This window comes from Dreissena polymorpha, chromosome 11 (genome assembly GCF_020536995.1).
Source record: "Dreissena polymorpha isolate Duluth1 chromosome 11, UMN_Dpol_1.0, whole genome shotgun sequence".
NCBI classification, from domain to species: Eukaryota; Metazoa; Mollusca; class Bivalvia; order Myida; family Dreissenidae; genus Dreissena; species Dreissena polymorpha.
In genome coordinates, this window is record NC_068365.1 from 7,146,590 (window position 1) to 7,218,678 (window position 72,089).

At 37.7% G+C, this 72,089-nt stretch overlaps 2 protein-coding genes across 2 annotated transcripts; one reads left to right on the forward strand and one right to left on the reverse strand.

Annotated features, from left to right (window-relative positions):
• Window positions 1-4,970: 4,970 nt before the first annotated feature.
• On the reverse strand, window positions 4,971-21,296 carry LOC127850555 (uncharacterized). The gene is made up of 4 exons (XM_052383675.1): window positions 21,128-21,296; window positions 10,876-10,992; window positions 6,289-6,408; window positions 4,971-5,438 (listed from the first exon to the last, which is right to left on the reverse strand). Exons 1-4 carry the CDS (start codon window positions 21,294-21,296, stop codon window positions 5,194-5,196), a joined length of 651 nt encoding a protein of 216 aa, XP_052239635.1. The 3' UTR covers window positions 4,971-5,193.
• A 12-nt stretch (window positions 21,297-21,308) lies between these two features.
• Window positions 21,309-52,524, forward strand: LOC127850554 (something about silencing protein 10-like). Its single transcript, XM_052383674.1, has 15 exons — window positions 21,309-21,438; window positions 26,040-26,199; window positions 28,142-28,201; window positions 29,422-29,563; window positions 29,980-30,042; window positions 31,471-31,688; window positions 35,327-35,383; window positions 37,923-38,032; window positions 39,227-39,323; window positions 42,920-43,053; window positions 45,124-45,271; window positions 47,388-47,500; window positions 48,128-48,200; window positions 51,762-51,869; window positions 52,252-52,524. The coding sequence occupies exons 1-15, from the start codon at window positions 21,428-21,430 to the stop codon at window positions 52,339-52,341; spliced, it is 1,584 nt and encodes a 527-aa protein (XP_052239634.1). The 5' UTR covers window positions 21,309-21,427; the 3' UTR covers window positions 52,342-52,524.
• Window positions 52,525-72,089: the final 19,565 nt, after the last annotated feature.

Genomic DNA, 72,089 nt, shown 5'->3' on the forward strand with positions numbered 1-72,089 from the left:
TACACCATTTATTAACTCGACCATGTGCCTTGTCTAAAAAAAGAATCTTTATGATATAAAAAACTGAGGAACTTACCTCTCGCGCGTGGCTTTTGTTTTTCTCTGTTATTGAAGTGCCATTGGTTATCGAAGTATCCGCAGTACTTGAGAGCCGCACTGGCGTAGTTGTGACCGGATGCGGACGCGATAAGGGAATCCCTGACTAGTAGACTGCATGCCGCTCTCTTGCTACGTAAGTGGTGTATATACTTGGCCGCCCTTAGAAATTGTTCCATAGTTCCTTCGGGAGAAGTATCATGATCTCAAAACTCGTACTGCGTGAAAGCAAGGCCAACACCCAGTTTTCATGAAAGCAAGGCCAACACCCAGTTTTCAACACCGTTTCTGCGTCAATTCAAAATAGTTTTCTGGACAAATAAATACCTGGGTAAAAAAAATTAATTGAAATTTTGAACGAAATGAGCCTCGTTCTGGGAAAACTGGACTTAATACATGTGCCGTCCTGATATAGACTGTGCAGTAATTAAATAAATTGCCGACATAAATGTATCATAGATGTTGGTGCTAAAACATTCGTGGTTCTGATAAATGGTATTGTGTTGTTTAGATGACTTACAAGATCAAACGAGCCTGGTCCCAGTAATTTTGGATGCAGCACATAACGTCAAGTTGCGCTAGTTTCAAGTATTTTTTTTCTAATCCATTTCGGATGAATGTTTCAATAACGTGAAACAGGACGGCATGTAAGGACAGAGTGGCACGCGCAACAGACAGGTTCAAGGTCATTAACACCCCAAATATTGCTTATTTGTTCACAGCATGAATACATTTAAAAAAATATAGAAATGACAGCCAGTGTTGTATAACAAACAGCCACGCAATGAATACAGTTCCCTAGGTCAAGGTCACCTCATTGTCTCGAGCAAAACTGAGCCCAGCATGCGCAAAACTGAGTCCAGCATTCACAAAACTGTGTTCAACCCGCGGCGACTTACTTAACAGAAAAAACAAACATACTGTGATAGTGATACTTTTCAATTCAAGAAAAAAGTCTGAATATCACAGGTCAGTGTCAAAATTCAAAAATAAAATTGTATGAGTTTCGCTATAAGAAAATGGCGTTTAATACATTTGCGTAAAGTTGCATCCCAGATTAAGATGCAGTCTGCTGCAGATAATCAGGGACATTTTCTGCTTAAAAATGGATTGTCGATAAGACTAGCAATTCCATAAAAAACGAAAGTGTCTGATGCTGATAAGCCCGTGCAGACTGTATGCAAAAAACTGTTTTTACTAGAACACATCGCATATTTACAGCAAGTCTTTGAAATTGACTCCAGCATCACGCCCAGACTTTTAGAAAAAGCTTATCCGTCTAAGGTATGTCTTATGTTTGCTTTGATTCTGTCTTAAGTATTTTTTAAATATGTATCGAATCTGTTCGAAGTCTGTCTTAAAGTGATATTATGGGCATTGTTCACTGTTGAATAGAGCTGAAAAGAATTAACAGGTCAAACGAGTTAGTTAAAATGTGGTTACTAACCAATTATCTGCAACTCATCTTGCTACCAGTTGTTTATAAAAAATATATTTTATATTCGATATTTTACATGACTCACCAGTTCTCTAAGACAAAATGATCCGTAAAACAAAATTGTGTCTTTGTGTCGTATGAACGAATCTGCACTTAAACTAAATTTAGGTTCACATCGTACATGCATGATCAGTTGTCAAACGAAAGTACGGTTGATATTCAAATGCATTATTTTTCTCTTTCCGGGATATTGTTTTAGTATGTTGATGTTGCATTAACAAATATAAGTGTATATGAAGTGAAAACACCAAAAATAAACAACGGTTGCGATAGACACACATAAACTGTTAGATGCCCATAATATCACTTTAAGTCAGTTTGAAGACTGTCTTAAATCTGTTTGAAGTCTGTCTTGAGTCAGTTTGAAGTCCGTCTTAAATCTGTTTGAAGTCTTATGAAGCCTGTTTGAAGTCTGTATGAAGTATGTCTTGAGTCTGTTTGAAGTCCGTCTTAAATCTGTTTGAAGTCTGTCTTGAGTCAGTTTGAAGTCTGTTTTGAGTCTGTTTGAAGTCTGTCTTGAGTCTGTTTGAAGTCCGTCCTAAATCTGTATGAAGTCTGTCTTGAGTCTGTTTGAAGTCTGTCTTGAGTCTGTTTGAAGTCTGTCTTGAGTCTATTTGAAGTCTGTCTTGAGTCTGTTTGAAGTCTGTCTTGAGTCTATTTGAAGTAAGTCTTTAGTCTGTTTGATGTCTGTCTTAAATCTGTATGAAATATGTCTTGAGTCTGTTTGAAGTCTGTCTTGAGAATGTTTGAAGTCTGTCTTGAGTCTGTCTGATGTCTGTCTTTAGTCTGTTTGAAGTCTGTCTTGAGTCTGTTTGATGTCTGCCTTTAGTCTGTTTGAAGTATGTCTTGAGTCTGTTTGATGTCTGTCTTTAGTCTGTTTGAAGCTGTATGAAGTCTGTCTTGAGTCTGCATCGAGTCTGTTTGAAGTATGTCTTTATTCTGTATGAAGTTTGTTTGAAGTATGTCTATAGTATGTTTGAAGTATGTCTTTAGTCTGTATGAAGTTTGTTTGAAGTATGTCTATAGTATGTTTGAAGTCTGTCTTGAGTCTGTTTGAAGTCTGTCTTGAGTCTGTTTGAAGTCTGTCTTATCATCCGGAAACCATTTTACTGTGTCAAGTCACCGTGACCTTTGACCTAGTGACCTGAAAATCAACAAGGGTCATCTGCCAGTCATGATCAATGTACCTATAGAGTTTCATGATCCTAGGCATAAGCGTTCTTGAGTTATCATCCGGAAACCATTTTTACTATTTCGGGTCACCGTGACCTTGACCTAGTGACCTGAAAATCAATAGGGGTCATCTGCGAGTCATGATCAATGTACCTATGAAGTTTCATGATACTAGGCATAACCGTTCTTGAGTTATCATCCGGAAACCATTTTACTATTTCCTGTCACCTTGACCTTGACCTTTGACCTCAAAATCAATAGGGGTCATCTGCGAGTCATGATCAATGTACCTATGAAGTTTCATGATCCTAGGCCTAAGCGTTCTTGAGTTATCATCCGGAAACCATCTGGTGGATGGACGGACATACGGACGGACCGATATGTGCAAAACAATATACCCCCTCTTCTTTGAAGGGGGGCATAATAAACAAGAGATGTGTTTGTCAGAAACACAATGCCCCTATTGTGCCACTTTGAAGCCATATATTTGACCTTTGAACTTGAAGGATGACCTTCACCTTTCACCACTCAAAATGTGCAGTTCAGAGATACACATGCATGCCAAATATCAAGTTGCTATCTTAAAGGGATCTTTTCACGCTTTGGTAAATTGACAAAATTGAAAAAAGATGTTTCAGATTCGCAAATTTTCGTGTTAGTTATGATATTTGTGAGGAAACAGTAATACTGAACATTTACCATGCTTTATTATAGCCATTATATGCATCTTTTGACGATTATAAAACCTAAAAATTATAAAGCGTTGCAACGCGAAACGATTGAATAATTTGGAGAGTTCTGTTTTTGTCGTTAAATTTTGTATAACTACGAAGATTGCTTATATAAGGTATAAAATACGTGACGTATGTGTACTCGGCGGAATAGCTCAGTAGGTTAAAGCGTTTTTACTTCAGGACTCTGGCAGGACTCCAGGGGTTACTGGTTCGAAACCTGCTCCGGGCAATGTTCTTTTCCTTTTTTTAATTTTATTTTTGATTTTTTACTGGAGCTTTTACGATCCAATGTTTACATTTATCAATATAAAGCATTTAATGAATAAGTTAAAAAATGCCAAAATCTGTGAAAAGGCCCCTTTAAATAATGCAAAAGTTATTGCAAAACTTTAACCAAGGTGAAAGTTTTGGGACACACACAATGAATGAATGAATGACAGACAGGCCAAAAACAATCTTTCGATCCAGGGGCATAAAAACATTGTCATGGCATTAAAAATTAAACTTCAAATAGAATCCATAACGATTTGACTCAAGCCTAAGCAAGTTATTCTTAAACCAGACTTAAGAATTTCAAGAAGTCTGGGCATGATGCAATGCACCTCATAACCCGTGTTTTGCATAGTGACAGAGTTGTTCCGCTTTACCTCATAACTTGTGTTTTGTTTAATGACAGAGTTATTCCCCTTTACCTTATAACCCGTGTCTTGTATGGTTACAGAGTAATTCCCCTTTACCTCATAACTTGCGTTTTGTATAGTGACAGAGTTATTCCCATTTACCTCATAACTCGTGTTTTGTATAGTGACAGAGTTTTTCCCCTTAACCACATAACTAGTGTTTTGTATAGTGACATAGTTATTCCCTCTTACCTCATAACTTGTGTTTTGTATAGTGACAGAGTTATTCCCCTTTACCTCATCACTAGTCTTTTGTATGGTTACAGAATTATTCCCCTCTTCCTCATAACTTGTGTTTTGTATAGTGACAGAGTTATTCCCCGTGACCAAGATTTAGATGATACTTTATTTGTTCTAAACTTTCAAACCCTTACCCTATCCAAAAGGCGGAAACATGTACCAACTCAAGCTCTTCAGTTAAACATGCTTTCCGTTAGCAGCTCAAAAGTTTAATACAAGTCTGTATATGAGATATATGCCTCCCTCTAGTAAAATGGGGCTGAACGCTTGTTCGTAAAGCGTCGTCCCAGATTAGCCTGGTCAGTCCACACAGGCTTATAAGTGATGGAAATTGTCAGATTAATGGTATATTTCATTTAAAGGAAGTCTCTTCTTACGGAAATCAAGTTAAGAAAGGAAGCGTCATCCCTGAATAGCCTGCACAGCATGCACAGGCTGATCTTGGAAGACATTTCATGCACAAACATTAAGCCCCATTTTTCCCAGAGCAAGGGTCATATCAATCACAAGTTGTCATGGGAAACAAAGAAAATCAGCAAGCAAACACCATTCTGAAACACCAGAAACATTTATTATATGTATTTTATCTACAAAATGGATAAAAGATCCTTTATTTTCATCATTGACTTCCAACAATCAAACCTCAACTCTTCTAAATACATGTTGTTCCTTTCTCCACTTATTTTTAACTTTAAATGTTACCCGAGAGCAAAACAAGCCTCAAACATCAGTATCCTAATATGACAACTGTGAGTGCAGCTATTATCCCAGATCATGCGGCCTTGCCAGCATTATTTCGCCTCCACTCTTCGATAGCCAGCATCCTCTTCCGTTCCTTGTCCTCATCTTCTGCCATCATACCTTCAAACAAGACGAAGGCCTCCGGGTACTGTGGGGGAGTGACATAGCCCTTGCGGTTGAAGTATTTTAACCCGTCTATGTCAATGCTACTTCGGGCCAAAGCAAAGAAGACGCCCCAAAGTGTGCCCGCAACTACGAGCATCTGAGGACTGCGACCTGGAATAAAGACAGGAAGGGAAAACTAGGCTTAATGCGCCAGTCTGCATAGGCTAATCTGGTACGACACTTTTTACTTTAATTGAATTTTTTACTTAAAGAAAGTCTCTTTTTATTAAAAAAAATCAATTTTAAGCGAAAAGTGTCCTCCCTGATATTAAAGCATGTGCGAACTGTACAAAATGGTTTGAAACTACAATAAGGATATTTGTGTTTTTCACTTTTTGCTAATAGTTTTGAAATTGAGAGCCTATGTTTTCAATATTATATTGACAAAGGTTCAACCCATAGAGCTGCGTAGGGCAGTTAACTTAATCTCTCTTTTAATTTACAAAAAACACACTTTTTTAGACTTTCTATTAGGATATGTATGCATATGTTTGTGAGATAACACACGTTTATTGAATGTTGTAAGCATCAGCAATTAGTTTGCAACAAGCATAAAACCAGAACAGCCTGTGAGTAACTCGCAGTCTATTCAGGTTTGAGCAAGTTTGCTGCTCATCAGTATCTAAGTGTTGGAAATGAAGTTTTTAAAACTTGATTTTACAGAGAGGATAATCATGTGATTGTTAAGATGGCGAAGTCCATGTCGAGACAGGTATTTTTCGATGTTTTATAACCTTTCTTGACTATCACATGATTACCCTCTCTGATCTACATGTAGTAAGAAAAGTCTTTAATTAAATGTTCAAAGGGAAAACAAAAGCATTAAAGTGGGTATCTGAGTGGTAATCTATCTCTCCGCAAAGGGTAATCTGAGACGATACTTTAAGCACATGCATTCGACCCCCTTTTCACAGAGCTAGACTCCATTTTAACAAAAAAACACAGAACTGTTGACACTCACGAAGTACTGCAAAAGGAGCTGCCATGCCGTAACCAGCAAAGAAGTTGTTGAGATAGTCCTGCTTGCCTCGGAACCGCGCGATGTTCTCTGTACACAGGTAATACCAACCACCGAGGGCCGCTGAAATACAGAGCTCCATGTAAGCATTCATATACAGTCCATACTGGTGCTTATTTTTTCAATTGTCCACTTGTCCAGTCAGACTAGTGACAAACAAATTAATTTGTCCAATGACCCAGTCATACTAGTTCCAAAAATGTTCACTTGTTCACTAACCCGGCCAAACAAGTGCCAAAAACTTCCACATTTCCGCACAAAAAAGTTAGTTGATCCTTAACAGTACTGTTATTATCAAGTGGTAGTCCAGACCTATAATTCAAGTGGTAGTCCAGACCTATAATTCAAGTGGTAGTCTAGACCTATAATCCAAGTGGTAGTCCAGACCTATAATGCAAGTGGTAGTCCAGACCTATAATTCAAGTGGTAGTCCAGACCTATAATTTAAGTGGTAGTCTAGACCTTTAATTCAAGTCGTAGTCCAGACCTATAATTCAAGTGGTAGTCTAGACCTATAATCCAAGTGGTAGTCCAGACCTATAATTCAAGTGGTGGTCCAGACCTATAATTCAAGTGGTAGTCCCGACCTATAATTTAAGTGGTAGTCTAGACCTATAATTCAAGTGGTAGTCAAGACCTATAATTCAAGTGGTAGTCCAGACCTATAATTCAAGTGGTAGTCCAGACCTATGATTCAAGTGGTGGTCTAGACCTATAATTCAAGTGGTAGTCAAGACCTTTGATACAAGTGGTAGTCCAGACCTATAATTCAAGTGGCAGTCAAGACCTATGATTGAAGTGGTAGGCGAGACCTATAAGTCAAGTGTTAGTCCAGACCTATAATTCAAGTGGTAGTCCAGACTTATAATTCAAGTGGTAGTCTAGACCTATGATTCAAGTAATAATCTAGACCTATGATTCAAGTGGTAGTCCAGACCTATATGATTAAAATGTCAGTCCAGACCTACAATTCAAGTGGTTGTCCAGACCTATAAATCAAGTGACAATCTAGACCTATTACTCAAGTGGTCTTGTTTGATCTTTTCAACAGGAGGTTTAATAATGCTGCATTTTGGGAAAACTTTGCAGTCTGCACAGGCTAATGAGAGATGACACTTTCCATTTAAAATAGATTTTTGTTAATAGAGACTTTTTATAAACAAATTATTTCATAAACACAGAAAGTTTTGTTCCTGATTTGTCCACACAGGTTTATCTGGGACATTTAAACCCTGTGCATGCTGGGAAATTTGTCGTCTGCTAAAATGTCGTCTGCTGAATTTCTAAAATTAGCATTTTCTTTGATTTTTTTTCAAAGAATACTATCAGAATAGCAAACGGTTTGGATCCAGATGAGACGCCACGTTCTGTGGCGTCTCATCTGGATCCAAACTGTTTGCAAAGGCCTTTAAAAATCGGTTCCCGCACTGAAAGAGTTAACCCTTTTCTACTCAGAAGGAAAGTGAAAATGGCAAACAGCATAAAACCAGAATAGCCTGCGCACAACTAACAGTCTGTTCAAGTTTTATGCTGTTTGCTGCTCATCAGTTTCTTAGGGTTGGAAATGAAGCCTTTAAAACTTGAATCTAGTAAGAAAGTTCTTTAATTAAATGTTACATTCTGAGGGACTACAAATGTGTCAAAATATGTACCTAAGTGGCAAAGGGTTAAGCACATTCCATAAGCCTTGTTTTTCCACATAATGGCTTAAATACTTTGCAAGTATATTTAAATACCAACAAAGTTATTAGATTCTTTGTTATATTACATTCCAAATGATTTTTGGTGAAACTTTAGCCTTTCAATAGAGATCGTTTATAATCCATGAAACTTGCTTTGAAAAATGTCAGTAGCATTCTATTTATCCAAGGGTGTAAACACGTGACAAACAAGATGGCAACTTCCATGCCAAGACAGGTATTTTTCGCCGTTTTATACCCTTTATTACCTTTAATAATTGTTTTAATACTGCTCACTTTTCAGCCAAATCAGCAATAAAGTGATTAGCATTTATTTTATATTAATATTAGCTCTTAATCTTGCTGCAAATTTTCTTAGCGGGAGCTGTAATTTTGTGACCAGCTAAACAATGTCGCAGGGAGTGAAGTCAAGATATAGAGCAAATATTATTATGATATAAACGCTAACTACTTTCTTGCCAATATGGCTGGAAAGTGAGTGGCATTTTAAGCATGGACAATGAAATCTTGTTTGTCATTTGATTACCCCCTCTGCTTATGCTTTATAGACATTTTAACATAAAATGCAAGGCCTGACATTTTGGAATGTAGCACCTCCAGAAGCTAGTTCTGATCATTTAAAGGATCATTCATATAGAACTAATGTAGCAAGAACAGTATATTTCTTCCATTATATCTCTTTTCATGTTTCATTGACAAAAAAATCAGGGATATTAAATTCTTTTGTTCGGTTTGCATTATAAAAGTAAAACAAGGGCTGTTTGTAAAACATGCATGCCCCCCATATGGGCTGTCCGTTGTAGTGGCAGCCATTGTGTGAATACTATTTTTGTCACTGTGACCTTGACCTTTGACCTAGTGACCTAAAAATCAATAGGGGTCAACTGCGAGTCACGATCAATGTACCTATTAAGTGTCATGATCCTAGGCAAAAGTGTTCTTGAGTTATCAATCCAAAAATTATTTTACTATTTTGGGTCACCGTGACCTTGACCTTTGACCTTGTGACCTCAAAATCAATAGGGGTCATCTGCGAGTCATGATCAATCTACCTATGAAATTTCATGATCCTAGGTGTATGCGTTCTTGAGTTATCATTCGAAAACCATTTTACTATTTCGGGTCACCGTGACCTTGACCTTTGACCTAGTGACCTCAAAATCAATAGGGGTCATCTGCGAGTCATTATCAATCTACCCATGAAGTTTCATGATCCTAGGCGTATGCGTTCTTGAGTTATCTTCCGGAAACCATTTTACTATTTCAGGTCACCGTGACCTTGACCTTAGACCTAGTGACCTCAAAATCAATAGGGGTCATCTGCGAGTCATGATCAATCTACCCATGAAGTTTCAGGATCCTAGGCGTATGCATTCTTAAGTTATCATCCGGAAACCATTTTACTATTTCCGGTCACCGTGACCTTGACCTTAGACCTAGTGACCTCAAAATCAATAGGGGTCATCTGCGAGTCATGATCAATCTACCCATGAAGTTTCAGGATCCTAGGCGTATGCATTCTTAAGTTATCATCCGGAAACCATTTTACTATTTCGGGTCACCGTGACCTTGACCTTTGACCTAGTGACCTCAAAATCAATAGGGGTCATCTGCAAGTCATGATCAATGTACCTATGAAGTTTCATGATCCTAGCCCCAAGCGTTCTTGAGATATCATCCGGAAACCACCTGGTGGACGGACCGACCGACAGACCTACCGACCGACCAACATGTGCAAAGCAATATACCCCCTCTTCTTCGAAGGGGGGCATAATAAAACAATTAAAGAATTTCTGACTTATTTGTTTTGTCAAAACAGTTATAGCTACGGTAAAGTTACTTTTCATTAAAACTAGTTCAGACATTTATTTTTAAATGATTCACACTTTAATGCTGTGCAACTACTGACTCAGACTGCAAAATTTGACTTTCGACTAAAGTCCACATTACAGGGGTTCGATTTAACTCCGGCTGTTGTCCACATGCCATAGACCTTTCCCTACTCATTTTGGAAAAAAACGCTAATTATGGATTTGGATTTTATGTGTGCCATAAGTAAATTGATTTGGGAAAAAACAATTCAATATTACTCTTATTATAAATCAAATTTTAAGAACAAAATCAAATAAGAACAAAATCAAACTAAAATAGTTATATATTTTGTTAGATGTAAATAATAACAAGATATGTGTTTTTCAGAAACACAATGCCCCTATTGCGCTGCTTTGAAGCAATATATTTGACCTTTGACCTTGAAGGATGACCTTGACCTTTCACCACTCAAAATGTGCAGCTCCATGAGATACACATGTATGCCAAATATCAAGTTGCTATCTTCAATAATGCAAAAGTTATTGAAAAACTTTAACCAAGGTTAAAATTTTGGGACACACACAATGAATGACAGACAGGTCAAAAACAAAATCTTTTGATCCAGGGGCATAAAAGTATATATTTATCTTAAAATACTTCTGTTTTTGTTTGAAATATGGATTTTTTTACAATTTAGCTTTGGTAATGGTATAATTAATGTACCCATATATACACCAACTCACCTCCAGCTATAATCCACCTAACAGGTTTAATGTACCCATATATACATCAACTCACCTCCAGCTATAATCCACCCAACAGGTTTAATGTACCCATATATACATCAACTCACCTCCAGCTATAATCCACCCAACAGGTTTAATGTACCCATATATACATCAACTCACCTCCAGCTATAATCCACCCAACAGGTTTAATGTACCCATATATACACCAACTCACCTCCAGCTATAATCCACCCAACAGGTTAAATGTACCCATATATACACCAACTCACCTCCAGCTATAATCCACCCAACAGGTTTAGCAAACGTGGCAATCTTCCTCTTCTGAACAACTTCCTTCACTGTTTCTTTGCCATAGACAAACTCTCTGTACACGCCATAGACGAACCCTGAAAACAAAACAACAACAGATAGTGAGTTTTTTTCACCAATTTGGGAATGGGGCTCGGTCACTTTGGATTGAGAAAAATAGCATAGTTTTTACAAAAATTGGGAAATTCATGTTATATTTTTTGGGCCACGACTTTTTTTTTATTGGTTTACAAAAATTATTTTGAAAATGGTCCATCGGGCGGTCGAAAAAAAAAAAAAAAAAAACATCGGAAAAAAAAGTTAATACTAATAACATCAGAGCAAAGACAACATATCTTTTATAACCTTAACACAGAGACAAAAAATCAAATTATGCAATGAAACACATCTATATCTTCAAATGAAATGAGTCCTAAAAGCACCTTTTGTAACATCAGGCAATTTTAAACACTCCATTACATGACATGCGTTCTTCTCCCATTAAAACGAAAAACTGCGCCTCATTTCCATAATTCGATGCGCTTCATTACGCAATGCAATGCCCGTTGCATAAATCTTATATAAGATAAACTACTCATACACAAATTACCCGGTATGTGTTTGCTCTTACTCGACTTATGAGATCGTACATGAAAAAAAATCGAGGTAGATCGATCCATGCGTCGTCGCGGTAATGTTTGTCAAAGTTATTGTTGTCATGAAAACTCGTTGATTTACAACGCAAAACGTCTTATTTGAACTGATGCGAATTAATTTAATCATATTTGTCAACTTCGCTTTTGCTTTATTTTGATAATTTAATCCAAAGTTTAATGTTAGCAAGTGTTTTTTTACCGGAATTGTAAACAAGGAGTCAGTTAAAGTCTTCCGAAAATGTGCAGTCTGTGTGAATTGACAGTTTGACGTCATCAAAGGAAAGCCGCTTTCTGTCGGAAGCAATAAAGCGACAAATTTCGCGCCGAAAAAATTGGCTTCCTTTGTCTAGCAATCAACATGCCGAACCAATCGTGTGTTTGTTTCTCAATTGCAATCCTCCAATTTAATAAAAGCACGTGCATAGCTCCGCCTTCGAATCTTTTGCCGAGAACGGAGGCGGAGTTTAATGGTTAATTGAGCTAGTGTTTTACGCAAGTTGAGTTCCGATTTGCCGAAATTACTCGGCCCTAAGCATTGAAACGACAAATACATTTATCAATGATTTTCCGAGATATACCGATTTGTTCCGATTTCCAAACTTTCTGTACAGTTCCTATAAACTATGGCGGACGTGTTTACAAAATTCCTAAACACATATATCGTAAATAATGGCAGTGTTTTATTGGATTATTTATACTAATTATCAAATACTTTTTTATCTACTATAATATCGGGTTTGTTTAATATAAGTAACATGTTAAACAATATAGTTGCGTCACAGACTCGGAAATAAATTTTGATGGGGTCGACATTTTACTGACGCTGATTTTCTTATTGTCTGTAATTTTTACCCGAAATAAATTTTGAGAAGTGCCCATAAAAGGACTGGTACATAATGTGTCACATTGAAAAATATCCCGATCTCTGCAATATATGTGAGCCAATCGTTGATTGTACTTACTTGATTTTATTCGCAACCGTACTCAAACCGGATCGTTTTTTTCTCGTTTCGCTCGTTTTGCAGTGCGGTCGGGAATAAAATATTTAAAAAAAAGACGATTTTCCGATTTTATTTTTTTCCCTTTTTCCAAAAATTAGGGTCGGCGGTTTTGTAAACCAAGAAATATAAAAGCCGTGGCCTTGCAACAATTTTTGTTTTAACTTTCAATTGGTAATTTTAAGGTTCCATTGGGGAAACATATATACCTTTTTTCATTGGGAGAGGGTCCTTATAAGGGCACCAAATTTGAACAAAAAAACACTGCCAGAGCCTGACATTCACTCGCCCTATATTAACAAATTTGGATGATGAAAAATCTCATAAACTAGAACTTTCTGTTCATAATCAAAATGAGCACAATTATGTGAATTAAAAAAAAAAAAATTATTTTAGTCATAGGAGGTTTTGAGTTTCAAGCAATTTTCGTCACTTATAGGCAGGGCAGTCTGACCAAAAAGTTATTCCTGCTTGTTAACACTAAACAAAATATGTGTTTGTCAGAAACACAATGCCCCCTACTGCGCCTCTGATTTTTTTCACCTTGACCTTGAAGGATGACCTTGACCTTTCACCACTCAAAATGTGCAGCTCCATGAGATACACATGCATGCCAAGTATCAAGTTGCTATCTTCAATATTGCAAAAGTTATGGGCAATGTTAAAGTTTTCAGACGGACCAACGGGGGGGACGGACTGACTGGCAGTTCAAATGCTATATGCCACCCTTTGCTGGGGGCATAAAAAACTCAAGAGTTATCTCAATTATGACTAACGCTCTACCAAGACTTTTCAGCCTTATTCATAGCAAACAACTCGATACTGAGCGCATCTCCGAGGATGAAAAAAGTGAATTGCACATGCTCAATTTATGGTGATATAATACCTTGTTTATGAAGTTCCATTATAATCTTTAGATTGGGAAAATTGCGGCATTTTAACTCAAATTGGGACATTAGTGTTGTTGTTGTTTTTCAAACAAACGCTTAAAAATTGAGAATTTAAATTAATGTTTTCAATATTATATTTACTGAGGTTAAAGTTATAGAGTTGGATGGCAGATTTTTTTTTTAAACCTTCCATTGGGAATTGTTTGGTCCCAATTGGGATAAAATATACCGGTATATACATATTTCCATGGGAAAACGGCTCCGATTTTGAACGAAAAAACACTGATTTATGTCTGAAAGGTTAGAGTAATGGGTTTCGGTCAGTAATAACAAAGAGCGATCAGTTTTGTAATTGATTGACACCATAACAATACTGTGCTTGTTTTAAACGATATTGAGGTTTAAGGTCAAAATGTTTGAATACAAAAGAAATGAAATTGTTTTCAGGGTTGCCACCAACCTGATTAAATAAAATTTCCTAACTTTTCACTGACTTTTCCCTGACCAAATCTTGGTTTTTACTAATTTAATTTTGGGAAATATTCGGCCTCCTCCTCCCCATACAGCCGACCAAATCGACCCATTTTATGTTTATGTTATAGAAGAGAAAATCAATTTGTGATCTGTGATATATGGTAGGTTAATACATGAAAATCATGCAATTAGGAGCAGAAGCAGGTCTTCTTGATAACATAACTGAAATAAATAAGCAAAGTTAGTTTTGCTTTTTCATGCTGTCATCTCTTATGATCCTGCGAAGCATAAAATATAGAATTAATCAGCTCTGGCGGCAAGGGATGCAAAGCCTTTCAGCCTTCAAGGATACACAAAATAAATAAAAAATAAAACAAGAGCTGTCAGAGGACAGCTCGCTTGACTATTCGAGTGCTTGACAGTATAACGTTAGCCATCAAGGGGAAATTGTTCATATTCAATAATTTATTAGACGATCTTTCAAAAATAAAAAAAGGAAAAAAAATATTTTTTTGCGGGGGGGGGGGAGGTAGGGGGGAGGGGTTTGAGGGGGGTATAATGTGGGGTGTGGTAATTTATTAGATGATGTTTAAAAAAAATGGGGGGGGGGGTAGGGTGGGGGGGTGAGAGGGGGGTATAATGTGGGGTGTGGTAATTTATTAGATGATGTTTAAAATACATATATTATTAATTTTTTTTTGGGGGGGGGGAGGTTGGGGGGGATTCTTGGTAGGGGCGTGGGGTATTGTTTGGGTGGAATAAGAAGTTATGGCAATTTAAGGAAAATGTTCAATTATCCAAGTGAAAAAGGGGCCATAATTATGTCAAAATGCTTGATACAGTGGTCTGCTCTTGTTTATAGGTTGGGGTCATCTTGGTAAACAAGTATGCAACATATAAAAGCAATATGTCAAAGGATATAGGAACTATTTGGGGCAGTACGCAAACTTTAACATAGATTTATCAATAATATTCATATTCTACGTATAAAAGGGGCGATAATTATGACAAAATGCTTGATAGAGTTGTCTGCTCTTGTTAATAGGTTGGGGGGGTGATGTTGGTAAACAAGTATGCAAAATATGAAATCAATACGCCAAGGGACAATGAAAATAAATGGGGTAGTACGAAAACTTTAACATTTGCTGCATATTCTAAGTGGAAAAGGGGCCATAATTATAAAAAAATGCTTGATAGAGTTGTCTGCTCTTGTTTATAGGTTGGGGTCATGTTGGTAAACAAGTATGCAAAATATGAAAGCAATATGTCAAGGGACAATGAAAATAATTGGGGTAGTACGAAAATTAAACATTTGCACACTAGCGCAGACGCAGACGCCGGGGTGAGTAGGATAGCCTCACTATATATATTTCATATATAATAGTTGAGCTAAAAATGATTTATTAAATCAAATAAATGTCAACAGTTCTCCAGCCTTGAATTGAAGAGGGCACAGTATTATTTTGTCAAAAGAGCAATTTATTGCATGTGGTGGCATTTTACATTATTAACAGTTTTAATACAAGACATGGTATTTATTTCTTACTACATGTTTCTTCTTTAAAACATATCCTCGTATTACTCAGAAAAGAAATCATCTTCTCATACAAACAACATGATCACATCCTTGCAAAAGTAAATCCAGCCAAATATCTTGGTACATGTATTACACTCCAAAGTAACCTAAAATAAATCAACTGGAAACACTACAAAGACGTGCAACCAGATTCATAACAAACAGAATGATATGACAACACAAGCTCAGAAACTTATGTGATAGACACTCTTGATTGGCCCACAGTTGAAACACACAGAACAAATTCCATCTCATCATGCTACTTAAATTATCCACCATGTCCTTGCCTCCTCCTGATAATCTTCTTGTTCCTGCCCACCACCGTTCCAGACTCAGCAAGAAACTTACAAACCTCATAAGACTATTATAAATTTTAATTTTACCCCAACCTCCATGCAGAGTTGTTGTTCCTTGATCTTACATATAATCTTGCTCGATTGGTCATTGTCGGCTCGGGTACTACTCACATGTACCCCGGGTACACTTTAGTATACTAACATGTACTCCGGGTATGGTAAATACACTAAAACGTACCCGGGAATTTTAACGCTAAATCAGTTGTTGTCGGCTTTAAAATTAATGTTTATATTTATGTCAATTTCTATTTAATTGCCTCTATATGATCGAAACTCATATTCAACTAGAAATGGCGCGGCAGAGGCCGACGCCTATCCCCACGCCGAATGTTTGGCCTAGGTGTGCCCCAGGGTTGGTAATGGGGCCATGCATAGCTGAGATTGACCGTATTGTCATAAGAGAGGTTCAGTATCAATTTGAAGTGAATCGGTGTAGAAATGAAGAAATTATAGTAAAAGGCAATTTTGGGTGGGTGTGGTCTATGTGGGCGGGGCGCCCCAGGGTTGGTAATGGGGCCATGCATAGTTGAGATTGACTGTATTGTCATAAGAGAAGTTCAATATCAATTTGAAGTGAATCGGTGTAGAAATGAAGAAATTATAGTAAAGGCAATTTTTGGTGGGTGTGGTCTATGTGGGCGGGGCCCCAGGGTTGGTTATGGGGCCATGCATAGTTGAGATTGACCCTAATGTCATAAGAGAAGTTCAGTATCAATTTGAAGTGAATCCATGTAGAAATGAAAAAATTATAGTAAATGGAATTTTTTGCTGGGTGTGGCCTATGTGGGCGGGCGCCCTAGGGTTGGGATTGGGGCCATGCATAGTTGAGATTGACCCTAATGTCATAACAAAAGTTCAGTATCAATTTGAAGTGAATCCGTGTAGAAATGAAAAAATTATAGTAAATGGAAATTTTTGGTGGGTGTGGCCTATGTGGGCGGGGCGCCCCAGGGTTGGGAATGGGGCCATGCATGGTTGAGATTGACCGTATTGTCATAAGAGAGGTCCAGTATCAATTTGAAGTGAATCGGTGTAGAAATAAAGAAGTAAATGTAAAATAACCTAAAAAAATTTCTGATAATTTCTGACGCGGCCCCACCCCAACTGCTATAACTTTTGACCCAGGGGTCAGATCAAAATTCCAAATAGTGCAGGGTCGCACATATGCTCATAGCTACCATGTGTGTAAGTTTCAAGGTTCTAGTGCTTTTAGTGTAGGAGATAGTGGCCAGGACGGACGGACGGACGGACAGACGGACGGACGGACGGCGGAGATAACCACAATATCCCCACCTTTTTTTCAAAAAGCGTGGGGATAAAAAGCATGTTGATGAAGTTTTTTTTTTTAATGGAAGTTTGTTTCGTAATGGCAGTTATAGGTAGCTCGTTTTACAACATTGGATTTTTCGCGGGAATTAAACTCGGGTACAGTCTCATATTGGCCGGGTACGTTTTAGTATATTTACCGTACCCAGGGTACATGTAAGTATACTTAAATGTACCCGGTGTACATGTAAGTAGTACCTGAGCCAACAACGACCAATCGAGCTATAATCTTTGCCATCACAAGAAAAATCCTTTCAGATCTTGAAAGATTTTATCTTTTTGTTTGCAAATTATATTATGAAAAGTAGTATTTTTTTCTTTTATATTTTAAAAATAGTGTTCAAGTTTAGGTTCATAAAAAAATAAATTAAAATTTACCTACATGAAAAAAAACAAAAAAACAGGAAAATTATTGTACCATGTGGCCAACCATCATATGGTTGGTTATAACGGCAGGGATTTGATCGTGCTATGCTGGTTCTAGTCAAATCTCTGCCCAGAGGTTGATTTTACCCAAAAAAAGTTATCCAATGGAATTCGCTACCACCCAATGAACAAAGACAGCCGCAGTAGAAGTTTTCAGGGGTCGGCCTAGGGTAAAGTTTAAGGGAGAAGTGACTTCTCTCTTGACTGGCATTTAGGGAGAAGTCAGGAGAAATAAGGAGAAGTCATGTTTTTTTTGTTTTATCTTGTATATCTTGTAATAAGTTGCATTATTTTTTACCCTTTTAAATTGCTGAGTACAAGATGTGCATTATGAATCCTGCTGATTAAATTCTCTTTATTTTTTATTAAATCAACAATCAAGTATAAAGAAAACAACACAATAAACAACCCTTTACAGTATTCAAGTGTGCATGAAAGTGCTTGATATAAATTATATTTACATACATCTACCCCACAATTAATAATTTTTTATTTTTTTTTGCAGGGGGGAGGTATATTGTGGTATTAATTCATTTAATATTTAATATTAATGTTGTCTTCTAAATAAAACATTATCATTACCCTATGCTCAAATTCAAGTAGAAACAACAATAAAACCATTAACAAACACAAGTCTTTGACAATCACAACAGTGTTTCCAAATGACGTCAATTAAACCAATCCCTAACAAGAGTGCCAAACTGTCACAAGATACGCCCGTTTTAAGACTTTGGACAACTTGATAACTTTACCATGACCCATATTTGAACTTGACCTACATATCATCTAGACACAACTTCTGACCAAAGTTGGTGAAGATCTGATGAAAACTACTTCAATTAGAGAGCAGACACCATGCTAAATGCTTGAAATGCACTACGGGACCTCGTGACCTAGTTTTTAACCTGGCAAGACCCATATTTGAACTTGACCTACATGTAGATATTGTCTAGACACAACTTCTGACCAAAGTTGGTGAAGATCGGATGAAAACTACTTCAATTAGAGAGCACTTGCTAAATGCTTGAAATGGTTTAAGTGACCCTGTGACCTAGTTTTTGACCTGGAATGACCCATATTCCAACTTGACCTAAATACTGTCTAGATACAACTTCTGACCAAGTTTGGTGAAGATTGGATGAAAACTACTTCAATTAGAGAGTGGACACCATGCTAAATGCTTGAAATGCACTAAGTGACCCTGTGACCTAGTTTTTGACCCAGCATGACCCATATTCGAACTTGACCTAGATATTGTCTAGATACAACTTCTGACCAAGTTTGGTGAAGATCGGATGAATACAATTTGAATTAGAGTCCGGACAAAGTGGCGCCGTTGAAAATGCACTAATTGAGCCTATGACCTAGTTTTTGACCCGGCATGACCCATATTCGAACTTGGCCTATATATCAACTAGATGCAACTGCTGACCAAGTTTGGTTGGATGAAAACTACTTCAATTAGAGAGTGGACACCATGCTAAATGCTTGAAATGCACTAAGTGACCCTGTGACCTAGTTTTTGACCCAGCATGACCCATATTCGAACTTGACCTAGATATTGTCTAGATACAACTTCTGACCAAGTTTGGTGAAGATCGGATGAATACAATTTGAATTAGAGTCCGGACAAAGTGGTGCCGTTGAAAATGCACTAATTGACCCTATGACCTAGTTTTTGACCCGGCATGACCCATATTCGAACTTGGCCTATATATCAACTAGATGCAACTGCTGACCAAGTTTGGTGAAGATCGGATGAATACAATTTGAAATAGAGTCCGGACAAAGTGGCCCCTTTGAAAATGCACTTATTGACCCTATGACCTAGTTTTTGACCCGGCATGACCCATATTCGAACTTGGCCTAGATATCAACTAGATGCAACTGCTGACCAAGTTTGGTGAAGATCGGATGAATACAATTTGAATTAGAGTCCGGACAAAGTGATGCCTTCCGCCCGCCGCCCGCCGCCCGCCCGCCCGCCGCCAAGGGGTTTCACATAATACGTCCCGTATTTATACGGGCGTATAAAAACTGCAAGCTGTCAATGCTGTCGGTAGAATGTAGACATCAAAGGTCTTTGATGTTGGGGCCAATTTCTAGGAGTTAAAACTGTAAACTTGTAACACCTCAGCAGGTGGCAATTATGGCCAAAAGGCATTGATCAATACTGCGTTACCAGCAGCATGCAGTACTGTCAGATACAGCATTAATACATTAGCTCCATAGAGGATGCAATGTGTGAAAACTATCCGAGATTTGACTGCATTTGTCCTTATTTTTATCGGGTGTGAGGAAATAAATTGTGTTTGCTGGAATTTAAATGTGATGTTGCTTTTAATACAGGTATTGTTTGTTTATGGATTTACTTGAAAAACAGGGTGAAATGAATTTCACTTTTCTCTTAAATAAAGGCGATATAAGCCGACGTTCGGCGAAAATTTCGCCCAAGTCGCTCTCTTGGCTGACCCCTGGTTTTCAAAACCCTTACTAATGTGGCTGTAAATGTCTCCTTATCCACATGTAGACATTTACAATGTAAATAATTATAAATTAACAACCAACTTAGTTGAAATAGTTCAACTATCAGCTTTATAACACACAGGGTCGCTGAGAGTTGGAATGCGCCCTCTATTTTCCAAAGGTGCAAAATTTGATTCCAATTTAAGGGCTAAGGGACACTGAAACTGCAAAAACGTATCAATGTTTACCTGTCTAACCCACAAACTCATGCAAATGGTACCATTAAATCACACAATAATTGCTTTTTATTTACTTTGTTTTTCTGCAGTACTCTCTATCCACCATAATAAAAAACTGTCGCAATTGTTGCAGACTTAGCGTCGCTATCTGTTATGTCACAGAACACCAATCTTTTGCATGCACATTATGGTTTGTGCTGTAGCCTTAGTTGATAACGATGACGAACATTGTACACCGTTTTTATTTTCAAGATAAAAATGTCAAAAGAATAGTGTTGAAACATTGTTGTGTTTTTTTAGGGTGCATGCAAAGGCAAACATCCGTAGGTTGTGCTTATGAAGTTTATTCATTGCTTTCCTTAATTTGTCACATCTGTTTAGGGATGCACACTGATCAGTTGTGGAAAACTGTGATGGTGTTTATGATAATAAAGACACCAAGAGCCATCACAGCAAAAATTATTAATAGATTAGCTCTAGGAGTCCGTTCATATGGACTCACACCCAACTGAGCATCTGTATATAATCTTCATACCTTAACCAAAAGGCGCAGACACAAAATCTCTATTTAGAAGAAGTGCTGTATCGGGAGAAGAACATTTTTTTCTTCTTTAATACAACTGTGGAAATTAAGATCAATTTATTGAAACTACGAATACAATTTGCTGTACAATATAGTCAAATAAAAAAAGGCTACGGGTCAAATCGAGACCAAGGGGCGATAGGGTGTTGCACCCGTCGATTAAGGTATAGCTGGAGAACTGTTAAATAACTTTGAAATTGTGCTAATGAATTGGCTAGTATGTGACCTTCAGTTTCACCATACCGATTTTTGATCCGAACGCCATAGCTGAATATGCTCTCATTCGTGAAAGACGATCGATCGTCTGCTCAGGAATGGCGTGGACATTTACCATATGTTTGAAATAGAACAAGTTTCGTTTTGGGAATAATATCTGCTCTTCTATTTCTTGCAATGGTCTTTGAGAGCCCATTTTGGCGTCCGAACTCTCTTTGCCCGAAATCACGACAATTTTGTATTGATAACTTATTGTGTCATGAAAATTGCAAATCAAAAACACGTTTTTCAACTTCTGTCAACAATTGAGATTGATTAAATTGAAAAATGCCAAAAAGGTAAGCCTCATTGTATGATCGCTTATTGATCTAGATGCGCAATAACATATATTGATCATTGACACACCAACATATTTATAATGATTTGTGGAGGCAAATAACTTCATAAATTATGGACATTTCGGTCCCATGGCCAATGCAATTTCGTGCCACTGTGACTGATATTTGTGTTGAAAGCAGCGATTCAATAGGGCATGGTACCGGTACCAGCCCAAGTAAGAAAAATTATTGTGAAAAAAACTGAAATTGGGAAAATTCTCATTGTGAAGTCTTCAGATTGAGAAGTTAGTGTATTTATCTTGTTGCCAATACTTAAAAATTGATAACTAAGCAGTCTTCGAATTAGCCTATAAGCCCGTAGCCCGAGTCGATTGTTGGGACGGTCGGTCTATCATAAATGCATATTAAATAGCCCGACCGGTCGATTGAATATTTTAGCGTAAAATAATAAACAAAGTGAAAAAAATACATGAACACCGGTCAGCCACTTTGGTTAAAGACATAATCAATGGAAGTAGTCGGTACAAGTCGTTAGCCAATCAACACGTCTGAGTTCCACTCTTACGGAGACTCCGGAGATGGACTATTTTATTATTGATTTTTGATTGGTTAGTGGATAGAAAAACAACTGACGACAAATCTTCGCTACTTTCCGAAAATCGTACAAATCAGCAAACGTTGCAAATGAAAAAGTTTGAGTGATCGATTAGCAAAATAAAGCACTGCAATAGCATATATTTAAGCAATATGTTAACAAAATTATATATTTATTACGTATTTGCTAGGTAACTGGTTTTCATTTTGTCTTGAATCATACGATATGCACATTTGATTTCATGTGCAAAACACTTTCATATTCTCGGACTGTTATTTTCGGATACAGTTTTGTTTTTGTCGATTTAAATTTTTTTTTGACATTCTTTATGAAAATGTCTATAGAATGATGAATACACATGCGGTGATACGGATGGTATGATTTATAATATTTCGCATTGTTTTCACCAGAAATTGCAACTAGAAAGACTAAAAAAGTACAATAGGTTAGAGCTCAGGGCACTAACAAAACTGTATGAAAATTGTTTCATGATTTAGGACAAATGTCCTGAAAAAAATTGACCATTTAGCCATTTGAGGAAACCTGTCCTGAGGAAATTGGGGCCAATCTGAAAGACTGAGATATGGAGACAGGGCTTTCCTTTGACCCGAGCTCCCGGGTTTTGACGCTTGAAAATTACAGAAGACCCCTTTTTGACTCTTGAGAAAATTACGTCATGCGTCACATTTGACTTGGGGGAATATACCGACTTGCGTCAACGAGATCAAAAGTTGTTAAGACTAAGCGATAATTGGCTCGGGGCGGAGTATCTCATTTAGTACACGCTAATCGTTAACGCCCGTTTCCAATCATCGAAGCACAAGTCCACCCAGTAGGCGGAGTTTGGTTAATTAAGAAATCTAGTATTGACCAATTAAAACACTGCTGGTTCGATGACGCGTGTATTAACTTTCCATTATTTATCATAGCGTTTGTTATCAGCTGTTTGCGAAAAAGACGTGTATTAAACCCACCTAGTTGCAATAATCCAACTCCCAGCTATTGACCCTCTGAGCTGTACGTATGTACTCATAAAAGCTCAGAGCATTTAAGAAGAACTATAAACCCACCAAAACAGAATGGACTCATCCGCGTCAGTTTTAATAATATTCAATATAAAATAATAACATCCATATCCACATAACACCGTAAAGCATATTTTGAGATATTTCCAGAGTATGGCAGAATGTATTTCCAAAGCTGAATGCACCCATCACTGTTTCACTTCATGATTGCTCAGTTCAAAGACGCGCGAAAGTTATGCTGGCATATGTACTGTCTACAACGTCAAATTACACGCTTTGCATCAAAGTTGCTAAAAATAACTATAGAACCGATACAACTGGCCTTGTGGCAAAGTGACAATTTTTGCATGAGCTAATTGATTACAAAATACATGTAGGCGTAATAATTGACTGTTTAATAAGGCATAGAAAACGGCGTGTTTGTCGCACGTCTTCCGTGAAGATGGCACATGAAATAATTACAGGGCGTCGGAATTTTCGATGGGATTAAATACGGAGGCACCTTTATCGGCGAGTAGAAATAATTTCCTTTTATAGTTTACCGATTTATATAGGCTATTGTGTTTAGGTACCACCCGTATGTTGTTGTTGTTTTTTGTGATAGCCAGCGGAAATGGTTTTTTTTTCACATTTTGTATTTCATTCTTAATTTAATAGCCACGCGAAACGGTCAAACAAAGTTATTGGATAAAGTGTAATTGTGCAAAGTGTAATTGTGCTAGTGCATTCGGAAAATGTCGCAGAGAAACCTTTTCGAATTCGGAATCGGTAGTAACTCTGAAAGTGTGTGTAAGACGCCAACGACAAAGCGTACTTTAGATCTAAATGACAGTGCTCCTAACACCCCCAAACGTGCGAAAGAAGAACATATGACATATTACTCTGCTGTATACATGAAGTTAATGTTGTATTAGAATACATGTTTTGTATTTATTAATCATTGAAATATTGTGTTTAAATGCATAGTGTTGTAGTGACAGTAAAATGTAAGAAATAAATGTTAACATACATGTATCTTTTTATTTGTTGCTTTTTATATATTATATCTCAGTAATTTGCTTAAATTGCAAAAAATCATTGACTCTCCTGCGTTATTATTAGGACTCTCAGAAGTTTGATTTTGACTCTTGAAAATATGGTCCCAAGAGTCCTTGACTCTTGAGATTTGAGGTCTAAGGAAAGCCCTGGGAGATGTCCGGAGAGCATGCCTTTGCTATTGTTATCAAAAATAAATAAAACAGTCTGTTGAAAATGAGACAGGCAACTGTTTTTACTCATTAGAAGTTATTTCTGATTGGAAATGAATATTTTTGTTGCTTTGAGCCAAAAAAGTCATAAAATGTATGTTAACCTTTTCGGGCTATTGAAACTGTCTTCGGGCTATTAAAAATTCTATCTGATTAGCCCGAAGGGTTATTGGTAAAAAATATTTAGCGTGAAGACTGACTAAGTCAGTAAGTGCTGTCGAGTTGTCAATATTATATTGAATTAGGTTCAAGACATAGAGTAATTGCAATAATTCAACTCTCACCTTTTTAACCCAAAGGGGTGCTGTGAGTTACAGTGCGCTATCTTTTGTCCAAAGGTGCAAAATTTGATCAGCACTGGAAATGCTAAGGAACACTGACACTGCAAAAATAATCAACGTTTAACTGTCTAAAGCACAAAGTCATGCAAATGGTACCATTCAAGCAAGAATTTTTCTTTTTGTTTGCATTGTTATTTTTTCGTACGCTCTTTCCAACTTAACGGGAAACTGTCATAATGTTGCCCACTAAAAGTGTCGCTAACGGTTAGGTCGCAGTACACCACTCTTTTGCAAATCCTGATATTTAATGTGACCCTAGTCGATAACGATGTCAAACCAGGGCCCTCAATCCATTTTAGGGGAAGCGGGTCGCTACCCATAGCAGGGGGAATTTTCGTGGCGTTTTTCCGTTTTGGGGGGATTTTTTACTTACTATCTAATTATTATATTTGTACATGTTTGCACTATATTCATTGTTTATTTCATAATTTAGTATGTTTGACAAGATTAAATTAAAATAGAATTGAGATATAATAATCATGAGACATTATCTATATAAAAAACAAAAAATTTTTTTTTTTTTTTTTTTTTTATGGGGTATTTTTGCCCCAAAAAGGGGAAAAAAGTATACTTTTCAGGGGGGAATGCGGCCGAATTTTGGCCGTGGATTTGACAGATTGAGGGCCCTGCAAACAGATGTCAATATTTACACTGTTCGAAATTTCAAAATGAAAATGTCAGCATGAATAGTTTGATGAAACATTGTCGTGTTTTTTAGGTTGCATGCATGTTTTTTAGGATAACGTCCGTAGGCTGCCATTCAGGTAAATTTAATGTGTTTTGAAGTTTATTAATCGCTTTCCTTAATTGGTAACGAACGACATCTGTTTAGTGATGTGCACAAAATCTGTGCTCATAACTGCGATTGTGTTTAAGAAGGGGCGCATATGTACTCCCACAGCCACCATAGCAAAAATATCAAAGGCTCTTGAAGTACGTTTATATGGATTAGACATAAAGCTGCATAGGAAAATTTACCTATTGTTGCATTTTATTTACAAAAATAATAATAATTTGTGTTAGGGTGGGGAAGCTTCCAATAGGGATTTTTTGGACAGCAGTCCGCACAGGCTAATACTAGGGGATGATTCTTTCTACTTTTATTATTTGAGGCTCATATACACAAAATATGTATTTCTTTTTGTTTATTTCCTATACTTGATAAGAAGAAAGGCCCAAAGAGGTCATCTTGTGACACTGCACAGGAGTAATGTGTCTGATACTGATTGTCTCTCCGAAAACGGGCATTATATTTATATAAATGCATGTGCGTTAAGTGTGGTCACAGCTTAGCCTGCGCAGCCCACACAGCCTTATCAGGAACAACACTTTCCACTATAATTATATGAGGCTCATATACGAAAATATATATTTCTTTTTGTTTCTTTCCTAGACCTAATAAGAAGAAAGGCCAAAAGAAGACGTCTGTTGAGACTGTCCCTGAGTACGCCTCTGATGATGAACGTCTCTATGGTAACATGGATGAGCCGGACCCAGAGGCTCGGGAATACATGTACGATGATGTTGATGAGTTCCATGCCAGTAGAGAAAAGGTGGGCACCTGGTTCAGCTTTCATATCTATGGTCCATTTAACGCTCTTATTCCCAAAGCAAAATTGTAACAAGGAAATAATTTTTATGCCCCCGGAGCGACTGATTTGGGGTATTTTGTTTTTGGCCTGTCTGTCTGTCATTGTATGTGTGTGTCTGTCTGTCACTGTATGTGTGTGTCTGTCCCAAAACTTTAACCTTGCTCATAACTTTTGCAATATTGAAGATAGCAACTTGATATTTGGCATGCATGTATATCTCATGGACCTGCACATTTTGAGTGGTGAAAGGTCAAGGTCATCCTTCAAGGTCAAAACGCAAATATATGGCTTCAAAGCGCAGTCGGGGGCATTGTATTTTACCAACACAGTTCTTGTTTATTATATACTTGTTTATTATTTAAAAATTGCATATTTTCCTGGATCGCCTTGAAAAGGCCTTGAATATGTGTAGTGTTGTCCAGGATTAGTGTCTGCTGTCTGCATAGGCTTATCAGGGACGACACTTTACGCGTGTATGGAATAATTAGTGGAAGCTGAGCTTATAACCTGTAACCACTCCAGTGATTATTTTGCTTTAGGTTTTACTGCTTTGCCTTTTGGATTGGAAAAAATGGTGTGATTAACCATGAAAATAAGAAAAATGAACCGTTTTAATATGATTATAAATATGAGTGTTTTCATTTTTTATAAACACATGTTAAACTGCCTTTTACAATTGATATTTTAAAGTACTACGGAACTATATATCGCTTTTAAATAAACTCAATAAAATTATTTCTGAATTAAAAGGATAAGATTGTCATCTTTTTGAGGACATTATGGAAATATTTTTTTGAAAAAGTTACTTTTTGCCATTAGGAACCAGCCAGTAAGAGGCTGTAAAGTTGGGCCGAAAAATCAATGGTTGATAACCCTTGACCCATCAGATACATGTTTTGACTCAACCTGTGCAGTCAGCTTAGGCTTATCAGAGATGACACTTTCCGTCTAAACTAAACATTCAATAAAAGTGGAAAGTGTCCTTCTTTGATAAGCCTTAGAAGACTGCATAGGCTGATCTGGGACTACACTTTATGCACAGGCATTTAGAACAGTTTTCATAGGAAGAAACTCGCATGTGTTGACTGCTTTCAGGTGCTGCTGGATAATGGCTATAAGTTGACTGCTTTCAGGTGCTGCGGGATAAAAGCTATAAGTTGATTGCTTTCAGGAACTGCTGGATAAAGGCTATATGTTGACTGCTTTCAGGTGCTTCTGGATAAAGGCTATAAGTTGACTGCTTTCAGGTGCTGCTGGATAAAGGCTATATGTTGACTGCTTTCAGGTGCTGCTGGATAAAGGCTATAAGTTGACTGCTTTCAGGTGCTGCTGGATAAAGGCAATAAGTTGACTGCTTTCAGGTGCTGCTGGATAAAGGCTATATGTTGACTGCTTTTAGGTGCTGCTGGATAAAGGCTATATGTTGACTGCTTTCAGGTGCTGCTGGATAAAAGCTTAAGTTGACTGCTTTCAGGTACTGCTGGATAAAAGCTATAAGTTGACTGCTTTCAGGTCCTGCTGGATAAAGGCTATAAGTTGACTGCTTTCAGGTGCTGCTGGATAAAAGCTATAAGTTGACTGCTTTCAGGTACTGCTGGATAAAAGCTATAAGTTGACTGCTTTCAGGTGCTGCTGGATAAAAGCTATAAGTTGACTGCTTTCAGGTACTGCTGGATAAAGGCTATAAGTTGACTGCTTTCAGGTGCTGCTGTATAAAGGCTATAAGTTGACTGCTTTCAGGTGCTGCTGGATAAAAGCGATAAGTTTACTGCTTTCAGGTGCTGCTGGATAAAGGCTATATGTTGACTGCTTTCAGGTGCTGTTTGATAAAGGCTTTAAGGATGACATGTGTTGACTGCTTTCAAGTGCTGCTGGATAAAGGCTATATGTTGACTGCTTTCAGGTGCTGCTGGATAAAGGCTATAAGGATGACGACACCTACCATGCAGCAGTCTCTGATGAGGTCAGTGTGATGCATACAAGAGACACGCTCTGGGAAAATGTGGCTTAATGCATGGACAAAAAGTATCTCCCAGATTAACATGTTTGCACAGGCTAATCAGGGATGACACTTTCGGCATCAGCTGAATTTTTATACCCCCACCAAACGAAGTTTAGGGGGGTATATAGGAGTGAGATTGTTAGTTTTTAGAGACTTCCTTTAAGCAAAAAAAGGTTCAATGTTAAAAAGGTGGGGTTTATAGTCTGCTTCGATAACGTATGCATCTTCAGACGACTTCAATATTAACCCACCGATCACTGGGATTTAAGTCGTCCATTTACATATGGCGCACAAGGCAGCCACGGCACATTGACTTACTTCCCTCACAGGTTACCATTTATACACCTGGGTGGAGAGGAGAAGGCGGGGGATTAATTTTTTGCTCAGAAAAATCCAGTGCCCTGGGCGGGATTTGAACCAGGGACCTTCCGATCCCTAGACCAGCATCTTACCACTAGACCACTGTTCCCACAAAATGTCATAAAAAGGGAAAGTGTTGTCCCTGATTAACCTGTGCAGACTTCACAAGCTAATCTTGGCCAACACAAGGAACTTGCATTAAGCTCATATTTTCCAGGACAAGGCTCAAATGTCTGTGCTTGGCTTATCAGGGCAGAACTAGGCCTATGCTTACTTTTGCCAGGAAAGTGTTTGTATACTTTGATTAAATACATAGTGAACCATTATAAGAGGTCTAAGCAAAATAAGACGTTTTTATACACATGAATTTGACAAAGGAGGCTTATGGTGACCAGATTAATTGTGTCCCAAGCACAAACTTTTTTTCATGACTGCATGGCACAAAAAAACATTGCTGTGCAAATGCACAAGCTAATCTGGGACAACACTTAGCACACATGCATTTATCTCAGCTTTACCAGAAAGTGGCTTAAATTTACACAAAAAAATACAATTAAAGCAGAAAGTGTCATCCCTGATTAACCTTTGTTGACTGCACAGGCTTATGTCGGACAACACTTTTCACACATGCATTATTCTCAGTTTTCCCAAATCAAGACTTACATGCATTTGTCATTCTTTTTTCAACAGTATTTAAGTCATATAATGAATGGTGGTCAGTGAACACTTTCCTGGGTAAGTTTAGGGGAATCTAAAAAATATTGACCATTTCATGTTGAGTTTTCCAAGAGCGAGACTATATAGACATGTTATATACACAGGAGGAGGTACTTGACCTGGAGTCAGAGGCGAGTGACGATGATGAGATACGGGACTTGAAGGCTCAGCTGCGGCGAGTCAAGAGTCTGCAGCGGAAGGACGAGCTGGGCAGCGATGTAGAGGAGGAGACAGACGAGGAGGAAGGTGAGGTCATGGTCTGTTTGGCAAGGTGTCAGTCACATGATGTGTCAGTCTTTTGTCCTATGACTTTTCCTTGAGTATCTACGGGTCTGTTAAAAGACCCATTCCTGAGGCAACTTGGAAAATCGCGAATTTAAAAAAAATGTGTGTGAAAAAATTCTATATCAGGAAATGGCAAAATTGCATTTTTGATAAAGTTTTATAAAAGTTTATAAAATGTTGATCAAAATTTAAAGGTTATTATAATAACTTTGTCCTAGTTCTCAAGTTGTTCTCAATGTGTGCAAGGAATGAAATTATACTTGTTGCATTCCTTAGAATATCTTTCTTAAAACTACCATGACTGCTTATAAATCAGTCATCAAGCAACTACCCAGTATGTACTCACTGAATACCCAGTATGTTCTCACTGTGTGCAGGTTTGCCTGACAGGAAGTCCTGGGGTGCCAAGCGCAGCAAGTACTATGGAGACAACAACATCGGTAAGTAGCCTCATGTGTTGTTGTCATGTTTAGTCTTAAAAGGGACTTGTTCTCAGATTTTCGTATGTTTGAAAAATGTTATTGAATAGGTTTATTAAAAAATCTATGTTTTAATAGGCTTAACTAATTAATGTCAAACCAATTATTTTGTATGCCAGTTAACAAATAAGTAATTTAAATGCAGATAAATGCAAGTGAATTACCCACAAACAATTTACTTTCACTTTAGGCACATGCATTAAAGCGGGTATATACGATTTTGTCAAATATTTATGAATTTATATAAAATGTGTACAAAACGTATTATATACATATTTCAATATAAATTAAAATAAAAGTTAAGAAGAACATGTGTCGAAAAATGCGAAACAAGCCAGATATTTAATTCTAAAATTGAAAACGGCTGTACAGCCGAATTCGCCAGCATGTATATCATACATGTACGATGTGAATCTTAACTTAGTTTAACGGTTTATTTGAATTCCTGCAACGATATCTATCCAAACGACACACGAACACTAACTCCAATCCTAATACAAAGACGAATGCTTCGGATATTGTAGGAAAATATGTACGTCACAATCGGCTCGGGCCGCTAATTTGTCTTTGCTGCATTTTATGAAATTCGGCTTTAATGTATAATTTTTCTTGCCTATTTTGTGTAATTGTAACATATTCTATCAATGTATTACAATTAAACACATATAACAAATCGTAAATACCCGCTTTAAGTCTGGTTTTCCCATTGTGGGACTCACACCACTACATTATAAGTACAACATCTGCATAATTGAGCTTTTGGTATCACCTTTTGAGCATCATGCCTCAACCTGTCAATCAACAATCACCTCCTTCCTAATTGCTGGGAAGATGTTCATAAACCTTTACAGGAATTATCTTTGGTGAACCTCTTCTTACGTTGTTTAAATTGTTCCTGTTTGCTGCCATATCTAACGTAGATTTTAAAACTTAAAACGTTGCCATTCTTATTTTCTTCTGAAACAGCAAGGGTCAGGGTCTAAGTTTTCATTGTGTAACATTGTATTTTGTTCTTCTTCAAAGTTTTGAAAGTCATCATCAAAGCAGGCCATGCCCCAAGGGTCACATGACTAATAATAATTTATAGAGCAAAACAATTCAAAACAAATTTTACAATTGTGTGTTTTATTGTTAATTTTGTTCCAAGTGATGATTTTGCATGTCTTTCAACCAATTTCAACCCACAATCCTTTTAATTGACTGTGTAGGCAATGTTGCTGTAATAACAATGTCTGTCCTGAATATGTTTCTGGAGTTTCATTTTATCTCTTTTCTAAAAGTGTGCTGCATATAAAATGGTCAGGTGCTCCTGGTGTTGCTGCTGATGCTGATGATGATATTGTTAGGTGCTCCTGGTGTTGCTGCTGATGCTGATGATGATATTGTTAGGTGCTCCTGGTGTTGCTGCTGATGCTGATGATGAGGAGGAAGCAGAGTTGGAGGAGAAGGAAGCCCTGCGACTGCAGCGACAGATGGCCGAGCAGCTGGATGACCAGGACTTCGGTCTGGACATTTTTCAAGCTCCTGTAGAACCCAGATCAGCCGGTGGCAAGGAGGAGAGGATTGTGAAAGATCTTTCAAAGCTCTCAAAGAAAGAGAAACTCAAGGTAGCTTACAGTGCCGGCCCTTTAACCACAAACATTTGAGCCTCCTTCTGGGGAGATTGGGCTAAATGCTTCTGCGTAAAGTGTCATCCCAGATTAGCCTGTGCGGTTAAAAATGGATAATCAGAGACGACATTTTCCGCCTTAATTGGATTCTTGCAAAGAACAGATATGCTTTAAAAAACAACAACATAAAAGTTGAAAGTGTCCTCCCCGAGTCTGCATATTTGTTCAATGTACATCATCAGTGGAGTGAAATTTATGTTTAGAAAACATCATTCACTTCAGTAAGAATTTATCTACATTTTGATAATGTCAAGGATAGTGCACATGTTGTATCAGTATTTCATGTTCATTTCATTTGTAGAAAGTTTACTTCAACTCCTACAAAACTGTCCAGGGCTTCAAAAATATTGTTCAACTAATTTTAAACTTTTTTTGTTTAATGTGCAACTTTTGTCATACTACATAATAATAACAAAAGATGTATGTCCCTTTTCAACAGGGGAAATCTTTAACTTTGTGACCTTTATGTATTTTTTATTGAAGATTTTGTGGTGCAAATCTTGAAATCAAAAGAGGTTTCAGTGCAGGAACCACAACTCTTACCATAATATTTGAGAGTGTCTTCCCTTTGTGATTTTTTTTTCAAAAAATGTCAGGAGTTTATCTTGAAAACTAAAAAAAGGTTTGAACTGGAAATTTAGTAGGTGCATATATGTCAATGAGGGATGTGCAGTGCACAAGAACTATAACTCTTGCACAAATACTTAAACTTCATCTGAGCAAGAAGTGCTCTAGTCGACCTATTTTGATCACCCTATTTCTGGTGTCAATTGTAGTGCAGTAGGCGCAGAGCTCCAGATAATTTTTTCAGCCGAGGCGTATTTCACTCATGAAATTTTTAATTGATGAGTAAAAATCAAAATCCGATAAATATAAGGAGTATTTATGTCCAAAGGATCAGAATTAATAATAAATTGTAGATATAGTGTTAACTCGCAATAACAAGCATTGTTGTACACAATAAAGCAATCACTTTTGTTTTATTTAACAGTTATTCTGTGTTTTTTTGCCCTTCGCCTATAAGCAGCCATTAATCTATTTTTCCGTCTTGATTTGGCAAGCCACTGTTTAGCACACACTCTACAGCCACGATCAAAATCTTCTAAGCTTTGCCCACACAATTTGTTTATTATATGTGTATTTCGGCTGCCATTTAAAAAGTTCTTGAAGGAAAAAGGTTTTTTCCATAGAGCCACACAAGAGATGAACTGATAGCAACAATTAAATGCATGAAGTTGGGTGATTCAGGTTTTATCGAATGTGATATCAAATGTTTTCACCATAAGTGTATATCGATTCTCCACAATGCAGCGGGGAGCCCGATGTGTCAACATCGGTGTTTATCGTGGGCCAAAATAAAATGATACATTCTGACTGAGGAGTAAATTAGGTTGGGAACCACATTCTATACAAAGATGGTCATGTCACTACGTATTTACTGGTGTGGACACAATGACAGGAACCAGTCATGTTTTCACGAATTTATATGCATGTATAAACGGCTAAAACGCATTGAAATAGCACACGATGCGTAATCCGAATTTAGCCAGGAGTTTTTTACTCAACAAAATTATAAGTCATGCGTATTTTCTTTTTATGCCCCTCTTCGAAGAAGAGGGGGTATATTGCTTTGCGCATGTTGGTCGGTATGTCGGTCTGACGGTCAGTCGGTCTACCAGGTGGTTTCCGGATGATAACTCAAGAACGCTTGGGCCTAGGATCATGAAACTTCATAGGAACATTGATCATGACTTGCAGATGACCCCTATTGATTTTGAGGTCACTAGGTCAAAGGACAAGGTCACGGTGACCCGAAATAGTAAAATGGTTTCCAGATGATAACTCAAGAACGCTTATGCCTAGGATCATGAAACTTGATAGGTAGATTGATCAGGACTCGCAGATGACCCCTATTGATTTTCAGGTCACTAGGTCAAAGGTCAAGGTCACGGTGACCCGAAATAGTAAAATGGTTTCCGGATGATAACTCAAGAACGCTTATGCCTAGAATCATGAAACTTCATACGTAGATTGATAATGACTGGCAGGTGACCCCTATTGATTTTCAGGTCACTAGGTCAAAGGTCAAGGTCATGGTGACTCGAAAATTGTAAAATGGTTTCCGGATGATAACTCAAAAATGCTTATGCCTAGAATCATGAAACTTCATAGGTAGATCGATAATGACTGGCAGATGACCCCTATTGATTTTCAGGTCACTAGGTCAAAGGTCTAGGTGACTCGAAATAGTAAAATGGTTTCCGGAAATTAACTCAAGAACGCTTATGCCTAGGATCATGAAACTTGATAGGTAGATTGATAATGACTCACAGATGACCCCTATAGATTTTCAGGTCACAAGGTCAAAGGTCAAGGTGACCGGAAATAGTAAAATGGTTTCCGGATGATGACTCAATGACGCTTATGCCTAGGATCATGAAACTTGATAGGTAGATTGATCATGACTCGCAGTTGACCCCTATTGATTTTCAGGTCACTATATCAAAGGTCAAGGTCACAGTGACCCGAAATAATAAAATGGTTTCCGGATGATAACTCAAGAACGCTTATGGCTACGATCATGAAACTTCATAGGTACATTGATCATGACTCGCAGATGACCCCTATTGATTTTCAGGTCACTAGGTCAAAGGTCAAGGTCATGGTGACCCGAAATAGTAAAATGGTTTCCAGATGATAACTCAAGAACACTTATGCCTAGGATCATGAAACTTCATAGGTACATTGATCATGACTCGCAGATGACCCCTAATGATTTTGAGGTTACTAGGTCAACGGTCAAGGTCATGGTGACCCGAAATAGTAAAATGGTTTCCGGATGATAACTCAAGAACGCTTATGCCTAGGATCATGAAACTTCATAGGTACATTGATCATGACTCGCAGATGACCCCTATTGATTTTCAGGTCTCTAGGTCAAAGGTCAAGGTCACAGTGACCCGAAATAGTAACATGGTTTCCGGATGATAACTGAAGAACGCTTATGCCTAGGATCATGAAACTTGATAGGTAGATTGATCAGGACTCACAGATGACCCCTATTGATTTTCAGGTCACTAGGTCAAAAGTCAAGGTCACAGTGACAAAAACATATTCACACAATTGCTGTCACTACAACGTAGAGGCCATATGAGGGGCATGCATGTTTTACAAACAGCCCTTGTTTTCATGATTATTTTACGCAAATACGCATCTCATCTGGCCCTCTGAGTGAGCGTCGTCATCTTTTAGCTCATAACAACTCTTTCGGCCACATTTTCCATCCAATCTTAATCAAACTTTCTCAGAAATGTCTTTGCAAAATTGCTGGCCCGACAGTCCTGATGGCAAAGTTACACTTTGACGAGCATGTTTTCTGAAAATGTCGGTTCTGGTTTCAGGCAGATTGTAGTTACCATCTGTCAAACAAATGATTTTGTATGTCAGTTAACACATAAGTAACTTAAATTCAGATAAATGCAAGTGGATTTCCCACTGATAATTACTTTCACTTTACCTACATGCAAGTCTGGTTTTCACAGAGTGGAGCTCACATGACTACATTATAATTTCAGTTATTAAAAAAGGAGTCCCCAGAGTTGATGACCCTCATAGACGACTTAAAGCTCAAGGTCAGTATAATGTATTGTATTTAGTTGAGAAACATATCTAGCGTCGGCAAAAACATGGAGATATTTAATGAAATTTATTTTAAATTAATGTTTGTCTTCCCAGTATATTTGTAGTAATTGCATAATTATAAATTCATTATCAACATCAATTCATAGTTGGAACTAATTTGGCTTTATTTTTTCCACTTTTATAAAGAAAAAGATCTTGTGTTGATGCTTAACCCTTTGCATGCTGGGTAATTTGTCTTCTGCTAAAATGTCGTCTGCTGAATTTCTAAAATAAGCATTTTCTTCATTTTTTTTCAAAGAATACTATCAGAATAGCAAACAGTTTGGATCCAGATGAGACGCCACGTTCTGTGGCGTCTCATCTGGATCCAAACTGTTTGCAAAGGCCTTTAAAATTCGGCTCCAGCGCTTTAAGGGTTAATTTCCATATTTTCCATGTCTGTTTACATGTTCTGTACAGAAGCGGTTTTCCATGTATCCCCCTTAACCATTTAATACTTTACCACTTAGATACGTATTTTGACGCATGTGAAGTGCCTTTGAAAGTTTTATTTTTAATTAAATACCTTTCTTACTATATTTAAGTTTTAAAGGCTTCATTTCCCAATCTTAGATACTGATGAGCAGCAAACAGTATAGAACCTGAACAGAATGTGAGTTACTCGCAGGCTGTTCTGGTTTCATGTTGTTTGCATATAGCCATTTTAATTTGCTTCTGAGTGGGAAAGGGTTAATATTCTGTAAGGCAGGCTTCCTGAAAAGGCCGGACAGTCGGTCTTGTCTGGCAAAATTCTTTACAGTCCGGTGAAGTTTCTAATATCGCCGGTCCTTGTGACAGGCCAAAAAAATTATGACTAAATACCGAAAAGTCTAATACTTGCCAAAAGAAGGAAAACACCCCATTAAAATCACTTTTTTTGTGAATTTCGAGCCTTTTTGTCATTAAGAACACTAATGCGTCACTAGTTCTTAAGAGTGCTCTCCCTTTGAAATGTTTTTTATGCTCCCCCAAAAAATTTGGGGGGGGGAGCATATAGTCGCCGCTTCGTCTGTCCGTCCGTCTGTGTGTCTGTCTGTCCGTGCACAATTTTCGTCCGGGCTATTTCTCAGCAATTAATGACCAGAATTCAATGAAACTTTATGGGAAGCTTCACTACCAAGAGGAGATGTGCATATTATCAGCAGGTTCTGGTGGGATGAATTTTTACAGATTTAAGGCCCTTTGAAATTTTCCATTAACTGTACATATAGTGCAATTCTTGTCCGGGCTATTTCTCAGCAACTAATGACCGGAATTCAATGAAACTTTATGGGAAGCTTCACTACCAAGAGATGTGCATATTATCAGCGGGTTCTGGTCGGATGATTTTTCACAGAGTTATGGCCCTTTGAAAATTTCTATAAAAAAATTCTTGTACCCCCAACTACTGTGCCCTCAAGACGTTTCCTTTTATCTGAATATATAGTGCAATATTGTGACCAAAAAAACCTTTGGGGAGCATCACCTGTCTCTGACGGTTTCTTTTTTTTTTTAAACTTCACTTTCAATGGTCCGACATATTACCATCAATCCAATTACAAAGGTTGTAACAAAAAACTACACATTAAAAACATGTCGTTGCTAAAGTTCTTCAATGGCAACACCAATCGTGTTATGTTATTTTGTTTTGAGTCTGACTAGAATTTAAAGCTGTGGTCCATCATACACTGTTATCACTTGAACACCCAAGTGTTTTGTTTTACTTTGTCAACTGTTCTTATACACAGGCTGCACATTGCAATAAATATGATTATGTATATTAATTCTTCAGTTATAATTTCACGCTGTTCGGTCAGGTGAATTTTTGTCCGGACTTTTCCATCAGCCTGTCCGGTTGACAGGCACTTTTTGGGACTTTTCAGGAAGCCTGGTAAGGTTATGTTTATAACAAAAGATTTTAATAGGTAAAAAGGTCAAATATGTATTTATTTAAACATGTATATATTATTCAATTGTGTATATTATTTTCTGTGAATATTATAAACAATATATTAACATATATGGTGTGATACAGCGTGCACAGGCTAACCTGGGATGACTTTTTATGCACATGCGTTTAACCCTGTTTTCCCATAGTGAGGATCAATTAGTGATAGCAATTTGCTTGGATCAGCTATTAAAGGTGTTAATAAATGATAACTGAATGCTCATCTATGACTGAAAGACATGTACATATATTGTTTAAATGGCAGACTAAAAATCAAAGCAAAGAAAGTTATGATATTTCATAGCTAAAAAATACATTAAAGCAGAAAGTGTCATCTGTGATTAGCCTGTGAGGACTTCATAGGCGTATCTGGGATGACACGTCATACACATGCACTACACCTCTCTTTTGACAGAAGGGAGAATATAACATTTGGGAGGAGATGAAAAATGAGGGTAATGGTTTGTGTATTCCAAATTTGATTTGAAAATTTTCAATGGGACTTCAAATGCATCAAAATGCGTATATAAGTGGTTATGGGTTAATAATCTTCCTGTCCCCAGATGAAGGAGCTCCAGGACAGGTTGTGTCCCCTGAAGGATCTGGTTGCTAGGCAACAGTTCACTGGCAAGGCAGCTGATTATGTGCACACCAAGTTCAAACTGGTTCTCAAGTAAGTGGCAGCTAATTATGTGCATACCAAGTTAAAACTTGTTCTCAAGTAAGTTTACAGGCAATGCAGCTGATTATCTCCACACCAAGTTCAAACTTGTTCTCAAGAAAGGTGTGTTTGGCCATGATAGAAATTCAATAGGACCAATTGGCAATTGGCTTCACTGTTTCAATCAACTGTTAACGGTTATTGACTTATTCGGTCCCACTAATTTGCTGATCATAATAATGAGCTTGTCAATGGAAGCCAATAATGGAAGCCCATTACTGATCACCTGATAACAAAAGACTAGTATACAGTCAAACCTGAATTCAGCGGTCAGTCAAGGGAAATGACCAAAGTGACCGTTGTCCACAGGTGACCGTTGAATTCGGATCACAATTTTAAGATGGTCGGTCAGTTGGTAGTATTGCTAAGTCGTTGCCTCACCCAGTCGTTTGCATACAGTGTAAAACAAATTCTCATTGCCGTTAACTAAGCATAATCACAGAATTAACTTAATTGAATAATACAGAATAATATCTTATAGATTGATTGAAATCATATTGTTAAACGAAAGCAATGACTTTTATCAACGCTAGTGTAATTGTTTACTCATGCATCTCGTTCATTCAGTAAATAAAACTTGTCACGTGCCATTGACGTCATGTCCGTACAAGTCTAAAAAGCGGATGCGCTGTCATAAACCGATAGTACTACTTCTACTACTTCATCTACTTCCAGTTATTGTATACACATTGTCATCTACTTCCAGTTATTGTATGAACATTGTGTTTTTCTTTAAGTTATTGTATGAACATTGTGTTTTACTTCAAGTTATTGTATGAACATTGTGTTCTACTTTCTGTTATTGTATGAACATTGCGTTCTACTTGCAGTTATTGTATGAACATTGTGTTCTACTTCCTGTTATTGTATGAACATTGTTTACTACTTGCAGTTATTATATGAACATTGTGTTCTACTTCCAGCTATTGTATGAACATTGTGTTTTACTTCCAGTTATTGTATGAACATTGTGTTCTACTTTCTGTTATTGTATGAACATTGCGTTCTACTTGCAGTTATTGTATGAACATTGTGGTCTACTTCCTGTTATTGTATGATAATTGTGTTCTACTTCCAGTTATTGTATGAACATTGTGTTCTACTTCCAGTTATTGTATGAACATTGTAACAATGTTCTACTTGCAGTTATTGTATGAACATTGTGTTCTACCTGATGCTGAAGTCCAAGCAGACAGCTGTACACAACCATCCCGTGGTCAAACGTCTTCTGCAGTACAGAAATGTATGTGTATCAATATGTTCTGTTTAAAAATCTGAATTGCAACACTGGAAATATAACTGCAGGGTTTTACTGGAACATTTTCCTAAATTCTTTCAGATATTTACCTTGTTTTTGGTATTTAAATCTTCCTGCATGACTTACAGATCAAGGTCGAGTTCGAGTTTCGGGTCTATTGATTATTTGCAAAGTTACGAGTCTTGTACTTCATTTTTTTCTCTAGAATAATAGTTTTCCTGACTTTGTCAAAATGCTTTCAGATATTGACCTGATTTATGGTATGTGAATCTTTCAACATTATTCACAGATCAAAATTGAATTTTGTTTTGGTCCATTCATTTTTGAAGATATTACCGGCCTTGGAATTTTCTTTAAAATAATACTTTTCCAGAATTATAACCTTAATGCTTTCATAAACTGATTTTTGGTGGTTGAGTCAGTTTGTCTATATGACATACAAATTTAGTAAGGTTTTTGTTTTTGCTAATTTGTTTTGGGCCTTGGACTGAACTGTTTTTTTTAAAAGAACACTTTTCCGGAATGTTTTTCTACACCATTTCAGATACTGACCTTTATTTTAGGTGTGTGAGTCTACCTGCATGACTTACAGATCAAGTTCCATTTTTGTTCCAATCCATGGATTTTTGACAAAGTAACGGGCCTTTTTCTAGAATAACTACTGTGCAGCTTCAAAGTAGGGGGGATTGTGTTTCACAAACACAGCTCCTGTTGTTTAAAAGAAGTCTCTTATTAACTTAAATCCAGTCTAGGCGGAAAGTGTCGTCCCTGATAAGCCTGTGTGGACTGCACTGGCTAATCTTGGACTACACTTTATGCAAATGCATTAAACCCAGTTTTTCGAGAACGAGTTTCAATGTTCTAGCATTGTACATGCATTGCCTTCTCACTCTTTGGTTGATGCTTTAAGCACATTTATTAAGCCCCATTTCTCCCAGAATGAAGCTTTGTGTGAATCAGTGCTCTAGCATTGTACATGCATTGCCTTCTCACACCTTTAAGCCATATTTCTCCCAGAAAGAAGCTCTGAATGAATCAGGGCCCTCACATTACTTTGGGGGAAGGGGTCCGCAGCCCTTAGGAGGGGGAATTTTTGCGGCGTTTCCCTTTTTGGGGGAATTTTTTACTTAATCTCTCATTATTTCATTTGTACATGTTTGCACTATATTCATTGCATTTTTCATAATTTAGTATGTTTGAAAAGATTAAATTGAAATAGAATTGAGATATAATTATCGTGAGACACATCTTTCTATTAAAAAAAACAAAAAAAAAAACATTTTTTTTTTTTTTTTAGGGGGAATTTTTCCCCCCAAAAGGGGAAAAAAGTATACTTTTCAGGTGGGGGACTGCCGCTGAAATTCGGCGGCAGATTTCATAGATTGAGGGCCCTGTGAATCCAGGCTCTAGCATTGTACATGCATTGCCTTTTCACACCTTTAAGTCCCATTTCTCCCAGAATGAAGCTCTGAATGAATCCGTGCTCTAGCATTGTACATGCATTGCCTTCTCACACCTTTAAGCCCCATTTCTCCCAGAATGAAGCTCTGAATGAATCCGTGCTCTAGCATTGTACATGCATTGCCTTCTCACACCTTTAAGTCCCATTTCTCCCAGAATGAAGCTCTGAAAGAATCCGTGCTCAAGCATTGTACATGCATTGCCTTCTCACACCTTTAAGGCCCATTTCTCCCAGAATGAAGCTCTGAATGAATCCACGCTCTAGCATTGTACATGCATTGCCTTCTCACACCTTTAAGGCCCATTTCTCCCAGAATGAAGCTCTGAATGAATCCACGCTCTAGCATTGTACATGCATTGCCTTCTCACACCTTTAAGCTCCATTTCTCCCAGAATGAAGCTCTGAATGAATCCACGCTCTAGCATTGTACATGCATTGCCTTTTCACACCTTTAAGTCCCATTTCTCCCAGAATGAAGCTCTGAATGAATCCACGCTCTAGCATTGTACATGCATTGCCTTCTCACACCTTTAAGCCCCATTTCTCCCAGAATGAAGCTCTGAATGAATCCGTGCTCTAGCATTGTACATGCATTGCCTTCTCACACCTGTAAGTCCCATTTCTCCCAGAATGAAGCTCTGAATGAATCCACGCTCTAGCATTGTACATGCATTGCCTTCTCACACCTTTAAGCCCCATTTCTCCCAGAATGAAGCTCTGAATGAATCCACACTCTAGCATTGTACATGCATTGCCTTCTCACACCTTTAAGCCCCATTTCTCCCAGAATGAAGCTCTGAATGAATCCGTGCTCTAGCATTGTACATGCATTGCCTTCTCACACCTTTAAGTCCCATTTCTCCAAGAATGAAGCTCTGAATGAATCCACGCTCTAGCATTGTGCATGCATTGCCTTCTCACACCTTTAAGCCCCATTTCTCCCAGAATGAAGCTCTGAATGGATCCACGCTCTAGCATTGTACATGCATTGCCTTCTCACACCTTTAAGCCCTATTTCTCCCAGAATGAAGCTCTGAATGAATCCGTGCTCTAGCATTGTACATGCATTGCCTTCTCACACCTTTAAGCCCCATTTCTCCCAGAATGAAGCTCTGAATGAATCCACGCTCTAGCATTGTACATGCATTGCCTTTTCACACCTTTAAGTCCCATTTCTCCCAGAATGAAGCTCTGAATGAATCCACGCTCTAGCATTGTACATGCATTGCCTTCTCACACCTTTAAGCCCCATTTCTCCCAGAATGAAGCTCTGAATGAATCCGTGCTCTAGCATTGTACATGCATTGCCTTCTCACACCTTTAAGGCCCATTTCTCCCAGAATGAAGCTCTGGATAAATCCGTGCTCTAGCATTGTACATGCATTGCCTTCTCACACCTGTAAGCCCCATTTCTCCCAGAATGAAGCTCTGGATGAATCTACGCTCTAGCATTGTACATGCATTGCCTTCTCACACCTTTAAGCCCCATTTCTCCCAGAAGGGAGCTCTGGGTGAATCCATGCTCTAGCATTGTACATGCATTGCCTTCTCACACCTTTAAGCCCCATTTTCCCAGATGGAAGCTCTGGGTGAATCCATGCTCTAGCATTGTACATGCATTGCCTTCTCACACCTTTTAGCCTGATTTTCCCAGACAGAAGCTCTGGGTGAATCCACGCGCTAGCATTGTACATGCTTTGCCTTCTCACACCTTTAAGCCCCATTTTCCCAGACGGAAGCTCTGGGTGAATCCATGCTCTAGCATTGTACATGCATTGCCTTCTCACACCTTTTAGCCTGATTTTCCCAGACAGAAGCTCTGGGTGAATCCACGCTCTAGCATTGTACATGCTTTGCCTTCTAACACCTTTAAGCCCCATTTCTCCCAGATCAAAGCTCTGGATGAATCCGTGTTCTAGCATTGTACATGCTTTGCCTTCTCTCACCTTTAAGCCCCATTTCTCCCAGAATGAAGCTCTGGATGAATCCGTGCTCTAGCATTGTACATGCATTGCCTTCTCACCCATTGGTTGATGCTTTAAGCACATTTATTAAGCCCCATTTTCCCAGATCAAATCTATCGTACATGCATTATTCACCATTCCCGTCTGTATCTCAGATTCTGAAGCAGTTGGAACCTCTGGACGAGCAGATGAATGCTGAAGTGGATGACATCGTGGCCCGTCTGCGTGCTGGCAAGGAGGTTACACTCAACTCTGCACAGTCACAAACCACAGGGGGTTCCTTTGTCAGGTGGGAAGTGGTTATTATGCAGATTGTTATCTACTAAATATTTAAATGCTGATGACTCCATTTTACTTTACTGTACGCTGGTTATCTGCTTGTTTGCTTATACTGTAAAATTCTTATTATTTGTTGTCATAAAATTGTGTGGTTTAAAAAAATATTGCTTTCTATGTGGACATCTAAATTTTTGGACTTTTGATTTTGGATAAAAAAAGAGGAATTTGTGTTGCTAATTTTCCATTATTTTTTGTGGTAAATTCGTGGATTAGCTAACCCAAAATTATTACAAATTGATGCCACATGCAAAATTATGAATTTACAGTAACAATTTTATATTCAAGAAGCTGTTGTTACTGTTGTTGTTGTTGTTTTTTGCTTTAAAATGCAGTTTGGGATTTACAGTAACAATATGTATTTCAATGATAAAAATATAACATCTTTTATCTGCTGAACATTTCCATATTGAATACAATGATTTCGATTAAGAGTCTAATCCTTATCTTTAATACATGATATCAACAATGAATGAGATCTTAAATGCTTCTAGTTTTCCTTATTTGAGTCTTGTTTGAAAAACACTGCTTAATTCTTATGCATACATGACTGAATGACTGGATTTTTGTTGAGAAGTGACTACCTTAAAATGAATCATTCCATATAAGCAGAAAGGGTCGTCTCCACAGGATTATCTGGGATGATGCTTTATGCAAATGCATTTAGCCTGGTTCTGCCAAAGGGTGGCCCATTTAGCCTGTTTCTCCCAAAGGGTGGCCCATTTAGCCTGTTTCTCCCAAAGGGTGGCCCATTTAGCCTGGTTCTGCCAAAGGTTGGCCCATTTTTAGTCTGGCTCTGCCAAAGGGTGGCCCATTTAGCCTGTTTCTCCCAAAGGGTGGCCCATTTAGCCTGGTTCTCTCAAAGGGTGGCCCATTTAGCCTGGTTCTCCCAAAGGGTGGCCCATTTAGCCTGCTTCTGCCAAAGGGTGGCCCATTTAGCCTGGTTCTCCCAAAGGGTGGCCCATTTAGCCTGTTTCTCCCAAAGGGTGGCCCATTTTTAGTCTGGCTCTGCCAAAGGGTGGCCCATTTAGCCTGTTTCTCCCAAAGGGTGGCCCATTTAGCCTGTTTCTCCCAAAGGGTGGCCCATTTTTAGTCTGGCTCTGCCAAAGGGTGGCCCATTTAGCCTGGTTCTGCCAAAGGGTGGCCCATTTAGCCTGTTTCTCCCAAAGGGTGGCCCATTTAGCCTGTTTCTCCCAAAGGGTGGCCCATTTAGCCTGGTTCTGCTAAAGGGTGGCCCATTTAGCCTGTTTCTCCCAAAGGGTGGCCCATTTAGCCTGGTTCTGCCAAAGGGTGGCCCATTTAGCCTGGTTCTGCCAAATGGTGGCCCATTTAGCCTGTTTCTCCCAAAGGGTGGCCCATGTAGCCTGTTTCTCTCAAAGGGAGGTCCATTTTTAGTCTGGCTCTGCCAAAGGGTGGCCCATTTAGCCTGGTTCTGCTATAGGGTGGCCCATTTAGCCTGTTTCTCTGCTATAGGGTGGCCCATTTAGCCTGTTTCTCCCAAAGGGTGGCCCATTTAGTCTGGTTCTGCCAAAGGGTGGCCCATTTAGCCTGGTTCTGCCAAAGGGTGGCCCATTTAGCCTGGTTCTGCCGAAGGGTGGCCCATTTAGCCTGGTTCTGCCAAAGGGTGGCCCATTTTTAGTATCGATGATCCCAGTTCATATCATACGTGTTCATGTTCAATGACAAAAACTACTCACTTTCATCAATTGAATATTTTTATGTCCCCCACCACTATAGATGGGGACATATTGTTTTTGCCCTGTCTGTTGGTTGGTTGGTCTGTTGGTTTGCGCCAACTTTAACATTTGCAATAACTTTTGCAATATTGAAGATAGCAACTTGATATTTGGCATGCATGTGTATCTCATGGAGCTGCACATTTTGAGTGGTGAAAGGTCAAGGTCATCCTTCAAGGTCAAAGGTCAAAAATACTAAGTCAAAGCGGCGCAGAAGGGGACATAGTGTTTCTGACAAACACATTTCTTGTTTAACTATGTATTATATGGTGTACATGTGCATACAGGAGAAAGACTGGCAAGGTTACGAAGGCAACAGACAAGAAGCGCACCAAACTCAGTGAGCTGGTCTCAGACTCCGGAAGTGCGGACTCGGGTAGTGAGGATTCTGATGAAATGTATGAGGACTTAACTGGCAAAGCAGGCAAAAACAAGGTAGAGTGGAGTCTTGTGAGCCTTTTGTGTAAAGTTTCATTACCGATGCAGTTGCACAGGCTTATCATGGACCACACTTTCAGTTGATTTGTTTATTCAAAGGTAGACTTTTCTCAACGAAATCCAGTCTTGACACAGACTGCACAGGCTAATCTGGGACGACACTTTACACACATACCTTAACTCTCTCAGTGCTGGAAACGAATTTTATAGACCTTTGAAAACAAGTGGCATCTCATCTGGATCCAAACTGTTTGCTATTCTGATAGTATTCTTTGAAATTGCTATTCTGATAGTATTCTTTGGAAAAAAAATCGAAGAAAATGCTAAATTTAGAAATTCAGCAGACAACATTTTAGCAGACGACAAATTTCCCAGCATGCAAAGGGTTAAGCCCAGTGATCTCAGAGTGAAGATCATTTGAATAACTTCAGTTATATCATATACAGGACAGCTAGCTCAGTCTGTAAATTACAAGACTCTCAATCCAAGAGTCAAAAATTCCATTCCCAACAAGACGCCAAAAGTTGTTAGGGGACATGGACATGAAACAATTTCTTTTGCTATTCTCCCCCTATATCTGATTAAAGGACATTTACTAGCTGAAGTATGTTGCTTTGTACCTGTAATCCAGCTTGTCCAGGAAATGTGGGATAGTTTAACCCTTTTAGTGCGGGAACCGAATTTTGAAGGCCTTTGCAAACAGTTTGGATCCAGATGAGACGCCACAGAACGTGGCGTCTCATCAGGATCCAAACTGTTTGCTATTCTGATAGTATTCTTTGAAAAAAATCGAAGAAAATGCTAATTTTAGAAATTCAGCAGACGACATTTTAGCAGAAGACAAATTTCCCAGAATGCAAAGGGTTAATTGACTGCTGTAATATGATTGTGAACTTAATACAAAAAATGAACAAAAGGATGTTCACCTTAAAGTGAATATTGTTTGTTATAACAGAGGGTGACATACTTTGTACCTTATGAATGTGTCTGAGTGTGGTAGACACTAATGCCAGAGATTGGTATCATTATGGAAAAAAAAGAATTTATGTTATTGAAAAATAATTTAAGTAAACTTCTTTAAAATTAAAAACTGTACAAAATATAAAATATGTATAGTTTAGAAAATGAACTATTAAGACATGGGGTGTGTAAAAGTGTTTTGTTAGGCTGGTATATGTTCATGGAAATAAAACTCTATTTAATTATGTAATGATTATAGAGAATATAACATGCAAAGGGTCAGTGAAAGACTTTAATTCAGCAAACAAACCCAGTATTTATCTAAAAAGTGAGGAAGCTGCAGAAGAAAATAAGATTATTACTTGTATGCTTCCTGAAAGTTATTAAACCTGGGCTTAATGCTGTATGCTTCATGAAAGTTATTAAAACTGGGCTTAATGCTGTATGCTTCATGAAAGTTATTAAAACTGGGCTTAATGCTGTATGCTTCCTGAAAGTTATTAAAACTGGGCTTAATGCTGTATGCTTCATGAAAGTTATTAAAACTGGGCTTAATGCTATATGCTTACTTAAAGTTATTAAAACTGGGCTTAATGCTATATGCTTACTTTAAGTTATTAAAACTGGGCTTAATGCTGTATGCTTCATGAAAGTTATTAAAACTGGGCTTAATGCTGTATGCTTCATGAAAGTTATTAAAACTGGGCTTAATGCTGTATGCTTCCTGAAAGTTATTAAAACTGGGCTTAATGCTGTATGCTTACCTAAGTTATTAAAACTGGGCTTAATGCTGTATGCTTACTTAAAGTTATTAAAACTGGGCTTAATGCTATATGCTTACTTAAAGTTATTAAAACTGGGCTTAATGCTTTTGTATAAAGTGTCATTCCAGGTTTGCCTGTGCAATATGCAAAGGTTAATCAGTGAGGACATTTGACACATTTAGGTAATTTTTAGTTCAAGGAAATCTCTTCTAAACAAAAATCCAGTCTTGGCGAAACAAGTCGTCTCAGATCAACATGTGTGACACTTCACGCATGCATTAAGCTCAGTTTTCCCAGAACTTTTCTTATATAAATTGTCAGTAAATAACAACTGCGCAGTTCAGCAAAGTTTTACCAGAATGTAGCTGATGATGTGTCTTTGTGTACAGGAGAAGGGAAACCAGTATGAGACAAAGGATGAGAGAGCAGCCTTGGAGTATTACCAGATGATGAAGGCAGGCCGGCCAGGGGAGGACACTCCAGAAGAAGAGTTGGAACAGGAGTAAGTCACAATTACCTGCCTTGAGTAGATATTATTTTTAATTAATAGACTCATAGAAACTTGGTAATCAGTTGAGTTTGCCAATAATGGTGTTGTATTTCACTGTGCATTGTCAAGTTGATTAATTTTTGGACATACTATCTTGAACAAAGACCTTGGACAAATGACCTTGGACATGCAACCGTGACATACTACCTTGGACATAATTATGACCTTGGACATATGACTTTGAACAAGCAACCATGGACATTCTACCTTGGACATATGACCTTGGACATAGGACCTTGGACATGTGACCTTAGACATGCAACCTTGGACATACAACCTTGGACATAGGACCTTGGACATGTGACCTTAGACATGCAACCTTGGGCATACTACCTTAGACAATGACCTTGGGCATATGACCTTTAACATATGACCTTGGACATGTGGCCTTGGATATACCATGCATCTCCAAATACTCCATAAAAGCAGAAAATAGTGTCCCTGATATGCCTGTGCAGACTTCACACGCTTATCTGGGACAACACTTTACGCACATGCATTTATCCCTGCTTTTCCAGAGTGCATATCAAATGTTTTTGACTGCGCCGGTTGTTGATTGGCTACGATGCATGTTTTCAGTGTTGAAGAGCAGACAGAACAGGTCGATATGGAGATGGAGGAAGGAGACGGCAAGAGGGCTATTAACTTCCAGGTTAGACTGCAGTCATATGACATGTCCATGACCATGTCCATATTCATCAGAGACATTGCTATCTTGTTGTCTTTGTCATAAAATAAGCCTTGTTCTAGGAAAACTAGGCTTAATATGCAGTCAGCAGAGGCTTATCAGAAACGACACTTTCCACTTTTTTGGAATTGTTTGTTCATACGAAGGCTTTTCTAAACGAAAATCCAGTCTAGGCAAAACAAGTTGTCCTTGATTAGCCTGTATGGACTACAAAGGTTAAATGGGACTACAGTTTACGCCAATGTATGGACTACAGAGGTTAAATGGGACTACAGTTTACGCCAATGTATGGACTACAAAGGTTAAATGGGACTACAGTTTACGCCAATGTATGGACTACAGAGGTTAAATGGGACTACAGTTTACGCCAATGTATGGACTACAAAGGTTAAATGGGGCTACAGTTTACGCCAATGTATGGACTACAAAGGTTAAATGGGACTACAGTTTACGCCAATGTATGGACTACAAAGGTTAAATGGGACTACAGTTTACGCCAATGCATTCAGCAGTGTTTTCACAGAAGACAGCTCATGTTCATTTCCATGTCAATAGTCGTCAAAGCAATTGCTATCTCCTGGTTATTTCTATAATATTTGTTATCAACATGGCTAAAGGCATATTTGCTTTGGTTGAATTCTGGTAAATTTTGACCTACATATGTAGCTAATATATTACCGCCCAATTACCACCTTACTAGTAATGTAGAATTTGTGTGTACAAATTTAGGGAAACGCATAATTATATTTCTTATTAATTTTCTTTGATCCAAATTTCTATTATTGTGTCAAAAACAAAATATTCAAAATGGCTGTCGGAAGTCAATACTGTATGTTGATTAGGATAATATTGGTAATGAGTTAATCCTTACTTAACAATAGTATTGATGAAGATTTTTACTTAACAATAGTATTGATGAAGATTCTTACTTAGCAATAGTATTGATGAAGATTCTTACTTAACAATAGTATTGATGAAGATTCTTTCTTAACAATAGTATTGATGAAGATTCTTACTTAACAATAATATTGATGAAGATTCTTACTTAACAATAGTATTGATGAAGATTCTTATTTAACAATAGTATTGATGAAGATTCTTACTTTTCACATAAATGAGGCTCGTTCTGGGAAAACTGGGTTGAATGCATGTCATGATGTGCTTTAAGTGTAGTCCCAGATTAGTTTTAACATGTCATGATGTGCTTTAAGTGTAGTCCCAGATTAGTTTAAACGTGTCATGATGTGCTTTAAGTGTAGTCCCAGATTAGTTTAAACATGTCATGATGTGCGTTAAGTGTAGTCCCAGATTAGTTGAAACGTGTCATGATGTGCATTAAGTGTAGTCCCAGATTAGTTTAAACGTGTCATGATGTGTGTTAAGTGTAGTCCCAGATTAGTTTAAACGTGTCATGATGTGCTTTAAGTGTAGTCCCAGATTAGTTTAAACATGTCATGATGTGCATTAAGTGTAGTCCCAGATTAGTTGAAACGTGTCATGATGTGTGTTAAGTGTAGTCCCAGATTAGTTTTAACATGTCATGATGTGCGTTAAGTGTAGTCCCAGATTAGTTTAAACGTGTCATGATGTGCATTAAGTGTAGTCCCAGATTAGTTTAAACATGTCATGATGTGCATTAAGTGTAGTCCCAGATTAGTTTAAACGTGTCATGATGTGCATTAAGTGTAGTCCCAGATTAGTTTAAACATGTCATGATGTGTGTTAAGTGTAGTCCCAGATTAGTTTAAACGTGTCATGATGTGCATTAAGTGTAGTCTCAGATTAGTTTAAACATGTCATGATGTGTGTTAAGTGTAGTCCCAGATTAGTTTAAACGTGTCATGATGTGCATTAAGTGTAGTCCCAGATTAGTTGAAACGTGTCATGATGTGTGTTAAGTGTAGTCCCAGATTAGTTTTAACATGTCATGATGTGCGTTAAGTGTAGTCCCAGATTAGTTTAAACGTGTCATGATGTGCATTAAGTGTAGTCCCAGATTAGTTTAAACATGTCATGATGTGCATTAAGTGTAGTCCCAGATTAGTTTAAACGTGTCATGATGTGCATTAAGTGTAGTCCCAGATTAGTTTAAACATGTCATGATGTGTGTTAAGTGTAGTCCCAGATTAGTTTAAACGTGTCATGATGTGCATTAAGTGTAGTCCCAGATTAGTTTAAACATGTCATGATGTGCGTTAAGTGTAGTCCCAGATTAGTTGAAACGTGTCATGATGTGTGTTAAGTGTAGTCCCAGATTAGTTTAAACATGTCATGATGTGTGTTAAGTGTAGTCCCAGATTAGTTTAAACATGTCATGATGTGTGTTAAGTGTAGTCCCAGATTAGTTTAAACATGTCATGATGTGCGTTAAGTGTAGTCCCAGATTAGTTTAAACGTGTCATGATGTGCGTTAAGTGTAGTCCCAGATTAGTTGAAACCTGTCATGATGTGCGTTAAGTGTAGTCCCAGATTAGTTTAAACATGTCATGATGTGCATTAAGTGTAGTCCCAGATTAGTTTAAACGTGTCATGATGTGCGTTAAGTGTAGTCCCAGATTAGTTGAAACCTGTCATGATGTGCGTTAAGTGTAGTCCCAGATTAGTTGAAACCTGTCATGATGTGCGTTAAGTGTAGTCCCAGATTAGTTTAAACGTGTCATGATGTGCGTTAAGTGTAGTCCCAGATTAGTTGAAACCTGTCATGATGTGCGTTAAGTGTAGTCCCAGATTAGTTGAAACGTGTCATGATGTGCGTTAAGTGTAGTCCCAGATTAGTTTAAACATGTCATGATGTGCATTAAGTGTAGTCCCAGATTAGTTTAAACGTGTCATGATGTGCGTTAAGTGTAGTCCCAGATTAGTTTAAACGTGTCATGATGTGCGTTAAGTGTAGTCCCAGATTAGTTTAAACGTGTCATGATGTGCGTTAAGTGTAGTCCCAGATTAGTTTAAACATGTCATGATGTGCATTAAGTGTAGTCCCAGACTAGTTAAAACGTGTCATGATGTGCGTTAAGTGTAGTCCCAGATTAGTTTAAACGTATTTCAAATAAGTTAACATTATTTATACATAGAAAATCATACAACATTAATTATATATTTATGTTAGAAAGGGATTAGAAGGAAAGACAACGTCCTATAAGCTTCTTCTCCCAGATTAGCCTGTATAGTCCACACAGGCTTATCCTAATACGGGACGACACTTTGCACATTTATGGAATTTTCTATATAAAAGAAATGTCTTCTAAACAAAAATCCAAAAAAGTGTTGTCCCAGATTAGCTTTTCCGACCTGCACAGGATAATGTGGGTGGACTCTTTATCCACATGCAGCCTGTTTGTCAAGAGTTTGGCTCAAATAAGTTGCCACATATAAGTCAGTAATATATTTGTTCCCTAGAAATAAAAAACTTAGTACTGACAAAAACTTTGTGATGTATTGAATCATGTTTCTTTATACCAACAATATTTTTTTAAAGTTGGTTCTGATGATTCTAAATGCATGCTCTATGTTGACATGTTGTAGATTGAGAAGAATAGGGGTCTTACAGCCCATAAGAAGAAAGAGTTGCGCAATCCAAGGGTGAAACACCGCATGAAGTATCGCCGGGCTCAGATCCGACGTAAAGGACAGGTATACTGACATGAATGAATCTATGACTAGATATTGTTTACCCGTTCACATAAGACACTTTAATTACTCAGGGGGAGACTTTTGTTTATTTAATGACTTTCGTATTTGTCAGTAATATATCATTTTGTAGGAATATAATTGTATGCTAGTAAATTTCACAATAATGTAATTATAATCTGAATACATTTAAATAAGCCTGCTTATAAACCATGCAAAAGAAAATCAACGCAGCCTACCTCTAAAGGGGAAACAGTTTACCCAAATCAGGGTTTCTTGTGACTATTGGTAGCAGCAACTGTAGATGACATGAAAAATTAATTAAAGTTTTAAATATTAATCTATAAATGCATGTATTGATCTCTAATTGTGCTGTGGTATTCAGTTCCGAGCACCAAGAACCGAGATGCAGAAGTACGGGGGAGAAGCATCTGGTATCCGAGCAGCAGTCAAACGAGGAATAAAACTGAAATAGTAACATGATTGGAAATGTGGAAAACAGAAAAGTTATTCATTGAAAAACAATTGATATTGTGTTCATAAGGAGCCAAACTAAAATAATGAACAGTTTACAGTTTGTTTATCAAACAAAGTGTTGGTTATGTACTGAGGTATAATTAGCGCACATTTATGTTTGAAATAAAAATGTCTTACAAAGGGTGTATATATTTATATGATCGTTAACTACAGCATTTTCAAAATTGTTATTCACGCCTCGTGTAGTTCTTACCCCACATGAGGCAGTTTAGAATTCGTTGAAGATTCCACTGGAATGCATTTTCTGATTAAATGTTAAATAAGGATTGGAACTAAATGTGGCTTCTAGTTTAAAAAAAAATACAATGAGCTTGTTGTGCCTATGATTTAAAAATACTAACACCTGTAAACAAGTCTTTTTTTTATTTAAAATTTCAGCATAACATAAAAAAAATACTTTTGAACCTTTCTGCAACCCTATAACAATGAGTATGAGTTTATGATTAATTTTTTAAATATTTATTACCTACATATACTCAGGGACATATACAAACTGTTTGTATAGGTCCCTGATATACTACACGAGTATAAAATTACTAAATCCCTTTGCAAAAAGTAAATATGATCGAGTGAATCATCAATTTAGGCTTACTTAAAAATACTTAAAGTGCTGCTACAAAATAATTAATCTGAGACTCGAAGTAATGTTAACATATACCGAGACAATTTAGTTAACTTGAGTTAAAGTTCTCTTTCACTGAATGATTTTCTTAGTAGAATACTGGCTTCTGTATTGCGTTAGAATGTTATGCTGGTTAAAGAGGGTATATACAATTTTGTCAAATATTTATGAATTTATATAAAATGTGTAAAAAATTATTATATATATATATATATCAATATAAATTAAAATAAAAGTTAAGAAGAACATGTGTCGAAAAATGCGAAATAAGCCAGATATTTAATTCTGAAATTGAAAACGGCTGTACAGCCGAATTCGCCAGCATGTATACCATACATGTACGATGTGAATCTAAACTTAGTTTAACGGTTTATTTGAATTCCCGCAACGATATTTATTCATACGACACACGAACACTAACTCCGATCCTAATACAAAGACGAATGCTTCGGTTATTGTAGGAAAATATGTACGTCACAATCGGCTCGGGGCGCTAATTTGTCTGTGCTGCATTTTATGAAATTCGGCTTTAATGTATAATTTTTCTTTCCCATTTTATGTTATTGTAACATATTTTATCAATATATTACTATTAAACACATCTAAAAAATCGTATATACCAGCTTTAAGGTGGAAGCAGAAATCTTTATTTCTGCATTCATTCCATGGAACTTTAAAGACATCAGTTGTATTTTTAACATAATTAAAACTGGACATAGCAAATATTCCTAAATACATATCGTAACATTTTGGCCAAGGTAAATAGCTTACTTAACCTGTTCCATTTGAACATTTACCTCGGTCCTCAATCACAAAATATATGGTGAATAACTGGAAACCCAAAACCAGACTCTAACCTTTGTGGAATTAGGGACTACATGGACTAGTGATTCCAACGAAGATTAAATCCGTATCATACGGAGAGTGAAGTTTCATGTACGCTGCTCCAAAACTCTGGAACTCACTTCCATCAAACATTCGAGGTTCTTCAACACTGAATTCATTCAAAAAGGCACTGAAAACTCACCTCTTCCTCCAATCTTATACAATATAAGCAGTGGTTTATTCAATTCATTATATAAAATCTCAATCATCATGAACTTGAATTAACCCTTTTAAAGGAAGCATAATTATTTTTTGTTGTTTTACGTAGTACTTATTGTTTAAGTTTTGGATTTTATTGTTTCATTAATTGTCTTATAGCTATACACATAGGGTAGTTTTATAGTGTCTTGTTGATCTTTCTAATCTATGGTTACTGTGCATGTGTTTACGTAGTACTTAAAGTATAATACAGTAGTTTTATAGTATAATTGAGTAGTTTTGATCGATTTCTTTTGAAACAGTGTTGCAGAATTTATTCGTATCTGCGATACGTCAAATGTTCTTATGTAAAGCGCCTTTGAACGTGCACTCTTGCATGAAAAGGGCGCTATATAAATCCGGTATAATAATAATAATAATGGACCAGATAAGCGGACCATTCGGCCCAGATAAGCGGCACAGAATAGCGTACCATACGGACCAGATTAGCGGCTCAGATTAGGTTACCATACAGACCAGATTAACGGCACAGATTAGCTTACCATACGGACCAGATTAACGGCACAGATAAGCTTACCATACGGTCCAGATTAACGGCACATATAAGCGTACCATACGGACCAGATTAGCGGCACAGATTAGGTTACCATACGGATTAGATTAACGGCACATATTAGCTTACCATACGGACCAGATTAGCGGCACAGATTAGCGGACCATACGGACCAGAAAAGCGGCACAGATTAGACGGACCAGATTAGCGGCACAGATTAGCGTACCATACGGACCAGATTAGCGGCACAGATTAGCGTACCATACGGACCAAATTAGCGGCAAAGATTAGCGGCATAGATTAGCGGACCATACGGACCATGTCTGAATAAATATCCGTTTCGCTTTCCACTTTTTATACGCCCGTTTTTTAAAACGGGACGTATTATAGTTTCACCCACGGTGGGCGGCGGTTGGGCGGCGTCCACAGCTGTGTCCGCTCTCTAATTCAAATGGTTTTCATCCGATCTTCACAGAAGTTGTGTCTACACAATATCTAGGTCAAGTTCAAATATGGGTCATGTCGGGTCAAAAACTAGGTCACAAGGTTACTTAGTGCATTTCAAGCATTTAGCATGGTGTCGCTCTCTAATTGAAGTAGGTTTCATCTGATCTTCACCTAATTTGGTCAGAAGTTGTGTCTAGATGATATGTGGGTCAAGTTCGATAAGGGTCATGCCGGGTCAAAAACGAAGTCACTAGGTCACATAGTGCATTTCAATCATTTACCATGGTGTCCGCTCTCTAATTGAAGTAGTTTTCATCCGATCTTTAATTTAGTCAGATGTTACATGTAAATGATATCTAGGTCAAGTTCAAATATGGGTCATGTGGGGTCAATAACTAGGTTTCGAGGTCACTTAGTGCATTTCAAGCATTGAGCATGGTGTCCAAAACCTTCGAACGGGCGTATCTTGTGACAGTTTGGCACTCTTGTTTCAATAATGTATTAATAAATTTAATAAAATATTTAAGCTGCTGTAATAACATTAATGACAACATACTGGTTTAAATTTGAACATGTGCGGACCATATTTTATTGTAATTTTTATTTATTTTATTATTATGATGATGATGATTGGTCCAATAACGTTTTTTGTTCCTCCAAGTGCACTAAACACGCTCAGGTCGACTCACGTCAAACATTGACATTCCGTGGTCTGTCGCCACAGAGTCCGTAGCATCACCATTCTCTGCCTCTTCGTTTAACAACAGATGCATCTGGGTTCGTTCAGTGACCATTGGGCCATTAATGTGTAAGCGTAATGTCGTTCCAGATTAACTTGTACAGTCCGCACAGGCTAACCTGGGACGACACTTTCTGTTTACACTAAATTTTTGCTACAAAAGACTTTCTTTACACAGAAAACACCATACACGCGGAAAGTTTCGTCCCTGATTATCTTGTTTGGACTTCACGGGCTTATTTGGGACTACATTTTTTGCACATGCATAAATCAGAATAGTCCCAGTCTTTCGTGTATACAGTTGCTTGCATTGATCCTCATTGATGGTGCAACATGCGCAATTTTTCCCTTCAATACCTTTTTTATGCCCCCGGTAGGGTGCCATATAGCAGTTAAACTGTCCGTCAGTCAGTCAGTATATCAGTCCGTCCGTCTGTCTGTCCGAACACTTTAATGGTCATAACTTTTTCAATATTTAACATAGCAACTTGATATTTGGCATGCATGTGCATCTCCTGGAGCTGCACATTTTAAGCGGTGAAAGGTCAAGGTCAACTGTCTTATATATGGCGTCTGTCCGAAAACTTTAACATTGGCCGTAACTTTTTCACTATTGATGATAGCAACATGATATTTGCATGCATGTGTATCTCCTGGAGCTGAACATTTTGAGTGGTGAAATGTGAAGGTCAAGGTCATCCTTCAAGGTCAAATGTCTAATATATGGCGTCCGTCCGTCTGAAAACTTTAACATTGGCCATAACTTTTTCACTATTGATGATAGCAACATGATATTTGGCATGCATGTGTATCTCCTGGAGCTGAACATTTTGAGTGGTGAAATGTGAAGGTCAAGGTCATCCTTCAAGGTCAAATGTCTAATATATGGCGGCTGTCTGTCCGTCCGAAAACTTTACAATTGGCCATAACTTTTTCACTATTGATGATAGCAACTCAATATTTGGCAGGCATGTGTATCTCCTAGAGCTGAACATTTTGAGTGGTGAAAGGTGAAAGTCAATGTCATCCTTCAAGGTCAAATATCAAATATTCCGTCTGTCCGAAAACTTGAACATTCGCCATAACATTTTAAATATTGAAGATAGCAATTTAATATTTGTCATGCGTGTGTATCTCCTGGAGCTGAACATTTTGAGTGGCGAAAGGTGAAAATCAAGGTCATTCTTCAAGGTCAAATGTCAAATATTCCGTCCGAAAACTTTAGCATTGGCCATAACTTTTTAAATATTGAAGATAGCAACTTGATATATGGCATGCTCGTGTATCTCATGCAGCTGCACAATTTGAGTGGTGAATGGTCAAGGACATCCTTCAAGGTCAAAGGTCAAATTTTGCAATATTGAAGATAGCAACTAGATATTTAAAATGCATGTGAATCTCATGGAGCTGCACATTTTTGAGTGGTGAAAGGTCATCCTTCAAGGTCCAAGGTTGAATAGATGGCTTCAAAGCGGCGCAAAAGGGGGCATTGTGTTTCCGACAAACACATCTCTTGTTTTAATTAAGTGTTTCAAGTCATTGATTCCGATGCTGTTAAAATTATCACTCATATATTGTTCTGCAAGGAACATCCGCAAAGTCTGATTATAGGTTATTATGCCCCCCTTCGAAGAAGAGGGGGTATATTGCTTTGCTCATGTCGGTCGGTAGGTCGGTCCGTCCACCAGGTGGTTGTCAGACGATAACTCAAGAACGCTTGGGCCTAGGATCATGAAACTTCATAGGTACATTGATCATGACTTGCAGATGACCCCTACTTATTTTGAGGTCACTAGGTCAAAGGTCAAGGTCACGGTGACCCGAAATAGTAAAATGGTTTCTGGATGATAACTCAAGAACACATACGCCTAGGATCATGAAACTTCATGGGTAGATTGATCATGACTCGCAGATGACCCCTATTGATTTTGAGGTCACTAGGTCAAAGGTCAAGGTCACGGTGACCTGAAATAGTAAAATGGTTTCCGGATGATAACTAAAGAACGCATACAACAAGGATCATGAAACTTCATGGGTAGATTGATCATGACTTGCAGATGACCCCTATTGATTTTGAGGTCACTAGGTCAAAGGTCAAGGTCACGGTGACACGAAATAGAAAAATAATTTTCGGATGATAATTCAAGAAGGCATATGCCTAGGATCATGAAACTTTATAGGTAGATTGATCATGACTCGCAGATGACCCCTATTGATTTTGAGGTCACAAGGTCAGAGGTCAAGGTCACGGTGACCCGAAATAGTAAAATGATTTTCGGATGATAACTCAAGATCGCTTTTGCCTAGGATCATGACACTTCATAGGTACATTGATCGTGACTTGCAGATGACCCTTATTGATTTTCAGGTCACTAGGTCAAAGGTTAAGGTCATATCGACAAAAGTCGTATTCACACAATGGCTGCCAGTACAACGGACAGCCCATATGGGGGGCATGCATGTTTTACAAACAGCCCTTGGTTATATTTACCGCATATCAAAATTTATTCAAGACAGAACACAATTTCAAGCCGAAAGGAAACTACGTTATACCCGCCAATGACATGAGAGAATAACTCAGTACGTTTCATATATATTCATGTATTTTCCCGTAAATTAAAAACATGTCTTATATAGCAATGTAGTCCGAATTTAATACTTAAGCCTCGTTTTGAAAAATAAACTATGCTTTATACATGTGCGTAAATTGTCATCACAGAGTAGCCTATGCAGTCCGCACAATTTCTATTTCCGCTTTTATGGCAGTAACGTTTAAAGAAAGTCTCCGGCGGAAAGTGTCGTCCCATATAAGCATGTGCGGACTGCATAGTCGAATCTCGAATGACACTTCACCTACGTGCATTAAGCCCAGCTTTCCCAAAACGAGGCTCACTTCGTTGATTGATGGCAAAAATCATCAGTATGAGAACTTTCTATGACAGAGTATGCTACCCGGGACCCCCTTGTCTCAATTCCAAGCTACACATTTACAGTCGAAAGTTGGTGATCCCATTCATTATATTTCCTATTTTATGGTAGGCTTTAACCAAAGTGCTCAATAGGCAAATGGGTTAATAAGGACTACCAAAACTAGGTTTGTGTCGTGTTTTAACCCATTTATGCCTAGTGGACTCTCCCATCCTTCTAAATTGGATCAATTTATTTCCAAAATTAGGGATGTCTAGTATATTTATTTCTATAAATATTTCTTACAAAAATTCCTTTAAGCAAACAGCGCAGACCCTGATGAGACGCCGCATCATGTGGCGTCTCATCTGGGTCTACGCTGTTTGCCAAGGCTTTTTTTCTAGAGGCTAGGCATACATGGATTAAATGTTGGCCTTCTGTCGGGTTGAGGCACCGAAACGAAAACACGCGAAAACGAGAAATAAGAGTACCTATGCGACACATGATTCAACTGTCGTAATTGTTGGTGTTGTTGTTTATGGGACATGCAAATTAGAATAAACGAAAAAAAAAACATAAGGAAAGGACGCAAAATACCGAATTTCTCGTTTCGGCGAGCTTCCTCGTTCTGGCGTGTTGGCGCATTAACATTTCGGGCCTCGTTTTGGGGAAAAACTGGCCAAAAGCCCATAAACCCCAAAAATCAACGAATATTTCGTGCACTATTTCGAACACGTGTGCATGTACCAAGTTAGTACGGAATACCGTTAGAGCCATCGTGGTAACACATTAAAATCCAGAGGGCGACAATGCCGACAACGCGATAGTGCGATGGCGACAATGCGATAGTACCATGGCGAAAATACGATAGCGACAGTGCGATAGTACGGTGGCGACAATGCGATAGTGCGCTAATACGATGACGACAGTGCGACAATACGATGTCGACAGTGCGATAGTACGATGGCGACAATGCGATAGTGCGATAGTACGATGGAGATAATGCGATAATACGACGACGACAGTGCGACAATACGATGGCGATAGTGCGATAGTACGATGGCGACAATTTGGTAATACGATGACGACAGTACGATAACGTGATAGTACGATGGCGACAATCCGATGATACGATGGCGACAGTACGATATGACTATCGCATTGTCGCCATCTTACTATCGCGTTGTCGCATTGTCACCATCGTACTATCGCATTTTCGCCATCGTACTATCGCTTTGTCGCATTGTCGGCATCGTTCTATCGCATTGTCGGCATCGTACTATCGCATTGTCGCCATCGTGCTATCGCATTGTCGCCCTTTGGATTTTAATGTGTAACCACGATGGCATAAACAGTATTCCGTAAGTAAGTGTTCGTGTGAAAAGATATCGTTGCGGGAAATTAAAATGGAATATATTGTGCCACAAAAAAATTAAAAGGAGCATTTTGTATCTCATTTAATCTATATTACCATAGCACATTTAGCGTTGAAACTTTGGCTATTTCTGTGGGAATGACTGATTTTTTATAGTTTAACTTTATGTCACGGAAGAGTTTGCGAAATATTCGCTGATTTTGAGTATTTATGTCACTTAAATGCAAGTGCGTAAGTGTTTTTTTGTTACAAGAATTTTCTTCTAAATGAAAATCCAGTAAAGGTTGAAAGTGTCGTCCCTGATTAGCCAGTGCGGACTGCACAGGCTAGTGTCGCCCCTGATTAGCTAGTGCGGACTGCACAGGCTAGTGTCGCCCCTGATTAGCTAGTGCGGACTGCACAGGCTAGTGTCGCCCCTGATTAGCTAGTGCGGACTGCACAGGCTAGTGTCGCCCCTGATTAGCTAGTGCGGACTTCACAGGCTAGTGTCGCCCCTGATTAGCCTGTGCGGACTGCACAGGCTAATATGGGATGAGACTTTACGCACATGCATTAAGTCCAGTTTTTTTCCAAAACGAGGCTCTATTTATTGGTACCAGAACGAGATATGTATGTATCTTGTTGTGGCTGTAGTTTAGTGTTATGTTTCGTTATGTTCTTTTATCCATGATGTATTGCTATGCTTCATGAAGTTGTGTTACTTATTATGCCCCACTTCGAAGAAGAGGGGGTATATTGCTTTGATCATGTCGGTCGGTCTGTCGGTCGGTCTGTCGGTCCGTCCACCAGGTGGTTGTCAGATGATAACTCAAGAACGCTTGGGCCTAGGATCATAAAACTTCATAGGTAAATTGATCATGACTCGCAGATGACCCCTATTGATTTTGAGGTCACTAGGTCAAAGGTCAAAGTCACAGGGGAAGGTCACAGTTGCTGGAAACAGGCATTTTAAAGATTTAGCATGGTTCAAACAAGGGAAACAACTACCGTTTATGCATGTTCTTTTTGTTACAGCATTTGCCTCCCTTGTAATATATTTAAATTTTACCAAATGTAAGGCTAACTGCATTTTTGTAATGCATTGTATCAATAACCACCACCACCACCACCACCACCACCACCACCACCACCACCACGGAAACAACTACCGTTTATGCATGTTCTTTTTGTTACAGCATTTGCCTCCCTTGTAATATATTTAAATTTTACCAAATGTAAGGCTAACTGCATTTTTGTAATGCGTTGTATCAATAACCACCACCACCACCACCACCACCACCACCACCACCACCACCACCACCACCACCACCACCACCACCACCACCACCACGGAAACAACTACCGTTTATGCATGTTCTTTTTGTTACAGCATTTGCCTCCCTTGAAATATATTTAAATTTTACCAAATGTAGGCTTGCTGCATTTTTGTAATGCATTGTATCAATAACTACCACCACCACCACCACCACCACCGTTGTTCACAGTGACAAAAAACGTATTCACACAATGGCTGCTACTACAACTTATAGCCCATATAGGGGGGCATGCATGTTTTACAAACAGCCCTTGTTGCAGTGTTATGTTTCATGAAAATTTGATAATTATTCCATTGTGTTATGTTTCACGAAGTTCTGTTAATAATTCAATAGTATTATGTTTCATGAAAGTTATGTTTCATGAAGTCATGTTAATTATTCCACAGTGTTAATTTAAATGAAGTGCTGTTAATTATTCCAGCGTGTTATGTTACATGACGACGTGCTGTTAATTATTCAAAAGTGTTATGCTTCATTTAGTCATGTTAATTATTCCATAATGTTATGTTCCATGAAGTTCTGTTAATTATTACATAGTGTTATGTTTCGTGAAGTTCTGTTAATTATTCCATAGTGTTATGTTCCATGACGTTCTGTTAACCATTCCATAGTGTTATGTTTCGTGAAGTTCTGTTAATTATTCCATAGTGTTATGTTTCATGAAGTTCTGTTAATTGACGTTCTGTTAACCATTCCACAGTGTTATGTTTCGTGAAATTCTGTTAATTATTACATAGTATTATGTTCAATGGCGTTCTTTTAACCATTCCATAGTGTTATGTTTCGTGAAGTTCTGTAAATTATTCCGTAGTATTATGTTTCATGATGTTCTGTTAATAATGGTCTAGTTTTAAGTATCAAAATGCTCGTCTAATCATTGTAATTGTTAATTATCTTTGAGATCATCAAACATGACAATGTTAATTACCAATACTTTCTGCGTATGATAGTGTAGTCTTAGGTATCATGTTTTTGTTTTTTGTTTTGTATTTTTATGACTACGGTACATGATTTATATTGTTATGGAATAATTGAAGGTATAATAATATGTTCCGAAGCACCTTAATTGATTGCCACCTTCATGCTACAAATGACGTGGCCTTTGTGTTCTCTTCTATATTACAAACATGTCAACTTAACATCTATTTTGCAATAAGTAGACATCGTAACGTGCACCTGCCTATTAAGCTTGTTTTGTCTAACGTCCCGATGTTAACGTTAGCACGTCAACGCTACGAGAAATTTTAAGACGGCCCGCGGATAAGACAGGCGTAATTAATAAACTGTCAACGTTATAGAAATAAACTCTTGCTATATTTTGACAAGTTGTGTTGTTGCTACAATGGAAAATTGGTCGCGGTGATTATTTAAAATGCACTGTTGCAGAGTTAATTACAGTTTGACTTTCGTTGTAACATGGGGTAAGTTCGTTTATTTTTTTCATACATGACCTAAGTTACGTAGAGCGATAACATTGCTAGTAACTAGTGTGTTAAGTGTGTGTGGTTTTATATTAAACATTAATAATATCTTTACCTTTCACGGAATTTATTTATTGTGTTTAAAAAGTAGACAAAACCTAGCGATTATATTTATTTAGGCCTATTACTGTTTGATTTTATACTATTCATATGTCTTTTTTCATTGATACCATAAAAGTAGTGAGCGTCTTGTCACAAACTTAGCGTTGTTTCTGATCTCTATACTCGCACATTCCATTTTGTACACTTCTCAAGAACAAGGACGCCTCAACGCCATTTCATTCACTGGAGCCTTCTTTCTGGGAAAACTGGGTTTAATGCATGTACGTAATGTCATCCCAGATTAGCCTGTGCGGAACTGCATGGGCTAATCTGGTACGACACTTAACGCACATTAATGCTCCTGTGTGGTTGTCATCAAATCAGAGTATGAACAAACATTGCAATTTTTTGCTATGAAGAAAATATAAACTAACAGAAATGTAGTATGCATCGTGTTCTATTTTTACAAAAAAAATCAAATATGCCGCGAAATGCGAATGCGCAGGCTGGTCTGTAGCTACGTTGGCGGCCTATGTCATACTGCCCATTTTCGTATGACCCGGCTCAAATGTATCTGCTGTTTTGAATGACCAGTATTTGTAGTCGCAACTGTAGTTGCTGCTTTTCTGATATTCAGGTGATACTTTCAATGTTGGCGGTTACTTTACTTGATCGTGCCGTTGAAATTTCATCATCAATAAAAGCATATTTAGCAGAAGAAGTGTTCTGTATGACTGAAAGGTATCACATGGTCTGTGTAAATATTTAAAAGTAAATGTCAGTCAAGATTAAGTCGAATATAAACACGGAAGCTGTTGTGACTGTTTTATTCATAAAAACGCGATGTTACGTTAATGAACGTTCTCGTCAAATTTTACCATAATAAGCGTTCGATTTAAACGCCATATCAGGAAGCGTTTCAAACACATATCACATCTTGTTCCGGTCACTGGGTGTGAACGCTTGTCACGTGACGTAAACTGTCCTTACGTCAACTGGGTGGTCGTCCATTAACGTAATGACCCGGTCGATAAATAACGTTCACGTTACGTCGACGTTGCCTTTCTGTAACGGATAGGGACGGGACAGCAATGAATGAAGGAAAACTTCAAAACTCGAATTTGAAGGGCGGGAAATTGCCCGAGGGGACGTTTTACATCCGAACACGCAGACGACGAGTTTAAATTGCAGTTGCCACGTGGTGATAACTATAAAACCTAACGTCATTCGCTTATTGGTCTTATTCATTTAAAACTTCGCCCGAACGGTGAGGCAATGACGCTAAATTTTGCATATAACGAAATTTTCCGAATCCTTCTATCAACGATAAGATATGCAACTTAAATATATGGCCGGGTCGGTTTTTCAGGTGTATCTTTGATTACGTACTCAGAGATTAGCTGTTATCAGCCGCTGGACATTGTATGGACATTGTGGACATTGGGTAACCAAACGGACGAGCGCGGGTTGATTGACCGCATAGACACGTAGTGACTGGGCCACACTAGCTGGACTAATAGAAGGTATTAGTTTTACGTTAATAGACTAGTTATAGATATAGCATATTGATAACCTCGCAATGCAAAATTTGTATTTGTATTATTATTATTATTATTATTATTATTGTTATTATTATCAGCAGCATTGTTGGTGTTGTTTTTGTAGTAGTGGTGTAGTATTAGTAGTACAATTTTTTATAAATAGCTGGTTGCATTTACAGACGTAGTAGTACAAGTAGGAATGGTAGTGGTTGTCGGAATATTTAAGCTGTTTGTTATGTTACTATTTAGTAAATATCTTATTAATTAAGATTTTAACGATCAATACATTAGCGTATTAAACTTATATTAGATAGGTACATCTTAGCACCGGATTTTATTATGTATTACCGAATTTAAGTCACTACAGAAATTGTAATAACGTGCACTCTCAGATTGTTACAATTTGAATTCGGGAAAACTGGGCTTAATTTATGTGCGGAAATTGTCATCCCAAATTAGCCTGTGCTGTCCGCAAAGTTTTATTTTAGAAGACGCTTGCAAACTGGATTTTCGCTGAGAAGCGGCTTCCTTTAAATGATTAACGCACATGCCTTAAGTAAAGTTTTCCCAGGGTGAAGCTCATAAGTCGGAATATAATCTTTAAGAACAACAACGTACATTTGTCATCGCAAAAAGAATCATTTGTAAGAAAAAGATTGCTGTAAAGTGGTTTTACTTAATGAGTTCGTTATTTACCAAATAATTGCAAATAAAAGAGGTACATCGATCATGAAAATTTTCTACGACGTTTATATGGTGTGACTATACATGTAGAGTGCAAATGTCACGCAAACATGTTTAATAAGCTACTTTTCCTTATGGCCAAGAAATCAAGACTGTACTTATACTGAGTACCTTGTAAACATTACTCATAAAGTTAGTCGGGCCGCGCGTTTATGGTTTATGGTATGGTCAAACCGATGCCTAAGGGTCATTGTCATTCATCAAAATGTTTACGACCTTGTCGAAAAAGTCACAGTGGTCACTTAGCCCGCAGACATGTCCGGTCAAATCTCGCGAAGTCTCCCAGTTGCCTAGCAGCGCGAGATAACGCGTAGTTTGGACGATAAGATTGTTGCGGTGTCCAGTTTTGTAACATTGCTCCAGTATCAAAAGCCCCTATTAATTCTATGTAAATATCAGTGATACGAAACATCCATGTATCTTCACTGGCTTGCATTCATTCCAAGATAAATATTCATGAATTTACTCAAACTAGTATACACAGGTTACACTCTACTAAGCTTTACAAACACGTTTCGAAATTTGTCAACATTAAACACGTTTTATTCCAAGTTCTGGTGACTTTTTCCCCGAGAAATTCGTAACTTTTAATTACGTTTTTTCTGTCGAGTTCGAAGTTGTTTTGGAAAATGGAAAGAATATAACAATACTTTTGACAAAAATATGTGTACAATCTAGTCATTCTCTTGCATGGATTTGTTTTCAAAAATATTTTGAATCGATTATAGACTGTATCATAATCCTTTAAACACGCCAATGTTTTAGTTAGTCAACATAGGATATGTCATAAAGTTAATGCATCGATATTATGACTGATGAGTTTGTTTTTTCAGAGTAGTATGCACTTTAACCCATTTATGCCTAGTGGACTCTCCCATCCTTCTGAATTGGATCAATTTATTTCCGAAATTAGGGATGTCTAGTATATTTATTTCTATATTTAGAATATTACTTACTGAAATTCCTTTAAGCAAACAGCGCAGATCCAGATGAGACGCCGCATCATGCGGCGTCTCATCTGGGTCTACGCTGTTTGCAATGTCCTTTTTTCAGGACGCTAGGCATGAATGGGTTAAAAATAACAAAGAAACACTATCAACTATAAAGTTTAATATACATGTAAGATGGTTTCTAAGAAGTTTTTTTTAACATTTAAAAATACAAAATTGTCACTGTTTCTGACACACATAATTGGACGATATATTTTAGCATGTAAATATTTTTGGTGTACAATTTAATGTATAGTATGCCCCAGCTATTGAAAACAACAATAGTAGCCGTCGGTCATGTTTCCAAACATCATGCACAAGTAGAAATAATTTTGTTTTGGCTCACATGTGAAGTTTAGTTTGGAATAAAAGTGAAATGCAACTTATTTGAATACATTTTAATTACGTACATATATGAGCGCTTGTATATGCATCAGCTTTGAAATTTTGTTATTTCAATCATTTCAGTTTCTGTGTGTTTAGAAATACAAACTTAATCGACAAATGATCGATTTTTTTTATCTACGTTCACGTTATCATTAAACACTTTTACACGAATACAAGAACAATTTTGGGTAAATCACTTATTAATTTCTATCGCGTTATGTCCACAACATGCATTTATATCACACGAGTACCTATTTTACTAATTTTTGTTGTTTACCAATGACAATTCGTTAGAAATTCATATACTTTACAACTTTAAAATGAGTAACTGATTGATGAAAATGCGATTTTTTTTTGCCGTGACGCTAAAACAACTTTGGTTAATATCAATTTATTAAAAAAGAGATGTTTCCGAAATGGTAACTTCAGAATTTTTACAGAATAACACATTTTTTTTATGGAAAAATAAGATTTCCGGCTATTTAATTTTCCCTGTTCTATATTTTTATTGTGATATTATTAGGGCTGTTATTATCATATTATGATTATAAAAAAGCCATGCAAATACATGCATCCACTTATATGGTCAATTTCAGATACTTTTTGCAAAGTATTTTTTGTCACTATGTTTTATAAGATGTAGTTCTTTCGCGTATAGTGAAACAGTTAATTAAAAAAAGTTGACTTTTCGGCGATATTAGTGGATGCAAACAACTTTTTGAAATTCAGCTCACGCAGTACGATCGTTTGAATTACATGGACTTAAACATACGTGATGTAAACTTTCACCCGTACTTTTGCTACAGGCGTATTTATGGTAGGGAAATTTATCAGACAAACAGCGCGCTTTGTTTGACCACCTACACCCTTATCTCAGGTTAGATTGAAGGTCTTCATTCAACGCTAGCCATGAAGGTCCGAGCTACATTACATGATAAAATCAATAATTGTACCTGATTATCTTTAATGAAAATCTGTCGCTCGGTAAAATGATATCAAGTTGTCGATAGTGACGATAAACAAGAGGTGGGCATGATTTCGAATGTGTCTGACACGTGCAACGTTGGTCCAGAGTTTAGTGACGCTCGATATCCGAGTTGAGAGGTAATAATGTAAGACCCAAACAAGTAATGCTCATTTAAAACGCGTTTAATCAAGGCCGAGTCCATGTGATATTGTTATGCGAATTTAGCATTTTAAAAATTAATCGTTGAGTACGTGATCTAGCTGAAAATGTATTTTCCAATACAATAAAATCGTATGTTATAGCATACATAGCATAGTTTTATAACTTGAAACTCGCTCTGTGAAAACGGGGTTTAATGGATGTGCGTTATATCGTCCAGGGGTCCGTCTTATCAAAGATCGTACGACAATGTTAACTTACGATTGAATTTTGTAATGTTAATATATACGTGATTATGACTTGTATGTTTCAAATATAAAGGATATTTTACAGCTTCTTTGAACATGAATGGAAATATTCAACAAAAGTAATTTTAAATGTGACGGTAACGTATATATGGCGCTTCGAAAATTGCATCGTAAGGTGAGAATGTCGTACAATCTTTGAGAAGACGGGCCCCAGAATAGCTTGTGGGGTTCGCACAGGCTAGTCGAGGACGGCACTTACCGTTTTTATGGTATTTTGCGTTTGAATGAATTATCTTCTTAGAGATAATCCAGTTTAGATGGATAGTGTCGTTTCGATTAGCCTGTGCGGACTGCACAGGTTAATTTGAGAAGACACTTTACGCACATGCCTTTAACCCGGTTTTCCCAACTCGAGGATCATACAGCTTGACGTTACACTAACGGTGGCCATTCATTGTGTACACCAAGGTTTCATCCTGTATAGCCCCGAGGTGGGGTGGCGAGGTTTGAATCACTCGGCCCTCTATCGCAAAGCCAACTTCCCGTCGCTTGTAACAACATCACTCACAAGAACGGAGAATTAATGCTACAGTAAACTCGTTATTGCGTATGCCATCGCCATAAGGTGTATGTTACTCACACCTCAAGATATGTATGTTTAATCATGAAACAAATATTAAAAACAACAACGATTAAGCCATTTATGCCTAGCGTCTAGAAAAAAGGCATTGGGAAACAGCGTAGACCCAGGGCTGTGTGCTTAAAGGAATTTCTGTAAGAAATATTCTAAATATAGTAATAAATATACTGGACATCCCTAATTTTGGAAATATATTGATCCAATTTAAAAGGATGGGAGAGTCCACTAGGCATAATGGGTTAAACACGTTTATAATTGCGTGTGTTTTATTGTTGTCAGAATGTTTTCATAGTTGCACTAGAGTAATTTCGTATGGATTGAACAAACACAATATCCGCTGATGAACTGTTTGATTTATGTATCTTTTTTGTTCTCAAAGAACAAACATTTTCAAAATGCGTCGAATGTCAGTGAGTCATCAAAATAACCGATTTTTGCATTGAGTGATTTCGTCCATATTAAGATCATTGTAATTGTTGACCACAGTTATTGAAATATGTTTGTTGTCTGAATCTCACGAGTGTGTTTATTAAATCTAATTCTAAATATTCTTAACTGCGATGTTTTACAGAGGTTGTGATGGCATATACCTTATATCATGTTGATTGACACAAATGATAATCGTTTTTGGAAAACCGGGCTTAATGCATGCGCGAAAAGATTCATCCCAAATTAGCCTTACCAGTCCTGACAGTTTAATCAGGGACGACACTTTACGCTCTTATTGGATTATTTCGTTTTAAGGAAGTCACTTCTAAACGAAAATCCAGTTAAGGCGGAGATTGTCGTCCATGATTAGCCTGTGTGGACTACACAGGCTAATCCGGGACGACAATTTTCACATATGCATTAAGCCCAGTTTTCCTAAAACGCTGCTCAAATGAGAACCACGACGCGAGAGCTGTGTTGACATAGGACAGGGTGGTACACACTTGATAGCGTCACATCGCGGCCATTTTCTGATATCAGTTGATTACATTAACTCTCTGACCCTAATTTTTGTGTTTTAAGCGATTGATACAACAGAGAGTCACGAGTTTGGGCACGTTATATTAGATGTAGTTTATTGCATCTGAAAATGAAAATCAAATCAATCTGAATGCCTTATCTTTCAAGTAAGTAATTGGATACATAGACTTTATCAAATATAATTCGGTATTTATTGAGGACAATATTTCATACCAGTACACCATGTAGACATCTCGCTCATGTATGTTCTCATGTACAAAAGATGTTTAGAGTTGACGAGTCGTACATTGTAACTCCGTAGTGTTTTAATAAAAACAAAGTAATATAACGCGATGAAGTTTCAGTGTTAAAGTTGTGTGATTTAATGGAATGTAATGAATCGTGAGTATAATTATATCTGTGTCGCAATTATTCAAAGAGCGCTAATTGTGTTTTTTCACAGAGATGTGTTAGTTCTGATTGCCGCTATATTATTATCAAGGAAAAGCATTAATCCTTTCCTACTCAGAAACAAAGTGAAAACTGCTATGGGCAAACAGCATAAAACCAGAACAGCCTGCGAGTAACTCGCAGCCTGTTCAGGTTTTATGCTGTTTGCTTCTCATCAGTATCTTAGTTTTGGAAATGAAACCTTTAAAACTTGAATTTTCTAATAAAGATCATTTATTAAATTTAACTTTCTATGGGACTACAAATGCGTCAAAATAGTGAAAATACGTATCTAAGTGGCAAAGGGATAATACAAGCTTTACTATTATTTAACCTATTTCGAATGATGATTTTCCAGTAATTAACCAATAGTGTAAACATTAAAGTAATGTGTCTTGTTCTGAGAAAACTGGGCTTAATTAATGTGCGTAAAGTGTCGTCCCAGATTAGCTTGTGCAGTCCGCACAGGCTAATCAGGGACGACACTTTCCGCATAAACTTGATTTTCGGTAAGGAGGGAATTCCTTGAAACTTAAAATACCATTGAAGCGGAAAGTTTCGTCCCTGATTAGCCTGTACGGACTGCACAGTCTAATCTGGGACGACACTTTACGCACATGAATTAAGCCCAGTTTTCTCAGAACAAGACACATTTTTAAGCGAGAGTGATATTTCGCTTGTTTGAACTTAATTCTGACAGTCTCTTTTGCATATGTTACCTTTTTTTAATCATCTTTTTACCAAACTGTGACCAAGGCCCTTTAACCGCATAGCAAATTTAACGAAACTTCACACGAATTGTCCATGTATGTCCCTCGATGTTACTAAGTCTTATACATATGTAACTTAAACTAAAAAGGTTCAAAAATAAATGTGTCTACCATCTCTGACGCCCAAAGACCAATAGGTTAAATATGTTCATAATTGTGTATGTAAAATCGTACTGTGTTCCTCTAAAAAGTTTGTTCCAAACATTCCAATGGGTTCAAAAGAGGTAACCACCCCAGGGTAACGTGTTTTATTTAGACTTGTATAGCAAAATAAACATTATTTCTTCTCTTCAACCAAAAGGCGTAGAACTTTGATATGTCGTTTGTGACAAAGGATAGTAGTTTTCTTCTACGTTTGTTCAAATCATTGGGTATCTTTTTGGTAAAAACTGGCCTAGCCCAAAGGGGCATATTTTGAGTATAAACTGTTAGCAGAATAGCTTCAGAATTGTTATTTTTCAAGCTGCTTGATTTCTAGTATGCAACATCGTTAGGGCTTCTCTTCTTACTGTGTTCAAATCTGCTACCCATGGCAGTTTTATAGTTGAAGGCGACTTGTAAAGCAAAATACCATTTAGCACATAATATCTGAAGCCACAAGGTCCAGATAAGAGCATTGTTCATAGAAAACAGGGCTTAATGCATGTGCGTAAAGTGTCCAGGGACGACACTTTCCGCGTAAACTTGATTTTCGGTAAGGAGGGACTTCATTGAAACTAAAAATACAATAAAAGCGGAAAGTGTCGTCCCTGATTAGCCTGTGCGGACTGCACAGGCTAATCTGGGACGACACTTTACGCACATGCATTATGCCTAGTTTTCTCAGAACGCGTCTCATATGTAATAGTTGGTATGTAATATCCGTATGATCAAAACTGGCGACAATCCTCTAACCCTTTGCATGCTGGGAAATTTGTCGTCTGCTAAAATGTCGTCTGCTGAATTTCTAAAATTAGCATGTTCTTCGATTTTTTTTAAAGACTACTATCAGAATAGCAAACAGTTTGGATCCTGATGAGACGCCACGTTCTGTGGCGTCTCATTTGGATTCAAACTGTTTGCAAAGGCCTTTAAAATTCGGTTCCAGCACTGAAAGAGTTAAACAACTTTTGTAAATCATAAAGGCCCACAGCTTCATTTGTTTGTATGTAATATCAATTTGTTGTCCAGTACCGAATTCGTTGAAGTCACGAGCTGGGTAAAACTGGACGAGCTCTTTGTTTAGGTAAGCCCTTTGTTTATATTGATCCGCAGACTGCGAAAACTGGGCTTAATGCATGTGCGTAGAGTTCCTTCCGAGATGAGCCTGTAAGTCCT

What these genes read in the sequence shown, in the direction of transcription:
- LOC127850555 (XM_052383675.1), bottom strand. Translation starts at nt 21,296, where the DNA reads ATGGGCTCTCAAAGACCATTGCAAGAAATAGAAGAGCAGATATTATTC. An exon ending in GGCGTTCGGATCAAAAATCG is followed by an intron (nt 10,993 to 21,127) that starts GTATGGTGAAAC and finishes TTTTGTTTTCAG; the next exon opens with GGTTCGTCTATGGCGTGTAC. An exon ending in AGCTCCTTTTGCAGTACTTC is followed by an intron (nt 5,439 to 6,288) that starts GTGAGTGTCAAC and finishes TCTTTATTCCAG; the next exon opens with GTCGCAGTCCTCAGATGCTC.
- LOC127850554 (XM_052383674.1), top strand. An exon ending in GTCTTCTGCAGTACAGAAAT is followed by an intron (nt 39,324 to 42,919) that starts GTATGTGTATCA and finishes TCTGTATCTCAG; the next exon opens with ATTCTGAAGCAGTTGGAACC. An exon ending in GCAAAGCAGGCAAAAACAAG is followed by an intron (nt 45,272 to 47,387) that starts GTAGAGTGGAGT and finishes CTTTGTGTACAG; the next exon opens with GAGAAGGGAAACCAGTATGA.